Genomic DNA, 72089 nt, shown 5'->3' with positions numbered 1-72089 from the left:
GTACTTGAAGACAATTTCCTCTTCTTGCCTTTCCTGCTCTCCTTTAAGGGGTTCAAAAAGCACATAAATTGAAGATCTTTTGCAAATTGCATAAACATTTTAGCCGATGTCCTTAGTTGATCTTAAATTGATCATCAAATTCCTCTTTCTCTTGTTCATCATCAACTTCTAAAGGCCTAAAAGGACCCACATTTTGGTCTAAACCAACATTATCAACTTATCTATCCTACGTGCCACCCATCTCACTATATGAAGACATTCTTGTTATAATACTCAGCTGAATACATTTTTAGCACTAGACTAAAGCTTCTCACCTTCAATCAAGTACATCAAGCCCAACAATTCGAAGGAATTGATGGTATCTTAGCAATGGAACCATGAAACTAGCCTTCCTCCTTGGATAGGATGGTAAATAACCTGATTAAGTACTATTTCCAACACACATAAAATTCACATGAATTGAAAATTCACATTTTACAACTTTAATCTTGGACATGGAACATCTAGTTGGCCCCAAAACTAGTGCCCCTTGTGGTATTTCTTTATCTTATATTGCAAATGGAAAAAGTGCAACTCAAATCCTTGAATCTACTCCTATAATCCAAGTGCCTCTTGTTGTCAAAATTGACCAACAAGCCTTAGAATCAATTTTCCCCTTGGTTTGCTTGGGGATTTTCCTTCACTCTACTTCTTGAAAAACAAATCCAACCCCATGATATTGGTTGGTTGGCCTCTTCATAGTTGTCAGGTACGAAAGGTATTATACGGTACAGTACGATAAAATACAGTACTAAATGGTACCTTATGATTTTATCAGGTACGGTATGATATTAGTATTTTAAAAAAATTAAGATGATTTTTCAAATAACAAAAACCATAAATCATTAAATGATAGCATACATGTTTAAAGTGAAAATAGCCATTTTATTACAAAATAAGATAAATACATGAGGGTGACCATCACGGTCGTACGGGCTGCGTAGAACATGTGATACAACTATATAGTCTAGTATATCTGATTAAAAAAAGAGAGACCTATGAATCTATGATGAGGCATCACTATCATCATGATCATCAAATCCATCTAAGTGCTCATCAAGAGAGTTTGAGGATGACTCCTCAGCATCGAATGCTAAGACACACTCATACTCATCCTCATCCTCACTATGAGGTTACCATCATCATCAAATGATGGGTCCCTAGGTGGTGGCTATGTAGGCAAGGGAGAGATCTCATCATGAGGCACAAGATGTGAGCTACAGCGCTACCTTACATATGTCTGTAAGCCACTTGAACCACCCCTCCTCGATGTTGGAGGGCATCGAATGACCATGCCCCTACTACCATCTACTCGAACTCCTTGCCCATGAGTATGCTAACTGCGAGTTTCACAAGTATCTGCTACTATAAGCTCTCTATAGAGCTCTGCAAAAATCATATCCTCCTCGTCCACCTCCTAATGTACACTCGAAAGAGTATCTCCCGTCAACTTTAACCTACACAATGCATTGATGCATGTAAGATTGTAAATGCTAAATTCTAAATTGTAAAGTATAAACTTCAAAGTTTAAAGTTTAAAACAACAAATTTTAAATTGCATAGTTAAGTGTTTTAACTCTACATCCTTCGGACTACCAATGCTCATCATAGCCCTCATCATGCGTAAGTTAGTGCGGCAATAGACTAGCTACTCTAACTATCGTGTGCTAAGCCGATTGTGAATCTTTGTGTGAATGAGAAAATAGGCACTCGAATTTCTCTCACATGTATCCAAAGAGCAATCCTGGGCAAGGCCCCTTATGGCTAAGGGGGGTTGAAGGGTCTCTAATGCATATCCAAAGTTTTGCCACCAAAATAAAGGCTTCACAAGTGACTCTCTCCTCCAACAAATGGGAGAAGCAAAAGACACATGCCCTCTCTGATTTGCATAGCATCCTAGCTCCTCCAACATTGCATTATGATCATCAACATGAACCACACGAGTCAAATAAGCAAGTTGGTCCGAATGGAACTCTCTATCATCCTTGACCACTAGTGACTTGTAGGCCGAATGTACGAATGCGGAAAAACCATGGATGGGCTTATGCATCCATGCCCATCTCCTCTCTATTATCTCTAAAACATGTGCATGCTATGTCTTTGTGATCGTTGTATAAGCACATGGCTCCACCAATGTTGCTCTAAAGAAGTGAATGAGAAGACCCATGGCGGACCCCTCGCAATCACTTATACATAGAACCCTATAAAAGGGAGTTACAACAATGACAACGACATAGACTTTTTGCCAAAACTGCTCATTAAGGCACAAGCGATACATGGCTTTAGCCTCCTCTATCTCATGCTCATCCCACTCATTCCATAGAGTGGACACCACTATCCGGACCGCACCTCATAAAAGCGCTCCAACAATAACCACATATAAGCAAAGCGATTTGAAGAAGGCTTCAACTCCAGTGTGCTATGCTCACGATACATCACAAGCACCTTTACCTTCACTGTTAAGAAGGTGACAATTGGTGCAACTTTGCGGACCACCCTCTTCACCCACTTGAGCTTCCCAATGTCCTCCATGAGCAAGTCCAAACAATGACTTGCACATGGAATCCACACAATCGTGGGAAACTCGGCCTCAAGCAAACAATCCATGCACCGATAATTCGATGCATTGTCAGTAACAACTTGCACCACATTCGAGGGGCCCACCTACAACCACAATTTACAAATTACAAGTATACTAGTAAATTAACAATACTTGGAGGTTAGAGAGAGAAAGAGAGTTGAGCCTTTCAAGTTTTAAGTTTTAAGATTCAAGAATGAAGAGAGATGGGGGTTGGGGGCCTTGGGGCTCGATGGGAAAGAGAGAATTGAGATAGATATTAGAGAGAAATTAGAATAGGGAAATAGCTAGTTATACATAAATCAATTATCATAATGAAGGAAAGTGAAAATTTTTTAAAAGGCAATGTATACCTCAATAATAGCTTGTCAAATGTAGCAATAGAGGAATGTGCACATCGTTTTCCTCCCCCTCTTACCACTATCTACAACCCGCAAAAGTAAGTGCCAGAGTGGACATGAGACGAGTATATTGATGATGCCCCGTTTCTTATGATCACTCCATCCGTCGATGAGAATGGAGCAACCATAATTTATCCATGTGGCCCAAATAGAATAATCAAGGACTCTATCAATCCTCTCCTCTTCATCAATCTTTTTCACCCTCATGTCATTGTATGTGACACCAGTCCATCCTTCACATGGACCCACATTGGCGATGGCTTTTACCATCTTCTTCCATTGCTCTTGCTTTAGGACATTGAATGAAAGGGTGCACTCAATCACCATGCATGCAATTTCAATGTTTGCAAGTCGCTGCCTTTCTCTAAGAAAGACAACCAATCCACACACATGAGGGAGCTTGAGAGAAAGACAGGATTCTCTCTTCGACACCGCATGAGCCTCCACTTTTTGTCTTTTATAGGAGCCGAATGTGGATGTGGAGCCCCCACCACCAATGGTAGAGACCTCTCCCGCATCAGTTAAAGATACGCCCACATTCGTGCTTCCTTATTAGTAGGCATAGGAGTTGATGTCGATAAGCTACTTCCTCTGTCTCTTGTGGATCTCCCTCTCATCTTGGCAAGAATCTTCTCTGCGATGTTTTGAGGTATCTCCTTGCATGGAGTAACTTCCCCCCCCCCCCCCCCATCTTGGAAAGATGTTAGAGAAGTCGAGTTGCACTACTTATATAGTGCTTCCTGCAATACTTGCATATCCAATGGTGGGAGTTGGACTTCTTTGTGTCCCTCATGCATCGCATGCAAATTGAAGGCATTGTGCTTCTCACAAGTCATGGTGCCGATGAAGGATAAAGAGGCAAGGGGGAGAGTGAGAGAGAGAGAGGGGGAGAGAGGGAGGGAGAGTGAGATGCTTGAGTCTCAACTCTTGAAACTTGAGTCTTGAAAGTTGAAAGAGAGAGACTCGAGAGGCCCAAGGGTTGGGGTAAAGTTGAAAAAGCAAGAGTGAGAGAGAGGGAATGGGAGATGAGAATGGCAAATGCTTTGATAGGGTGCGGGAAAGAGGGATGGGAGATGAGAATGAAAAATCACAAGTTCATTCAAGATTTAAGAGAGGAAGATGAGAATGGCAAATGCTTACTGAATTGGTGTGGAAGCAAGGAGGAGAGGAGCACCTTTTGTAGATGAGAGAATGGTCAAAGTTTAATCAATCAAACTTCAAAGAGGGGTCAACACTCAAAGAGAGCTGCCACCTGGATGGAATCTAAGGAGGACTTGGGCGGGGGGGAGGGGGGGGGGGAGGGGGGTGTTGTTTGGGCACAGTGCATAGCTGGAAAAGGGGGTAAGATGAGGTATCCAAGGCTTCCCACCCCCAAAAACTGCCATGCAGGCAAGTGGAATGCGTAGGAGTAAAGGCAGGGCCACAACCGCAACACGTGGGACTCAAGACACGGGATGTGCAGGCGAGGTGGTCAAAAAGGGCCCAATTTAATGTATGAATTTATACAGATATGTAACGTATAGATCATACTATATGAATAGTACCATACATCGTACGAAGACAACTATGGGCCTCTTGAATCTCCCTGAAATTCCTCAATCTCCGTTGTTGGAATTCAAAGTCCTATGCCCTCAATTATGAGCATGCATCCTGAGGTGACTATCAAAACCCTAAATTTACCTATAAATTAGGGTTTACAACAAAGATTAACTCAAATCTCTTCCTCTGATGGCTCAAACTTAAGAGATAGTCAGGGGGATGAGAATGCTATAGAGAAAATTTTCAAAGTTTCACTATGAGAAACGCTCAAAAGCTACTATTTCCTTGATCAAACAGCCATGGAAGCTATCACTATATCTTAGGATTACTAAAAAGACTATTGTCCCCTCTTGTATGATGTCATTTGCACTAGAAGGACCTTGGGCTACTCTCACCTGCTTGTGGAGAGCTCTAAATTGTTGTCACATGCTGTAGGATTAATCCCTAGTGGCTGCAAATCACATTAGTAACCTCTCCTTACTCTCTAACAACCTTTGTCTCTCTCACAATGGCTAGAATAGACTTCCATCAACCCCTAAAAACGTTTTTCCCATAGTAGCTTATTTCAAAGTCAAGCAAGAAAGTCTTGCATGGGTGAGTTTTGCCAAGTGGTAGCCGTCCAATTCATTGGCAACTAATATCAATGGTGGCATTAAAGACTATGCATTAATTAATTAATTAATATCAATCTAAATGTCAATAAAACTGCTCAAGAATACTTGGGAGAGATTGGCCTAGCCGATTTAATTGTTGATTGATAAATTTCATTTTCTTAGTACTAAAATAGTTATTAAATTAATTTTTTAATTAATAATTTTATAAAATAATTTAATTAGTTAGATAATACTAAAAATAAAATTACAAGATTGTAACTTGGCAAAACTTTCCCATGCAAGTAAAAAGAACGTTTTTGGAGATTAGTGAAAATATATTCCAATCATTAAGAGAGAGGACTATTGGAGAGAGAGAGAGAGAGAGAGAGAGAGAGAGAGAGAGAGAGAGAAGAGGCTGTTGTACTTTTCTACACGATTGGAGACCTATCCAGAAGCTAGAAACAATTGTTTAAAGGCCTATAGATACAAGCAACAATCCCAAAACTGCCAATACAAACAACTACAGATCGGGCTCTCATAATCAAGGCAGCGACAGATTGAAGGTCTTTTTCATAAAGAAAATCAGGAATTTCCTCGGAGTGATCACCTTATAGAACATATAATGTACCACGTGAGTTCAAAAGAAAGTGTATCTTTATTATGTTGACTTACAGTTTTCCAAAAACAGAAGGGGTTTATAAATGTATTTCATGTAAACTTCACATGAGGGATCTTTTAATTCAAAAATTTTTAAAAGCACACTTTTTGGGGTTCAACTGTAGGAGGGGGTACTTGATGGGGTGGGGGAGGGAAGGGAAGCCAATACTTAGATCTCTCTCTCTCTCTCTCTCTCTCTCTCTCTCTCTCTCTCTCTCTCTCTCTCTCTCTCTCTCTCTCTCTCTCTCTCTCTCTCTCTCTCTCTCTCTCTCTCTCTCTCTCTCTCTCTCTCTCTCTCTCCAACTATAACATGTCATTCCTAGGTGGTTTCCATGTCTTATGCTTGCTTTGCAACTCTCCAAGTAATTGGCTAGTCTAATAGGAGAGGCCTAAAAAAGGGGGTCGATGAATGAATAAACCAAAATCCATGCATACTTGGAAAACAACTCGTGTATATCCATACATATACTTACTTACCTATACCTTTGTAACATTACTTGATTAAAGCATTAGATCATGAGTCACATCCTTGTGTAACATAATTAAGATTATAGACTTTCTCCCAAGAGGAAGTATTAGAAAAGTGATGCTAAATTGCACAAACCAAATACATATGAAAATTTTAGTATGTGGAATGGACTATAAAAAGGGGCCTAGTAAAAATGCACATAATTTAAGCATAGCCATTGACATAGACATATCATAACCATGTTTAGGGCATGTAACATTAAAGCTTCACATTCTTAAATAGTCTATGCGATCCCTAGATTTCATAGCAACAAAGAAACGTGTTTCTTTGAGTTTGAAACTTACGAAACATTTCTTAAAGTAAGAAACATTTTTGACACCAAAAAACAAAGGGGAGGCGAAAAATTATTTGAGGGGGGACCCAAAAACATGGGTTTTTTAACAAAAACTACTGGGCAATGTTAAACGTGATCATAATAATGAGTAATGAGTCACATTGAGGACTCAAGATTTTAGATGAGAAACTTAACTTTTTGGGATTTTGTTTAGTTGTTGGGCTCTATCAATCTAGTATCTATTCTTGTCTTGAGAGTTGATTATTATACAACTTTGGTCTCATTTATGAGCTATTTATGATATATTATAATTCATTCTGGATTTTGATATTTTGTCAATTTCTTTTGGAATGAGAATCATGATGTTACAACTTGACTCAATCCATATTATACATGAGCTATTTACATGTTTATCTCAATTTTCTTTGTGTGAGATCTAAACCATAGTATAGCTTGTCTAAAGTAACTTTAACATAAGTCAATCATGGATTATGAACATGTAACATATCATTCTCAATTGACTCATGTATTGTCACTCAAGCTTAATTGGCCTTTCTTTGTTTAAGAGAGAGTTCCATAGAGATTTAAAACCTATTTTCCTAGTTCAAACTATTTTAAAATCCATGTATTAAAAAACCCACATTTCTTATTTTACCCCCTATTGAAAGAAACTTACAAGACACATTTTTTATGTTTCGTTTCTAAACATTTCTATCGTTTCTAACTGCTATATTAGGTTTGTTGACTAGGTTGTTGAATGTAAATATTTTGTAAAACAGAAACTATCATGTAGCATGACTCCATGAGGAATTTATGAAAAGTGAAAAGGAAGAAGAGTGAAAAGGCATAGGATTGGAGTAAAATTAGTACAATGAGAGGTTTACTAAATTTCTTTAAAGTCTAAGAAGTGACTTGTAGATTTATGGTACTTTCTTAATCTTATTTAAGGATTCTTTGAATGATGATATAGGTGACCACAACTACTTAGGGTTGTCTTAATTTTCTAGCAATATATGTCCCACATTCCATTGTCATTTGATTTGGATATTCCTTTATAATCAATGTAGGGAAGAAAAAATTTGAAAGTTAGACCATAGATGCAAGTCTTAAAATTCATGTCACTTGTAAACAATGAAATTTTCATAATCTCAAATTTTGTGTACATTGTAAAAAAGGTTAATCTTAGAAAACATTAGGTTACATGAGCATCATGAAAATGTTCATATTGGAGTTATGATAGATACTTGTGACTTTAAGACAACCTAGGCTTGAAAATGTTTGTCCAAGTAAACAATCCATCATTTGCTTTTTGGACATTTCTAAAGAGGAAAGTATCTATCTTATTCTTTACGGCTCTTTTCAAAGACATCCATCTAGAAAAGTGTGAGATCATAATCTCACCCCATTTTTATTAGTTTCAAAACATCCTCTTCTAAATTGAAAAGTTTATTTGCAACATTTGCATTCATCTTAAAATGAAACCTTGATTTTCATTCATTAGGGAAAAAATGAACTCACAAATGGGCCTTTTAGTCTCCCCCCTCCCCCCTCAAAAAAAGGAAAAGAGGAGAGAAGAATAGTAAAATAATCCTCTTCTCTCTCCACTTTTGCAATCTCATTTTGCCTTTTTTATATTATCTACAAAGATATACTCAAATTCCTTCTCTCTCCTCATTCAAGAAGTCTTTTTCAACCAAATTTTATATTCAAAAATGAGTTAGTTACGGGAGTGTGGTGCTTCGTTTTCAATGCAAAATGATTAGTAGATACGAGGTAATTGATTTTTTAATTGAGAATAAGGAAAATGAAATTTCAAAAGTTCCTTTTAAGATATTTTGGAAAAAAAAATTATTTTAGCTTTTGGTCAAAAAAAAACCAATTGGTCAAATTTCGTGTTTTTTAGAGATGTTTTTGAATGTAAAATAGAAATGTCTAAAATACGAAAAGTCATAGACATCCCTACCCTCTGAGCTATTTTCCCTCATATCTATACTCTCTTATGGCTCTATTGTGACCTCTTCTCTATGTTTATGCAACCTTCATTAACAGAGTGAATTACTTGCACCCTCCTTTCCCTTGGCACCTTTGTGTGCCTATCTATGCATCTCCACTCTACCTCTTGTGACAACCAAGTAGGCTCCCAGTTTCTATTAATAGTAAAATGAATACATGAAAGAAGGAGCTGCATAGAGGTAGAGATTGAATACTCCCCATTATTCAAAAGAACCCAGTGTACCAGTGTCAACCCTCAAGTTTTGCAGAGTTACAAGCAAATGGAATTGAAACATGTGAATTTGTGGGTTGATGGGGAATCTACCTGATTGACCCCTTAAACAATAGACTCCAACTTTCTCAAGAATCACAAATTTACTGAAGTATGTGTGCGAGGGTGAAAATGGGTTGCTCAGTTACACTAGGCCACTCAATGATCAAGAGTTCAAAGTATTTACAACTTGCCAAGCAACCATAAAAAATTATCATGATGTGATCGCTATACATCAACTTCATATACAATAGCTCATAGAACAAGTGGTGTTAGATATGATCAATGCCCCACCCTCATTAGGTGCTACCAATGATCCATGGTGCTCAAAGTTGTAAGGCCCCCATTATGAGGAGAAGCCAAATGTGAGCCCGGACATTGGTTGAGTCTTGACTTGTATATCAGATGAGGTCTATGTGACCGGATGGCAAAAAGGTGACTGTTGTGGGTCTAATCTTTGGGTTAGACAGAGTGGTTAATGGTAAAGGGAATATTCCTTGGAATATTCCCTGGCCGACTAGTGGAGGCTCATATGGTATATCGCCGACCTAACGACCTTCGTGGGCTATAAAAGATAAATCCCTTCGCAGCCATCTCTCACTCATCTTTCACCCAGTCAGAGTTGTTGTTCCAGCTAGCCTTAAGCTCTTCACCTATCTTCTGTCTAGATCGCCATCTAAGCTTCACACAGTGGAAGCGCACGGGTGGACAGAGCTATCTTTGTATCAGTTTTTTGAAGTTAAAGAATTTACTGATTCTCCTCTTATCTGTTGTGTACTCTCTATCTTTTTCTCAGATTCTGTTCGTTGCGCCGTGTAATATTTTACATGGTATCAGAGCCCAGGGGGCTCTAGAGATCAGAGAGCATGCAAGAGGCAAAGGCTTCAACAGCAAAGAGAAACTATGTCGACTTTCGAAAGCAGTGCAGGAGGTAGTGTTGCTGTACCGGCTATTCAAACACTGAGGATTCGTCCACCAACCTTCAGCGAAGGCAAGTTAGATGGTACAAACTACACCTTGTGGAAGTTCAAAATTACAACTATCCTTGATTCTTATGAGCTTCTGGAGACTGTGCTGGGGACTGACGCAGAACCACAGCCTACCCCCGACCCATCAAATCCTAGTGTGATGATTCCTCCGAATGCAGATCTTCTACGAGCTTGGAAACGAAGGAATGCAGATGCATTGTGTGCCTTAGTTATAAGCTGTTCTGACAGTGTTTTGACTTTGATTCAGCATACAACCAAAGCGTCAGAGGCTTGGAATGTACTAAGGAGTCAGTATGAAACACGAAACCAAACAAGGATTCAAAACTTGGAGAATCAACTAGCAGCGGAGAAGTTTGCTGAAGGAGAGACGGTTGAAGCATTCATCACTCGGATTAAGAATCTGCACGACCAGATGGCTGGCACTGGGATACAAAAGACTAGCGAAGAGCTAGCTCAAAGGTGTCTTCGGATTTGTCCACAAAAGTTTGATGGACTAGTAACTACCCTTAATACTCAGGTGAGACCTCAAGCTTTGACTTTTGAGGAGTTTTGTGCATTATTAATGGAGGAGGAGTTGAGGATGAAAGCCCGAGAAGGAAGCAACAATGGAGATGCTGCATTCTCTGCCAATGCAAAAGGCAAAGGTGTTTCCTCCACCAAAAATGATGGTGACAAAAAGAAGGGCGGCAAGAAGAAGTTTCAAGGAGAGTGCTTGTACTGCAAGAAGAAAGGACATGCAATTGCAGATTGTCATGTCAAGAAGGCAGATGAAAAGAATGGTACCCTTAAAAGTAAAGGGAAAGAGACAGCCAATACGACTGAAGCAGAGTTGGAATTATTTATGGCAACCATTGAGGAAGTGTGCTCCTCAGCGCAAGAAGAATCTACCACTGGCTCATGGGTGTTGGATAGTGGGGCCTCCCGTCACATGACCAACAAGAAAGGTCTATACAGTTCTATGCAGCCTCTATAAGAATCCATCACTGTGACGGTTGGAAATGATGCTAAATATCTTGCTGCAGGCATAGGTACTATTTCTTTTGTTGCTGCAAATGGTAAAGTCAAAAAGCTTTCAAATGTGTTGTATGTTCCCGAAATCAGGAGAAATCTCTTATCAGTTGCTGCCATAACTTATCTTGGTCATGAAGTGAGGTTCAAGAAGACAGGTGCAGAAATTATTGATAGTGCTGGCACAATTGTTGGCAAAGGAGAAAGAAGGAACAACCTGTATGAGCTAAGTGCACAAGTAAGCTTTGGCATGAAAGGTTTGGACACATAGGATTTGCAGTATTGAAGGAGATGCAAAAGAAAGGTATGGTTGCTCACCTACCTACAATAACTGAATTGAAGGAACCATGTGAAGCTTGTATGAAGGGCAAGTAACAGAGAAAGGCATTTCCACAAGAAAGCAAGAATAGAGCACAGGCTCCTCTAGAGTTGGTGCATGCTGACTTGTGTGATAAGATGCCTACACAGGCGTTGGGGGGATCTTCTTATTTTATGTTGATTGTCGACGACTACAGTAGGAAGATGTGGGTGTACTTCCTTCGTGATAAGGCTCAAGCTTTTGGTAAGTTTAAAGAATGGCTAATACTTGTTGAGAATGAAACAGGAAAAAGTGTGACGAAATTTAGAACAGATGGTGGTGGTGAGTTCAACTCAAAGGAGTTTGAAGGCTTTTGCAAGAGCAAAGGGATCAAGCGTCAATTGACGACGCCTCACACACCTCAGCAGAACGGTGTTGTGGAACGCAGGAATCGCACCATTGTGGAGATGGCAAGATGCATGCTAAAGGGCAAGGGATTGCCTAACCATTTTTGTGCTGAAGCTGTTAATACTGCAGTCTACATTCTAAATCGGAGCTATACAAAGGCTCTCAAGGGAAAAACACCTCATGAGGCTTACACTGGTAAGAAACCATCTGTCTCACATTTTAGAATTTTTGGATGTGAATATTATGCACACGTTCCAGATGAGAAGAGAAACAAGTTACAACCAAAAAGCAGAAAATGTATCTTCTTGGGTTATAGTGATGAGCAGAAGGCTTACAAATTATTTGACCAAGAGGCAAAGAAGATCATCGCAATCGTGATGTGGTGTTCAAGGAGGAGCCGCATACAGTGGAGGAGGAGAAGGCAAGCTCTTCCACTTTATCATCAAGCAAAGTAGTCCACTGTGAGCCTGTCCCGAGAGCTATCCCTATCCTTAAGGAGGAGGAAGCATCATCTTCAGATGATGAGAAAAAAGTTCACCAACCTGACATCACCCCACCAAAAAAGCCATTGCCGCACTAGGTGAAGCAACTCTATGACCACAATAATCCTATGCCTGCATCTGTTGAGGAGAAGGCAGACGACCAAGGAGGTCTCAGAGAATAGAGGAGCAAAGGAGGGCTTTTGCTCACATAATCAATATGGCCTTGATGGTTGAGATTATGAGAGAAGTAAAGGAGCCAACTGACTTAGAAGAAGCACTTGCAGATCCATCATGGAAGGCTGCTATGCAGGCAGAGTATGACAGCATAATGAAGAATGACACTTGGGAGCTAGTGGATCGACCAGCAAAGCGGAAGGTTATTGGCACCAAGTGGATCTGGAAGGTAAAGTACAAGGCTGATGGTACCTTAGAAAAGTACAAAGCTAGACTGGTTGCCCAAGGATTTTCACAAGTTGAAGGGTTTGATTTTCAAGAGTCATTTTCCCCAACTGCCAGAATGACCACTATTCGCACGGTACTTGCAGTGGCTGCCCACAAGAAGTGGCCAGTGTACCAAATGGATATTAAGTCAGCGTTCTTAAATGGTGACCTCAAGGAGGAGGTGTACGTGGCTCAACCACCAGGGTTTGAGGCCCCCCATTCTGAGAACAAAGTGTGTAAGCTGAAGAAGGCATTGTATGGGCTGAAACAAGCCCCCAGAGCATGGTACCAGCGGATAGATAGGTTCTTTTTAAACCTAAACTTCAAAAGATGTGCCTTAGATGCTAACTTGTATGTTTACAGGGATGGTAAAAAGTCTGTAGTGATTGTCCTATATGTGGACAACCTTCTTATTACAAGTGACTATGAAGATATGATCAACCAAACTCAAAAGGCTTTGAGTTTTGAGTTTGAAATGAGAGACTTGGGCTTGCTGCACTATTGTTTGGGGATTGAAGTCTGGCAAGAGCCAGGAAAGATCTTCATCTCTCAGAAGAAGTATGCATGGGAGATCTTGAAGGCATTTGGCATGACCGAGTGCAAGGAGATAGCTACACCTATGGAGGTGAATGCAAAGTTATCCATCGAGGATACATCAGCACTAGCAGACATTGGGAGGTATAGGAGGTTGGTCGGCAGTCTGATCTACTTGTGTAACACCAGACCAGATATCAGTTTTGCTGTTGGTGTTTTGAGCAGGTTCTCAAACAAACCTCATGAGAGTCATTGGAAGGCTGGGATGCAGGTGCTCAGATACTTGAAGAAAACTCTTGACTATGGTATCACATACAGTTTCGGAACTTCTCTTGTGGGGAACTATGACTCAGATTGGGCAGGAGACATTGATTCCAAGAAGTCAGTTTCTGGTTATTGTTTCTCTTTGGGTTCAGGAATTTTCTCTTGGATTAGTAAGAAGCAACCAACAGTGGCATTGTCTTCTACCGAAGCAGAGTACAAGGCAGCTTGTTTTGCTGCATGTGAGGCCGTATGGTTGAGAAGGATTCTATGGCATATGGGAGTGCAGGATGAAGAACCAACTGTGCTGAGATGTGACAATCAGAGTTGCATCGCCATTGCCAAAAATCCAGTGTTTTATGCACGCACCAAACATATAGTGATCCAGTATCACTATGTGCGTGATTTGATGGAGGATGGGATAGTGGAATTGGTCTACTGTCCAACGGAGGAGAATGGAGCATATGTCTTCACCAAAGCACTTACAAAGGATCTGCTTCAAGTTCATCTTCAGAGACTCGGCATTGGGCCGAGGAGATAGTTCACCTATGGGTGGACATTGAGGGGGGTGTTAGATATTATCAATACCCCACCCTCATTAGGTGCTACCAATGATCCATGGTGCTCAAAGTTGTAAGGCCCCCATTATGAGGAGAAGCCAAATGTGAGCCCGGACATTGGTTGAGTCCTGACTTGTATATCAGATGAGGTCTATGTGACCGGATGGCAAAAAGGTAACTGTTGTGGGTCTAATCTTTGGGTTAGACGGAGTGCGGGGGTCCGGGGGCAGCGCCCCCGGCCCGATGGTAAAGGGAATATTCCCTGGAATATTCCCTAGCCGACTAGTGGAGGCTCATATGGTAGGTCGGTCAGTAGGCCGACGTAACGACCTTCGTGGGCTATAAAAGCTAAACCCCTTCGCAGCCATCTCTCACTCATCTGTCACCCAGTTAGAGTTGTCGTTCCAGCTAGCCTTAAGCTCTTCACCTATCTTCTGTCTAGATCGCCATCTAAGCTTCACACAGTGGAAGCGCACGGGTGGACAGAGCCATCTTTGTATCAGTTGTTTGAAGTTAAAGAATTTATTGATTCTCCTCTTATCTGTTGTGTACTCTCTATCTCTTTCTCAGATTCTATTCGTTGCGCCGTGTAATATTTTACAAGTGGTACAACTGAATGATACTATAATTCAACAAAACAATCAAATTATTTCAATGCAAGACACTATCCATGACATTGGTATCTCATATGAGGAGACAAAGGCACAATTGGGAAACTTGAGAAAGATCAACATCAAGCTAACACAGGAGCGCAAATGAAAGAAGAAGTCAATCAATGAGTTAATTGTGAATAGCAGCCAATGGAAGCGACATATCAAAGCATATAAGGTAGCCTTTTAAAAAAACCTAGGTGAGAGTGAGGTTGGATCGTGTATTAGTAGATTACTGAAGACAAATACATTGGAAAACACTTTGAGCAATCCTAAGTTTAAGGCTGTGAAGAAAAAGGTGATTGAGTGCACATTAAAAGATATGTCAAGTGAGTTTTCAGTTGTTGTGGATGCACATTGTATTTGTGATAGGGCTGGTATTAGCACAATGACTTACTCAAAGATATTCAAAGGTGTGAAGGTTGGATTTGGTCATGTGCTGAAGAGAAATAGAATCGTGCCTCTTCCTCAACCTTCAAAGTTAATAGAGGCCCGACGACAACTTAATACAAAGATTTTGGAGCTGATAAAAGATCCCATGCATGTTCAATGCGTGGAAATACTAAAGGTTGGGATCAAAAATGCATATGAGATGAAGTTCACAAAGCTCAATCATTACTATTTAGGTAGATTTGTACAAGGTGCAATTGGCAATGGTAATGTACTACAATATGTCTATTGAGAAATGTAATGGTAAATTGCAGTTTGTTATAAAAGTAGATGAAAGTAAGGTCTTCAAAGGAGTAAAGCTTGAAAGAGTTAGTGTAACTATTATGAATAGAGCTTTACAATTCGACAAGAACCAAGGGAACTTTAGTGTTCAATTCGAGCGCCATGTGTGGTGGCTCGTTGCATTTGAAGTTCCTAAGGAAACATTTGAGGTATTGCAGTTGTTCATTATGTACACAAGCATTCCAAGCATCATCAATCGTCAGGAACATGGTGAGATGCTCTCGGTTGAAGAATATGGTCAATACTTGGTTGAATGGCATCTTACAAGAAACTTGAAAACTTTGCAATACAAAGAATACATGCCTATATTGCTTGACAGAGAGGGTGGAAGGAAAGGACGGAAAGAAGAACTAGCAAAGGGTGACAAGTGCTGCACCGACGCGCAATAAAGAAGATCCCACTTGAAAGCCCATCTTCAGCATTCCATTGGATTGTATTCACATTTTTTCATTCCATGCTTTTTGTCAGAATCATGGAGAAACTTGTATATAAATACATTTTCTTTGCTTATGTGATGCAACCAAAAAAAAAAGCCATTACAACGTGTAAGAATGTGGAAGCAGTGCTATCAAAAATTGGCCTCCACAAGCATCAAGTAACGATTGAAAAAGATGAAAAGAGATCAAGAAAATCTGGTAACTTGCCGAAAAAGCCTTGCTTTGGAGAAGCAAAGGCTAGGAAGTTTCTCTCAGCACCCATCAATGAGGAAGGGAATGTCATGGGTCGTAGGCCGCAGGACTACAATGGATAGAAAAAGTTACATTTTGAAGTTCCTGATCAAAGTAATGGAGAAAAAACAAGGTTGGCCAAAGCTAAGGTTTGTATAAGTCTTAACAAATTAGCTCCCTTACTTCGCAAGATGGTGTTTAACAATGAAGATAAGCAAGAATTTATCAATGCTGTGAATAGCTTCTATAAAAACATGGTGGAAATATATAAAACCATGCCAAGTGGCTAGAAACAAGGCTTCGACAAGGCAACAAATTGGTTCGGAGCTAAGATACTAAGATGAATAATGTGTTCAGTGTGCATGCAATATTCATAGTTTAAGAGAGAAAGAGAGAGTGTGCATCTATGTGAATGAGTTTTACAGTTTAGGATTATATAAAAGAGGATTTCACTTTCTATCTTATTCATTGACTTTTCACATCTCTTGTGCAAGAAAGATGGCTAGATCTAAGGTAGTTGCAAATAAGCTTCCACTCAAAGCCCCATATCGTGTTTAGTCCCTTGGAGCATCTATTAGCTCAGATGCACCCCCTTCTCAACCTATCCTCAAGCCACCCTCACAAGAGTCCTTCTCAGCATCCCCACAAGAAACGCAAGTGGAAGCCTAGTGCAGTGGCCTTGAGAGAAATTAGAAGATATCAACGCTCTTTTGATCTCATCATTCCGAAGGCGAGCTTCTCGAGACTTGTTCGCGAGATTGTACAAGACCTCTACTGCACAGAAAGCAAGAGGTGGTTTTTGATACTAGGTCAGAATAGACTTGATCGCTTCACAAAAAAATGTCTTCATGCTCTACAATGTGTTGTAGAGGCATTTTTAGTTGACTTGACTGATGCTCAACGTTGTGCAATACATGCGAAGCCCATCACTGTAACTCCCAAGGACTTCCAACTTGTAAGAAATCTAAAAGCAATGAAGAATACATTCGTTCCAATGGAATAAGTACAATTTGTAATGTTATCTTTTTTGGCATAGTGTTATCCTCGTGCATTAGACATATGACTATGTCCCAGTGCAAAACTATTGTATGCGCCCTTAAAATATAAATTAAATTTTTACTCTTGTCCTTCACTCTCAACTTTGGTTGTGCATCTTCGTTGTATTTTCAATTCTTACTTACAATTTTTGTTAGCACTATCAATTTCAATAGGAAAAACATGTAAATATTTGTCATTTTTTGTTGCAAACTTTACTCCTGATGCGCGAAGTTTCTAAGGGCCAGTAGTCACAATGTTGATTTCTCGATTATCAATCCATTATAATTTTGGTGTCGGATAATTCTTAAAATACTAAACTGTATCGAAATGTGATGAACTTCACACACGCACTCGTTAGGTGACCAAGAGCCAAAAAAACAAACAAACAAACAAAATGGATTAAAAGTTCATTTTTATTCTCATTTTCACATCTTGATTTCTTTGCTTCCTCCATTCTCACACCCCCAACCTCTGTATCTTCTCCATCTTTCTCTCCTTGAGCTTGCATGGCACGCACCAAGCAAGCATGTCACTGTTTCAGCCTCGGAAAGACCTCATGCCAAGACCTGTCACCTAGAGTACAAGGTGGAGCCTCATCTAGTGCAGCAGCAGGTGCTCCCCATAGAGCACAAGAACCACCACAGAATAAGAGGAGATGGAAACCAAGCACTATCACCCTTCAGGAGATAAGGAGAACCCAACGCGGATATGAGCTTCTCATTCCGAAAATTTATTTTCATAAGATTGTTCAAGAAGTCATGTAAGACTTGGAGCTGAAAGGGATATGAAGATTTTAGACACGAGTGCGGAATGACCCACCAGCAAGAAGATAGACAACTACAGCTATGGAGGCCCTACAAATAGCTACAGAGGGGTTTCTCATCAACTTGTTCGATGATACACAGCTTACGACCATCCATGCAAAGCATGTCACAATCATAGATAAAGACATGAACTTTATCATTTGGCTTCGATATAGCAAGAGGACTCCTCCATAGGTTATAAGATTAATAATACAAGGTTTTGTAATGAGTGTTATAGCACCATAGAATCTTGGAAGGTCAAAAAATTTTGTACTCTGTCGCATTGAAATATTTATTTATATATACATAACATCTCATGCGATGTGTACTGAATTCAAATAATTAAGTAAACTTTTTTTGTTTTGTTTCTTGAAACGCACAACTCTTAATTTTTATTTAACGTACGAACGCATCGAAAGTAATAATATGTACGGATACGAGTTACGTTATTGCTTATACACAATCGCAAGTGTAGTACTATGCGTTGAATTATGTTAACATATGCGAATGCGTCATTCACATACCACACATTATCGTCATACTTACACTAATCGCATTTATTCAATAAATATTTATTTATAGAGACAAAGTAAAATATCTTATATTCATCAAGAAAAATACATGCGATGACTAATAGTGATAGCAGATACAAAAAACCGATAGCCAACAAGAACTCTCAACTGTTCCTTGGCTTTTTCATCGATGGAGAGGAGGGGCCAGCTTCCAATGAAAATATAAGTTCTTTCTTTGCTTCAAAAATGATACACTCCCCCTTCAGCTCTTTCTCTAGAAGAAGCGAATCTGACACTTTAGCAAGGCCAGCTAATGTAGCAAGCACATACATTGCTCCACCACGTGTTTAATCAAACAAGTAAAAAAGCTTTGACTGCTTGATTAGCACCACCTTCTCCAAGCTAAATGTCATAAGTATCGCTCGAAAGGTCCAAACTTGATCAAAGCTCGAACTTTCATGATTATTTCTTGTCCTCGTGGTGAGCACTTCTTATGGAAGACCACCAAGTCTGCAATAAGGTTATCAATGTACTCCTTCAGAGCTGAATCCTTCCGTCGATCTGCATGCCGAGCTCCTCCTTGCCTTAATGCAAACTCATCTATATACAGTACGTCTTGAATGACAAAGTCAAATCAAACAATATATTTAGAGACTAACCTAGAGTAATCGGAAACCAACGAAACTTGACGGTAGGGTGCGTTGGGTCCCATGGAGTCCATCGGTGAAAGCTTTGCAAAAAATGATACCTACATCTGCCATGTTCGAAGTCTCACATTTAGGACTAGGCGTTTGGTGCCAATCCACCGATGAAATCTTGGCCAAAAATGATGCATGCAGCTGCCCTATCCAAAGTTTGGCATCTGGGGCCATTGGACTCCGAGGGACATGACGCACCCTACCGTCAAATTTCGTCCCATAAAAATATATGATAGTTAAAAAACTTACCTTCTTCAAATCATCTTGCATCTTCATTTCCTCGTGTGTCAACAAGGTACCTCTTTGGACAAGGGAATCTACAAACTTCTTGGTAGGAAGCTAAGGCCTTGGTTCGAACAGATCATGTTGTAGTGCTTCAAATTTAACATACGGCACAAGGTAATCTTCTTCAACCAATGTAATATCCACCTATGCTGCTATGATGGCACTCACTATATCTAAGCTTGTGTCATCATATCTTCCAATCTCTGCCATCGTCGAATACACATCCACGTAATCATAATTGATCAGGTCTTCCATCGAGTCCCTGACTAAGATGGAAAACAACTCTTCTTCCTTTATTTCCAAGTATTGCAACACATCTTAGAGAAGCAAATATTGTACACCATCTACTTCAATGGGCGTCAAGGAGGCAAGGTTGGATTTTTCGACTTGTGGTTGTTTTGAAGAAGATGGCACCATGAGAGCCAACCCTTGCTCTGCCACCACCCGATATTTCTCTTCAACATTTATGAGCTCTTCAATCGGTTCTTCTCCCATGTATATGATAGCAACAACCTGTGAAGTTGTATCTTCATCGCTCTCCTCCTCTAGAGGTGTATCCAATGCAAGGAGGTAAATTGCCAATATGCAATCACACTCCACGAGATCCAAAGGTGTTGTACCTAGTGCATTGCCCATGGGAATAGTGCATACTCTGTGCGAAAAATCCACATGGGTCAGACACCTATTCACCACTTTTTGGTGATTCTTCCCTGCCTGAAATACCATGAGTTATTCCAAAGGCACCCAAATCATGTCGGATCCCTCAATGGAGTATGTGCAGGCAGCAATGGTGCTCACAAAATCTTCCAAAACCTGAAGGGGGGATCCAATGATGAGAGCATGCTTTCAAGGTTGAAGTTCTTAGAGAAAACCTGAAATATCTTGACACCCTTGTTGACAAAGATAGTCTCGTGGATCCACTCATCAAAGTGTGTGCGAGCATCCATCATAGCAAGTAAGAGGGATGTGGTGGATATGAAGAGATGAAGAGAGAAAGTGTGAAATAAAACAATGAAACATGAACTAAACTAGTTCTACCTTAAAAACCTTAAGTTTTAAACCACTAAGGAATGTTCGCATACGATATTTAGTTATAGCTTTACTTACGTCTTTGTAAAGTTTACATACATATGTAAATGTGTTGATATGAAAAGTGTATAACAAGTGTATGATTTTACATAAATATCATAATTTTTCAATATTGCAAGTTTGCAAGCGACAATATTTTATTGATCAAAAAAATATAAAAATTTATAAGTATTGGATATTACAACTTGTGGTGTTGGGATTTTTAGAGAGATTACAATTTTTAAAATATGTAAAGCTACACACTTTCCACTAGTAACATTATTCTCAGCTTGGCTTCGAATTTTTCTACCATCTAGTTAAAAATAGAAACTAATAGGTGGATTCTGCATTAACATTATAATTTTCTGGTGCATTATACTCGAGAGCCAATTATCCTCCATTTGCAACACTTGGGACTCACGACCCTCACAAATGACAATAACATCCACATCTACACTTTCATGCATGTCTTGATCAAAGCACAAACATTTACCCTTGAGCATCCTCTATCTATGATACTTGAATACTAGGCATAAAAAATGTCGTTTTAATTGGAAAGGAAAGTTAACCAATTTATCCCAAAGTAAGATAATAGTCAACTATAAGAGAAAAATTTTACCTGAAAGCCATGTACCTTATGACTCGACACTCCATTGTGTCAGGACTGAGTCTTTTTTTATATCCAAGTTTTGCCTAAAATCCTTGTCACATAATCCTTTGATGCACTTTTTATTATGTAAATGCATTTGGTACATCTCAAACCCTTACATTCCTTGAACATGTGTACAAAAATTGCAATCGGTATGAACCAGCTTAGATGTAAATTCTTTGAGCCAAGGCTTGGCTTCATAGTATTCAATGTCTGTTGAAATTTTTGTGCTACACATGTACAAAATGTCACTACTATACAATGACCATTCTATGCTATTGAGATTCAATATGTGCATAGACTCAAGGATTCCATATTCTCGACTCCCCTTGGGCAATATGTACTTGGAGTCATAGAAAAAAACAAGGTCCTCCAGGAGCTGCTTAACTATAAGTCCCTCAAAGAGCAATCTACCAATTTCGAGAAGGTAACACTTAAAAAAACTTGTGAACTCTCATTTTACCACTCACAACAATCCAAAGGGTATACTTCTATAAATACGAGACAAGTAATTATATAGATATCATGAAATTTCTCATTCTCAATGAGTTGCAAATACTTATTGTTTGCAATGTTTCGTTGAAATGGCACAGTGAGCGCAATATATGTTTATTTTTGCATGAATACATATACAAACACCTCTATTACAAGGTGAGAATCAACATTCCTTTGTCTGAGCGCTAAAATGTTACCCTTCCAATGCTTTGATACATCTACAGTTGCAGATGCTTTCACCTTGAAAGTTCACTTCATACTTGGGCGCATATGTACCCAAGACGCGAGCAATGATACGTATCAATGATCAAATTTCCTTCATCATCTTTTCTGTTACATATTTCTATCGAGAATGCTTGTTCTTCTCTCAAGCATTATAACCTATGCATGAGATATAAAAAAGTATGTATTAATCCATAAATAATAAGCATTTTAAGTTTATCTATTAATCACCAATATGCCATACAAATCAACATAGCATTAAGAGATATTTACACTTTTGTGAACAAACATAAATATCGATATCGAAACACATGTGAATATGTACATCAACATAAAGTATAGATTCAATTTCAAGGCATCACTTTAATCATACAATTTACATGAAATATAATGAAAAAAATAAAACAAAAATACTCATAAAATTTTACCAAAATAAAATTTATTATAATGAATAGGAGTCTAATTTGACTCAATACATTGTATGAAACGTGGATATTATAAAGTAATTGTTGCAAGGATAGCAACCACATGGCATGCAAATCTTAAATTGTTCCTTAAGTTAGAACTAGCATCAAACCCTATTGTAAAGATAGTAAAAATGGATAATGCAAAGAAGAAGAAAGAGAATATGTGAGTATGCGAGAGAGAAAAAATGAGCACTTATCCAATCTTGCCCAAATTGATCTCTACAAAAAATAATAGCAAGAGTTAGTATTTACATGAATATATACTGAAAAAACAGTAGAAAAAAGGAAACACGTAGAGAGAGAGAGAGAGAGAGAGAGATAAGTACTTATGCAATATCACCCAAAATGATCTCTACAATAAAACAAGGGTTAAAACTAGCATCATGTTGTATTGAAAATATATCAACAAAAAAAGAGAAATTAATACCTTTGTCTCTTGCTCCAAATAAACTCTGCAAGAAAACAATTAGAACCAATATCAAATTCTATTGAAAACATGACATAAAAGAGAAACAATACATAGAGAGAGGGGGAAAGAGAGAGAGAGAGAGAGAGAGATGAGCACCTCTGCCTCCTGCCCAAAACCTTTGCAACAAAATAACAATAACATTAAGAAACGACATCAAACCCTATTGAAAAATTAACAAACAAGAGAAAATGCAAAGAGAGATGGACACCTATGTTTTGCCCAAAATTTGAAGCTGCATGGAGACGAAAGTGCAGAGGTAAGCAGAACATTCAAAACCCTAATTACTCTCAACAAGGAGCTTCAATGGAGACAAAAATTTACAAGTATAGAGAAGATAGGAAAAGTGGTCAGTTACTCAACTTTTGGGTCAAACTGATTCCGTGAGAGAAAAAAATCGAAATTGAAAATTCTCCAAAAAAAGGAAAAAAAATACGAGATGAAAAAAGCTCAAATTTTGTGTACTATTCATTTTTCCTTTTTTTTAATCTTCCACTACCTCTTTTTTTTAATAGAAAACCCAAGATTTGAAGATAGAAGATTCACCCTCCATGAATGTCAACATCTAGCCTTCCTATTGGACGATCCAAAATGCCCACATCTTAAACTATATTATTTTTTAGGACCCATTTGTGACTTCATTTTTTTCCTAATGAAAAATTACTTGCATCACACTCACACTAGATATCATTGGACAACAAGTATCCTTGCTTATGCCAATTGTTAGCTACACTCCCATTAGATTATTTGCAAACTACTAACACATTTATAGTACATTGCTAATAAGTTCTTAACACATTATTTTCACACAAACATATTCTTACCAAGTTCTTAGAACATTATATGTGCCACAATTTTCCTCTCAAGGTGATAGATATCAAATTTATAGAGAAGTGACTTGTACCATAAACATCCCCTTATATACTATGTTTCATTACATATGGCCACAAACTTTATTATGTATATTGGATTGAGCTACAAAAAAAACCTTGATTGAATATGTGTGCTTTCAATATGTGTATGATGATCCTTGTTTCATTGTTTTTCTTCTGATTAAGATGTGCAATGACTTTAGTTGTTTTGGACAATTTACTTATTTGGATCTTAGGTGGTGCTTTATATCTCTTTTCTTTTCATCCCTAAACACATCAAAATATTTGGGAGTACAAAGCCACAAAGAAAATAAATCACCGAAAGAATGACATAAACATAGGCTCGAGAAGGATGATTTAGCTATTAATGAAGATTCCAAATAAAGAATATCATTACATCTAGTGAAATATTTCGATGCATAAACACAATACAATCAGAGAGAGATTAAGCAAGAGATTTTGGTTTGATTCTTCAGTGCCTTGTAAGGATTAGAATGTCATAGTACAAGAGAGATAAGTGAGGTTCTTCCACAGATAAGATCTATACCATATGTGAAAAAATACCCTAACACAAAAACACAAATAACATCATATAACAAAGCACAAACTGATAGAACACAATTAGGATTAGGATAACTCAAAGATAATAAACACAGAGAATGAATGAAGTGATATGATTATTGAATATACAATACTCATGCAACAAGCACACTATGTAGTGAATGAATAATATACCTCAAACTCCTGTATCTCAAGGATCAAGGCAAGTGTAATGAGCTAGAGAGTGTCATACTCCGAACAGATCCCAAATTGCAGCAAGGCAACCTCCAAATGTCCAACACCAACAAATGCAACCAAGGAAGGTTGGATCTGATGCAGACAACGGAGGAGAGAAACTAAAAATGCAAATGAGGAGAGAGAGAGAGAGAGAGAGAGAGAGAGACTGAAAACGTAGGAAAAACTGAAAATAGCAGTCAACATGCTAAAATCAGCTCCGAACAATGTATGGTAAGCTGGAAACAAGCGCCAGACTGTTCTAGACAACAATGGCTAGCTTGGACTGCAAAATTCTCCATGTATGGGGTGCTGACAACAAGCTGAAATACCTAAAATCTGCAAAAACAAGATTAAGCCTAAATGGAGGGCATCATACATATTTATAAAAATTTTGGGCCCTCCCAAGTGGGTTTATGCTTGTGGGATACAAACATTCTCTAGGAACACATTTCTTTTTAAATAAACAAGGTTTCTTCCTTAATTAAGCATATTTTGGAGTTGCTTAAGTGAAGCTAATGCATTTTTAGCTCAACACCCCCTTTCAAGCCCAACAACAGTGCCACCAAGCCCTTTTTTATAAAAAATATTGTATCCCAAGGCGTCCCAACCAAAGCATTGGACTACCCAGTAGCCTACTAAAACTATAGAAGCAATGGTTATATTACCAAGGGAGCCCAAGTAATCACCCCAGAGAGACCAAGGCATCAAACAAGGGGTGTACATCGACTGCCCAGTGGCCTACCAAGTCCTACAAAGGTAGATGGAATCAACTTCTTTTTTTAGGGCTTTGTAGTTTTGATAGATTTAACATGAAGTGAGGGTTTCTAATCAGTTTTCGTCCTATTGAGTACTCGTGCCCCAAATGGAAGAGAGATAAGGACGGTCAAACCCAAGACCTTCACAAAACAAGCATGCTATCCCTACCATTATTGGATATTAGTAAAAAAAAAAATGGCTAAGGTGTGGGTGACACAAATATAGCAAAGATGTGAAGCAAGTAAGACAAGCAAAGCAAGCAAGCTAGGAAAAACTGCCTTGGAGACTACCATATGCAATGCCACGAATATGGTGAATCTAAAATCGACCACTCTAAAAGATTGAAAATGGATAAATACATATATATGCATGTTTACATAAACAGAATGCTAATACATGGGGTAATGCAAAGAGAGATCCAAGATCTCATGCTCACGCAAAATGCAATGCAACGGTGCCACTTAGACAGTTCCCTCGCAAGAAAATTGTTCACTTGTCCAAGTGCCTTTTTATAATCATGTCATCCTATCAGTGTGGATGACAACAAATATCTTACAATACAAAAGAATAAATAAATGAATGAGTGTTTAAAAACTATAAGCATCAGCACTGTCATTATCAAGAGAAGTAGCCACCCCCTCTCAAGCTAGAAGGAAAAGCAAGAGGAAAGCACCCTCTCCCCATCAATCTGAAGAAGTAGGGAAGGGTGTACCCAAGCCAATCCTGGATAAAATGTACTAAAGAATCGGCCAATCAACCGCTTTAGTTAAAATGTCTACAAAATTGTCTGACAAAAGCACAAACGCTATGCGAATAGTGCCTAGTGTGCATGGACTCTCACATGGAGCATCGTGCTATGAAATACTGATTGAGAATGTTGACTAAATAAGCTAAGTCTAGCCCAGTACGAATTAAAAAAAGAAATTTCCCTACAACAAACTTATAGGTATACGCATCAAAGGACTAGCCTAGGATAAAATATCCTTCGACAAGTGGACAATAGAATCGAGAGCGTGGCAACTCGTCGTATCTAATCCGTAGTAAACTATTCCACGAGCTGAAGTACGTACTTCTGCTGTGATACAAAAATACAACCCCCGAATCGAACTATCTCCATCCCCAAGAAGTAAATCAACAAACCAGGTCCGTCATCTCAAATGTAACACTAAGCTTTGTCTTGATTTCCACTATGGCAACAGAATCTGAGCTTGTGATGAGTAAGTCATCAACATACAGCATGATGTAGCTAGCCCCATCTGCAGTAGATCAAACATATAAGTTCGGGTCATAAGGGATAGAATGGTATCTGAGAGTCTGTAAAAACTCGTTCATCTAATGAAACCAATATTGTGGTGCTTGCTTCAGTCCATAAAGAGCTTTCTGCAAGCAGAATACCCTATCCCTCGGATTTGCAAAAGGAAATCTTGGTGGCTACTCACATAGACTTCCTCCTTCAAATAACCATTTAAGAAGGCACTCTTGGCATCCATCCGATATATCGGCCAACCATAGTGAGCAGCTAGTGTGAGTAATAACCAAAAAGATATCGACCGCACAGTAGGTGCAAAGGTCTCTTCATAACCAATACCATGCTTCTATCAAAACCCTTGTACAATAAGGTGAGCCTTGTAATTGTCTGAAGTCTTGTCTGAAGTCCTATCATCCTTTAGCTTGATACTAAAAATCCATTGTGTCCCAAAGATTTTCTTGTGGCTCGGATGATCCACCAACGTCCAAGTCTCATTTCGATCAATACTCTCTAGCTTTTCCATGGCATCTCGCCATTGAGGGTGTTGAAGAGCCTCCTGCCATGTATCCAACTAAGAATGCGCTATGTAATCGCCTATAAATAGCGACACAAATGATGCCTAAGGTGCAAGCCGAGCACATCTTCTAAGTTCCTCCGAAGTGGAATCCGATGGTAAGATCCCCAAATCTCGCATGGTCTGCTAGGATCAACGAGGTAACGAGTCTCACAAAGGGAACTTGGAAGCTAAAGAATCTGCAAGTAGGTTAGGAGCGGATAGTAGAGCTAGCTTAATAGGTATGATCTCCAATGATGTGGAAGAAGGAATCGGATCGAAATCCGATATAGAGGATTGCATGATATCCCTCTCACCAAAGATAGCGTTCCTTTTAACAATCACCTTATTCGTCTGAGGATTGAACAAACAATAAGCTTTCGCTTCAAAGGAATATCCAATAAAAATAAGGAGATTAGCTCAGGGAGTGAGCTTTCCTATTTTATCATCAGGCATATGCGTGTATGCACAACACCTCAAGACTCTAAAGTGGGATATGATAGGCCGAGAGCCAAAGAATGCCTTGTATGGGGTCTTTTGAGAAAGAGTTGCAATTGGGCACCGATTGAGGATGTACACCGTAGTGTTAGCAACCTCAACCCAAAGGCACTCAAGAAGCTATGTTGCGAATAGCACAGAGAGTGCCATTTCAATGAGTGTCAGGTTTTGATGCTCTACGACTCCATTCTGAGAGGGAGAGTTGGTAGAGGTGAGCTAGTGAGAGATGCCATGCTGCTATAGAAACTCGAAAAACTTGTGGAAAATGAACTCACTACCGCTATCGCTCCTCATGCAATCAACAAGACGACCTATCTGGTTACGAATCAAACAACACCCAAGCAAAGAAATATATGAAAGCATCGAACTTATGCTTCAGGAAGTACACCCACATGTATCTCGAATAATCATCCACTATCAAAAAGAGGTACACAACACGTCATTCAAGGCAACAACGGGTGTGGTCCCACAAAGATCAACAGGAATCAATCTAAGAGGTGCCTCAACTCTATATATAAACTACTAAGAAAATGGGGTACGATGCTTCTCCCCGAGCTGACATGCTTTACAAACATCTTGAGCTAGCTTTAAGTGAGAAAGACCCTCAACCATCTCACGACAAGACAACTTATAAAGAGAGTCATAGCCAAGCCAACACGCCCTAAGCGGAAATGCCAAAGATGCTCATTCTTTATAGGCTCTCCCGAGATGTGGCTAATGCCTAGAAGTATGGAACACGGAGCTCTCGACTATCAGCTCAGTAAGAAAATGGATCATGTAGTATGGGCCATCAGGCTGTGCCTCGCCGTAAGCATTCACTAAACCAACCTGAGAGTCAAGGATCTCGACTCTAGTAGCTATAAAAAAAACTGCTCGCCCCAACCGGCAAAGTTGCTAAACATATAATAAGTTCACCCCAAGCTAAGGGACATAGTATACATTGTCCAACGAAGCCAGATTCGAACCCTTGTCAATGGAAAAACTGACACAACCTTGAGCTTGGATCTTGATCAAGGAGTTGTTTCCTACATGGACCCACCCGATTACAAGAGCTTATGTACGAAAACTATCCTCTATAAGAGTCATGTGATGTATAGCTCCACTGTCCACAATCCAAACAAGTGCTGATGTGCTCAATTGTGACGAGTGGGCCTCTATGGTAACCTCATTGGGAGGCAACTCACACATATGGACAAGACTCGCAACAATGTCTCTACGGAGATGATATGGGCCTTCGCAAGCTAATTAGACAAGCCCTCTGGAGTTAAGAACGTTGTCAACTGAGATGCCTGACCGGTGGCAGTGTGGGTCTAACATTTTCATTGCCCCTTGCCACCACCCTACCTCCCCTAAGGGAGATTGCCCAACTGAGGAGCGGGGGCCTGTGACTTGGGTTTTGGTGTTGCGTCTCTTGCCTTTGATCGACACTCGTCATCAAAATGACCAACCTTTAGACAATTTTAACAATACATATTCTTCTTAGGTACATTCTGCCACCCGGATTTGAGTTGAGACTAGGAGTTTTCTTGTGATTCCCTTGCTTGATTTTGATTTTAATTTTGATTAAGTTTGATTTGGTTTTGCCTTCCCTTACTGCCTTGTCTAAGAATGAAAAACAAGAACCCCCTCTGAGAGATTATTCATATGAAACTAATCGAACAATCCTGCATAATACAATAGCTGACATTCAAATTCATAGAATGTCAGCAAATTAAACAAAGGCATCACTTGCTCCACAAAATTGAAGTATTTATGAAATAGCTTGTTCAGAAACAATGTGACCTAATCATTAGAGGACTTAAAAGTTCTTATAGTAGAGAATTCCACGAGGAGACGCCGATACTCAGCCAACTTGACTTTCAAGTCATCCCGGTCAGAGATTTTAAAGTTCTGAAGCTCATGATTTATTCAAAACAGGTCCTATCTCGAGCCGCATAGCAATCAGTCAAGTGTACCTATCACTCTAACACTAAGTCAAAATGCTAAAGCTGAGAATGAAACTCAAGCAATAAGCCCTACATCAGCTCAATAATAACGAAGGTATTCCTAGTCTTCCATGAGTGGACGACCTCGTATGGAACAAATGCAAGATCGGGTTGGGGTTCCAACCCCTACACAAGATCCCATAGGTTATATGAGTCAATAACATGTCTCATCAAGTTCAACCAAGTTGTAAAGTTTAACATGTTAAGACGAGTCTTGTCATTGAATGCATACTTGAAAGATGAGTAAGAACCATGAGGTGTCGAGAATGTGATTTAAGATAGATGTGAAGGATAAGATCATGGTGGTGGTGGTGGTGGTGGTGGTGCCTAATAAGAAGGAGAGAGGAGAAAGAGATGGGTAGGCAAAAATAGGCCAAGTGTCCAATGAGTACCGATTGATGCAGACACTAGAACATGAATGTTTTCATAAGGTGCCAGTGGAGGCGGAGGCACTGGGATACTTAAGCCCTGTCTAAATGTCGACTCGGACACAGCATAATGACCGGAGGATCCACTAGATAATGCCACAGAGAAAAACAATGGCACCAACTGATCCATACTTAGGAGAGACTGGGGAGAATACCCCGACTGCAATGATCTCAAAAGTGTGTAAGGAAAAGGTGGAACACCACCTAGATGAGCAACAGATGAGGTTCTACCGGTTGTGCCTAAGTTTAAAGAACCCCTCGGTGTGGTGAATGAAAACACATGTGATCCTAAATGAGAGGCAACATGCGGTGTACTTAATAGAGGCTAAAAGGATGTGGCAACACAATAAGAGGATGGGGTGCAAGGGAGATTAAATGGATTTGTAATAGATATAGATGTGGAAAATAATGTGGGTTTCTTTTGTCCATTAAATGCATTAAATTGAAAAAACGATCATGAATATAAACCTACTTCATTTTGACCTTTGAAAACAGAATTGTTTAAAGGAAAAGAAGAGGAAGTAGTACTCAGTTTTTTCTTTCAACTGCTTACCTAGTCTTGAGTTCATAAAGAAATATTTATCTTCCTTATTACTCATAAACCAAAAATTGTTTTGCATATGTTCTTCATCAAGAAATCATCCATACCAATAGGAGAAGAAAAATCATCATTAACAGAATCTGAAATGTTAGACATACATGGCACCGGAGAGAATAAGTATAAAGGCAATGGAGTGTACTCTATGCTAGTTTTCACTTGCGGATAGCCAGTCAGGCCTAAGTGGAGATTCTGCCCTTTCTGCATGATAAGTAGATCGATGCACCGAATCTAAAGGGTGAAATTCAAACTTACCTTCTATCTACTGTCGGGCTCTATGCATCAAAATGAGATTGTACTTAGCTGCAGGGATCTCGTAAGATCGTGGAACTCCATGGTAGTCCAATGTCTGTCTGGCCATATCGAAAGCTCGTGAAGCAAGTTGTGAGGCCCACTTCGACACATTTCTCCATGGATTTATCTCAGATGTGAGAAGTGGTACGGAAGTAGTGCTCGAAGTTATCTGCCCTTCTGTTGTTCATGCTTCTTGCGTAGAGCTTTCGAATCAAGGCCTGGATTTCTCTTAGAGAACTCAGCTCTAATACCACATGAAGGAATACCCTAACACAAAAATACAAATAACACCGTACGACAAAGCACAAACTGATAGAAAAACACAATTAGGATTAGGATAACTCGGAGATAATGAACACAGAATGAATAAAGTAATATGACTATTGAATATACAATGCCCATGTAACAAACACACTATGTGGCGAATGAATATTGTTCCTTGAACTCATGTATCTCAAGGATCAAGGCAAGGGTGATGAGATAGAGAGTATGTCGTACTCCAAATGGATACCGAATCGCAACAAGGCAGCCTCCAAATGTCGAACACCAATAAACGCAACCAAGGAATGCTAGAACTGATGCAAACAGCAATGCAAGAGAGAAAAAGACTAAAAACACAAGTGAGAAGAGAGAAACACTAAAAAGAAAAAAAAGCAACAACAACAACCAACATGCTAAAATCAACTCTGAATAGTGTGTGGTAGGCTAAAAATAGGCGCCAGACTGTTGTAGACAGTATTGGCCAGCTTGGACCGCGATGTCATCTGCATCCGAGGTGTGGGCAGCAAGCCGAAATATCTGAAATCTGCAAAAATAATATGAAGGCTGAATGAAGGACATCATATCTATTTATATAAAGTTTGGGCCCTCCCAAGTGGATTAGTGCTTATGGGATACAAACACTCTCTAAATATACATTTTTTTTTAATAAACAAGGTTTTTTTCTTAATTAAGCATGTTTTGAGGCTGTTTAAGTGAAGCTAATGCATTTTTAGCTCAACATCATGATCTTCGAACCTTTCGGGCGATAGCTACCCTAGAAGTGACTAAGAGAAGCAATCAACATATATTTTTAGAAATAGCATGTGATCCTTCTCTAACTTAGATATATTTCCAACATTTTTACTATCATCTTTATCCTTAGTGAAAACCAAGTACGCTGAAAGATGATTTTTTATTACTTAGAAATGACACCTACAGATATAGCAAGGACAAATTCCGCTTCCAACTTTATATCAAGTGTGAGTGTCTTTCCCTTATATTGAATAGTAATCTCTTTTGCACATGAATCAATGACTGCATGCATATAGTGACACCATGGCATACCAAGCAATACATCACAATCCTCAAGTGGAGTAAATGAAAAACTCTTCGCTGTCCACATATCCCTACCTATGCAACTGAAGCTTTTCAATGAGTGCTATGACGAGCTCTGCATGACCTTTACATGCCATTCCAACTTTCCCTATGGGTTTCATCTCATCCTCTCTAATGCTTAGACGACAAGCTGTCATATCTACAGAGATGAAGTTGCCTCGTGCACCATTATCAAAGAATATCCATACATAATTTTGCACCATGCTCTGCACAACTCAATAGCATCATCATTAGGCTAATCACTAACAACATCAGGCATCAATCCCACTCATGTTTTGGACTTCTTTCCCTTAGGATCGCCCTGATTTTCTGATTTTCTAGCTTGCTACCTATCGGGACGGTCCCTTGCAATGTGACTCTCCTATTCACAATTGAAACATTTATTTGCAACCATCAATTTCCTATGTTGTGCCAATGTTTTAAAGCCCTTTCTTTGTTGCTTTGGTCTATTTTTACCCTAATTTTCAAATCTACCCCATTTCTCAACCTTAAATAACTTTTTATTCGGCTTTTTTCCACTCTTTAGGAAGCTCGAATCCTTCCTACGCAACAAAGCATCTATTGTAGCAAGTCTTTATGAGCTAAGACATGCTAGAGTTGCTAGATTTAGTACAAACATTCATGATTCCTTTAGGCAACCCACAAACATATTTTTCCACTTGTTCATGAAGGGGTACAGGACAATAAGAAGTGACGGGCAGCGATGCATCCCAAAACTTCTTATTATATTACTCTAAATTCTTGCATTCCTTACCATCCAACTTATTCCAAGTGGTCATGATGTCCCTTTCAAAGATACTTGCCAACCAATTCGATGCAAATATTTGCTTGGATCATATCTGTGTTGACGGTGCTCTACCTTGCATCAAAAAAGTGGACCACCACTGCAATGCATTCCACTTCACGAAAGTGACTGCTTTTCGAATCTTTGAGGATTCAGTGGAGTTTCTCCCTAAATGGGCTACATCAAACTGCTAAATGAAAGTCAAAGCTTTCAACCTATCTTGTGCAGCACTTAAGGACTCAAACTTCATTGCTTTTCCACCCTCATCATAGTCTTTTGTTGCCCCTTTGGGTGTCAAGTTGTCTTACACTAGCTTTAGCAAAAGAGCGCATTTGCTGAATTTACATCAAAACCAACATCAAACAGAGCATTTGTATGACTAGCACTCATTCCTTGAGGCCCATAAGCATTCAGGGGTGCAAATGCATTACCAAACATACTACTTTGTGCCCTAGGCATGAAGCCAATGTTGCCATACATAGGGTTTTGCACATTTCTAGCCATACTCGAATACATCAGGCCTTACATACCATGCATTGGCTGCTGCATACCATAGGGATTTGTGCCATACATTCCCATATGTGGTCCCTATCCAACCATGGCATGAAAAGACATGCTTCCACTAAAGTATCCTGGCTGCCCCATATAAGCATGCATGTCTAGCTGTCCAAAATCCGATGGATTGGCACTTCCATGATGGCCTTGCATTTGCATTCCTTGTCCCATAGGTAACAATTACTTTACTTCATTAGTATCTTTGGAAGCTTCAAGTGCAAATTTTGGCATTATCTTCAATGCACCTTGTTATCCTGAAGGTATGGAAGATGACTTCTTCTTCTTGCTCTTGATGTCCTTTGAAGTATTCAAAAATCGGGTGAATTGAGGATCCTTTGCCAATTCAGCACAGAGATTTGCTGCTATCCTCATTCAATTCTTGAACTAGTTATCAAATTCCTCTTCACTTTGCTAGTCATCAATCTCATTATGCCTTGAAGGCCCTACATCTTGTCCAACAACAACATTTTTAGCTTGTTGTCCATGCTTTGAGCCTTGTCTAAGATCAAGCATTGCATTTCCTTCTTCCCCATGTGAGTGTCCATACTCAGAGACATCATCACTGCTTGATTCCACCTCATTGTATGAAGACATGTTGCTGTAATTTCTCAACTAAAAGCAAAAATTAGCACTAGTACAAAGCTTTGGCTTGCAATCAAGTGCCTCAAGCAACCCAAATCGAGGGATTGAGTGGTATCCCGGCAATGGAATTATGAAATCAACCTTCCTTCTTGGAGAGGGTGGTAATTCCCTAATCAAGCACTTAATTACAACAATCAACAAATAAACATAAATTGAAATGCACACTTTACCTTAAAATCTTGGATAGTAGATACCCTATCAGCCCCAAAATTGGCAACCCTTTCGGTATTTCTTTAACTTCTATCGCAAATGGATTGATTACAAGTCGAGATTCCACAATCTCCTTGGCTAATCTAAAAGCCCCTTGTTGATGCAACAATCAACAAACATTGAGCCAAATGCCCCTTGAATTTCACCCAGGACTTGCTCTAATCGAACCCCAACTAGCCAAATGCTGCCCCAAATTTAAAATGGATGTCTTACCATTTGAAATTCTTGTCGATTTCACAAATTGTAGGTGCTAATTTCAATGTACGATGGCTTCTTCTGATGGCATGAATCCCAAGGTAGCTGTTAAACCCTAGTTCATGTAGAAATTTAGGATTTACAATAAAATTACCTCTACTGTCTACCAAATATGGCTAAGATCTGCTCCAAATAGCTGAGAAATGCTGATATCTCTTGAGATTGGCTTGAAATAGATGAAAGAATGCCAAAGAAGAGAGAAATTCATGATTTCCACGTGGAAAATGGTTGAAATTGATTGATGCCTGCTTTGATCAGCCCCAATTGCTATCGCCTTCTACCAAGGGAAGTGCCCACCTATTGTCGCATGCATCTGTAGGCATCATAAATGTTGTCGCCTATCACCAAGGTCTCATGCAATAGTTGGCAGCCGCTTAAATGTCTCCACAGCAAAAAAAATCAAACCAACAACTTTCTCTCTCTCACACACAGGCTCCAAACTAACTGAATGATTGAGAACCAACCCCCAAAAATGTTTTCTCAATTTGCATGGGTATTTTTACCAAGTAGTATGAAGAAAGCTGTTAAGGTTTGCACTGAGAAAACACAATGTACGACCACGACAGAAACACAAAGAGACAAACACAGACATAGAAAGTAAAACTCAAACCCTAAATGCAAAACTCAAGACTCAAACACAGAAACTCAAACACAAACAAAAGAAGGGAGAGAAGAACACAACTCTCAAGTGAATGAATACTGCAAATGAATGTAAGAGTGTACAGATACTCAAGGGCAAAGCAATGTGTCGGAGAGTGACATCCACCTGAGACGGATCCAAAGTTTGTGACCACCAATCGAACTGTGAAGAGAGAGGAATCTGCAAAACGTTAACACCAGAGACTGTTGGAGACAAAGGCGACAACTGGCAAAAGGGTCTGGTGATGTCAGGCAGCTCCTTATGAGTGCAAACGCAAGCAAGAAGATGTCGCCAGATGGAGGAGCAGCAGCTACAATGTCACCAAACTGATGGAGGTCCAAATGCAAGCAGCTGGAGGGTGTGGAGACTGACGCCTAGCTAATGAAGATCAAACGCAAGCACTGGAGAGGCTAGCGATGGCAATTGGAGGCCAAACGCAGCCTAGAAGGAGATGCCAGACAATGGGCGATCGCTGGAAAAAGGCGCCAGGGCACTGCAAGGCAGGAGGGGCTGCCATGTGTGAGTTGACTGATGGCTGTGATCTGCAAAAACAAGATACACTGAATGAACAGCAGCATACCTATTTATAAAAAGTTTGGGTCCTCTCAAGTGAGGTTGTGCTTATGGGACACAGACACTCTCTAAGAACGCATTTATGTTTAAAGAACAAGTTTGATTCATTAATTAAGTACGTTTTGGGGCTATTTAAGTAAAGCTAATGCATTTTTAGCTCAACAAGTGGCAACCTTCTAAACCCATTTTCAAAATTATCCAACCATTAAATTAATTTTCAAATTTAGATCATTCTGAAAATTAATTTTAGCCATTCTAACCCTACCCAAAATTAAATGTTCCCATCCATCATTAATTTGGCTAAGCCATTTGAAACTTGGAGTGGTCCCCAATCTCTATTGACCCTTAGATTGGCATTAATTAATTAATTGATGTTAGTTCCTAAAATCACCATTGACATTTATTGGTCAAACAACTATCCTAAGGTCAAAACTAACATCCACTGACCACCAAAACCTTCTTGGCATAACTTATCGCAACCTTTGTCTTTGACACACACTACATCCTCAGGGTGTTAGAAGTGGTGCAGCAATGGAAGCATAAACAAGTGCTGAAATAAACTGTTGAACACAAGACAGAAGAGAAAGAAAACAAAAGAATAAAAGAACACTGCAAAGGAAGAGAACTCAGAGATTGTTAGCAAATATGTTAGCTCATGTGTGAGTCTGTGCATGATTTAAGGCTAGGCATTACTTAGGATATTTTAGGCATTTTTAATGGTCTTCATATTGATCATGTTAAGCATTTACTACTGGCTGACAAGCATTCAATGCTGGCCAACTTGATCATATTGAGGACATATTTTTATCATGTTTATTCAAGCTCTTCCTCTTCAATCAATCAATCACTCATCATCACACTTGTGGCTCTTTTGCTGGGGAGAGAAGCCAGTGACTCACTATTGTATGCGAATGTCTCGTGTTGGATATATGGATTCCATTTCCTTAGTATACATCTAAGTTCTCATCTCTATATTGCGTTCTTCAATGTTTCTTCTTTCATTTGTCTTTTGTCTTGTGTTCAACAGTTTATTACAGCACATTTTTATGCTTCCAATGTTGGATCCACTTCTAACAAAGATGTGATCAGAAAATGGAATCCATATACCAAACATAAGAATGACATGTATAACAATGAGTCACTGGCTGCGTGGGCAGGGTTGCGTGGGCATCAGCACGAGCTTCTCTCTCCAACAAGAAGACCACCTAAAGAATGATTACGACTTAATGAGAGAAGGAGGAGCCACTAAATGAATAGACCCAAAATATACCAAATATGGCAGCTGGTCGGCCAGCATTTAATTGTGGTCAACCAATAATAAATGCCTAAATAATCACTAAAATGAATAAAATGCCTAAATTACACAGTAATATCAACCGTAGCTCAAACTCACACATGGGATGACTTGACTCCTAACGCCCTCTCTCAAATCATGGGTGATTTCATACAATACAATGATACAATGATAATAATATACAAGAAAAAACCACCAAAGTAGAACCATGGATATCCAAGTAGTGCATGATCGAGCCACCACCAAGATGCCTCGGAGAAAACTTGAGGTCAATGTGGATCGTATCAACTCCTGAAAATAGAGAAGAGTCATAACAAATCTCAATGTGTCAACAATGTCTTATAGCAACATACAAGACAATCTGATCAAAAATGCCTCTAAACATGTAACCATGGATTCCCCACCTTTGGCCAAGACCGCCAAAGTTTCCCCTCACGTGAACTCAAGACTAGGAGCCAATCCCACTCACTATCAAAAATACGGCTCATCATGGACCTAGATGTCAATCCCAACTCTAAGATTTGAACCTACCAGACTTTGGTCAATGCGTCAAGAATGTCCCTCTTTGGAACCTGTGCACATATATACCTATATAAATGAGGCATAAGTGCCCCATCTCACCGCCCTCTCACACTCTCTCGCTGGCATCGCAGAGTTGTGAGGGATGACTGCATCACCCGAACTAGAAAGCAACTGAGGAAGGGGCAATCAAGCCCTTTCCACAGTCTTAAGAAGTGGATCCCTTCCGCACCACGAACTTCCCCTTGGCCGGAGAATCGAAATCGAAATCTAAGGAAGAGGATGATCCGTCGCAGGAGTCCACATCTCGCTTCTACTTCTTCTTCCGTGAGGCTACTTACTCCTTGCAATCCTTCCGCAAGTGGCCCTTCTTACCATAGTGATAACACTGGGCCTTGGACTTCCTCTTTCTATCACCCCTCTCTAAATCTGTAAAGGCCTCACTCAATGTGCCATAATGAGATGAGAGTCTACCTTGTAAACGCAAAGTTGTCTCGTACTCAAGCAGCATTGAGGACATGTGTAAAGCTCACAGGTGTAGAGGATGTCTGCGCCCTCAAAGCATTCCCCACTCCATCAAACTCCAAGGGGAGCTTGTAGTTGACTATGCCCACCAGATGTGCCTCTGGAAGGGCAGATTGTATGTGTCAAAGCCAGCCCTGTACCTATGTAACACGGAGTAAAAATGATTGAATGGGATCCTTGAACTCAAACTTCATCTACTGAAGCTATCTATAAAGGGTCACAACACGTGTGGAAAAAGATGCCTCATACAACAACTGAAGCTTCAACCATATTTCTAGTGATGTCCTACAAGAGGTAACTGCCGGTAGAATTACTTTAGAAATATACCGAAGCAATGCAGAATACACATGGGCATCGTCCGAATCCCATGTAAACATAGCCTCCTCATGGTTGTCCTCATCAAAATCTTTGAGAAGAGGACACTGAAGCCGAGAAATAGCTCCACATACAATGTACCAAATCCACTTCTACACAAAACAAGCTTTCATCACAGCACTCCATGTAAGATAATCAAGTCCATGTAACTTATCACCAATAGAAGTGCACGAAGAAGCTATTCGGAGAGGAGGAGAAGAGAAGATAAAGGATAGAGGGTACACGGAGAGGAAATACAACCAAACCAACAGCAAAGACTTTACAAAGTGAGAGTTCACATGCAGTGAAACCAAAAACGTGATCCAAAACGAAGGCCAACTACTGTAAAATGAAGAAAAATCAGTCAAAAACTGCCAAAAACAGTAAAAACGGCTTGTACAAGTAGTTGCCCTTGGGGCTAGGAAACCAAAAATGCAGACTAGTGGAGCATTGAATGCAGCAAACTGACGATTGCAGGCTGAAATCCAAGCGCAGGCTGAAAACGCAGGTTGTTGGTCTGAAAAACGCAAGCCTGATCAATAGGGGGAAGAAAGACATGTAATTAGCAAAAAAATCACAACACGAACCGAGATCCTACAATCTGATACCATTTCAGAAGTGGTGCAGCAATGGAACCATAGACAAGTGCTGAAATAAACTATTGAACACAAGACTAAAGAGAAAAAAAACAAAAAAACAAAAGAACACTGCAAAGGAAGAGAACTCAAAGATGTGCTCAGGAAATGAAATCCATATACCAAACACGAGAATGATGCGTACAATAATGAGTCACTGGTTGTGTGGACATCGGCACTAGCTCCTCTCTCCAACCGAAAGACAACTTGAAGAATATTTATGACTTAATGAGAGGAGGAGCCACTGAATAAACAAGTCCAAAATATGCCAAATATAGTACCTGGTTGGATAGCAATAAATGCCTAAATAATCACTAAAATAACCACTATAAAATGTCTAAATTACCCAGTAATATCAGGGATAGCTCAGACTCACACATGAGCTGACTAGACTGCTAACACAAGATCCCCAACTCACCAAATGCTACCCGAAATTTACAATGGATGGCTAGGCATCTGAAATCCTTGACAATTCACAAATTTCAAGGGCTGATTTTAATGTACGATGCCTTCTCTTGATGACATGGGTCCCGAGGTGATTGTTGAGCCTTAATTTCCTCAAAAATTTAGGATTTTACAATAGAAATCCCCCCGTTGTCCACCAAATATGGCTAGGATCTACTCCAAATGGCTGAGAAATGCTAAGAATGACTAAGCACAAATTGGAGAAGCTGAGAGAATGCTGAGATGAGAGAGAATTCAAAGATTCTTCACAATGAAATGCCCAAAACTGATTGCTAGCCTGTCAATTCTGCAATTAATGCAATCGCCTCCTGCCCTGAGCCCTCATAAATACTATCCCTCTCCTAAAGGCCCCAAATGGATATCACCTGCAACAAATACTAATTTTGATAGTGAAAAAATAACCAACAATCTTCTCTCTCTCGGCCACTAACTGGAAACTACCTCAACGAATGAGATCCAAACCCCAAAAAAGTTTCCTCACTTTACATGGGCATTTTACCAAGTGGCGACCTAAACTCACTTTTCAACATTATCCAACCATCAAATTAATTTTTTTAAATCATTCTAAAAATAAATTTCAACCCTTTTGACCCTGCCCAAAATTAAATGTGTCCATCCATAATTAAATTGGCTAGGCCATTTGCAACCTAGAGTGGTCCCCAACCTCTGTTGACCCTTAGGTTGGCATTAATTAATTAATTAATGCTAATCCTAGTGTCATCACTAAGAATTATTGGCCAAACAACTATCCTAGGGTCAAAACTGAGACCAATTGACCACCAAAACCTAGTTGGCATAACTTATCACAACATTTTCCTTTGACACCCACTGCATCCTCGAGATCCTTGGCCTGTTACCATGAAATAACTGCCATGTGCATCATATGTGCTAAACAACCTTTCACATTTGATTAATGACCGAATCAAATGTTATCAGCAAGATTAAAGCATCTTAAAATTTCACGTCCCCATGACACTGTCCATGCCATTGTACTATTCTTCAGCCTTGGTATATGGATTCTGTTTCCCGAGTCTATTCTCTTTGAGTTCTTGCATTATTGCTATCCTCTTTTCTATTCATTGTATTCATTGCAATTGATACCAGTAGCGTCTCTTTGCTTCAATTGCTACATACTTTTTTGACATCTTCATCTTGGAGCTCCAAAGGAGGTACACGGCACTACTACAAGATAAGAGGCCAACCCCCACCCAAAGGGGCCTATAAAGAGAGCAATGACAGACTTTTTCCACATATCAAACCCTATAGATACTATTAGCCTAGCAGAGATAGAGCCGCCATGTCAGACATCCTCCACCCCATGCCATTGTGAGACATCGGAGATTCACCATCAAGCACATCAATCGAGTGATTAGCAACTGCATCATAGTATGCACAGATATTAAGACCTAGTACAGCCTCCAAACATTCTATACATGCAGCTGCAAATGCACCCTTGCAGCTTTCTATAGTGTCCACTACAGTTCCTTAAATACTAGTATTAAATTAGGACTTTTCCATCATTCTACCAATGAGACACCATCAAACATGCATATACTCTAGCATTGTCTCACTATACATTTATTTTCAGCATTGTCTCATAGGCTACTTATTTCATTATTATCTCCACAATGCTATGAGATAGCATCAGTTATGGATGTACTTTACATTCTCATAGGCCACATTGACCTTTTGTAGACTCCTCTCTCTTTTTTTTTCTCCCGTAATCATGTAGCTAGCCTAGTGGTAAGCCACTTGTTGCATCAACCTAGCCTAGTGGTAAGCCACTTGTTGCATCAACCCATTGATCCCCACCTCCCTCTCTCTCTCTCTTTTTTTTTTCGTAATGGATGTTGTATTTATAAAGTACTAAACAACAAAAGAGTTACAAAAGCCGTGGCAAAGACGTAGAGGAAATTGCCATATGCCAAGGAAGTAAGTCCTCCCGAGGGAATAAGTCAGAGTGCCGAATGAGATCTATCTGCCAATGCAAGAGACCTTTAAGCCTCGCAATATATCCCTGAACATTAGAGGCTGAATCAAAAAGAAAAACATTTCGAATGGTCCAATTGTGCCAGCAGTCCCAGTACCTAAGAAAGTGAAACAAGATTTTCATATGCGACTGTGTCGGTGTGGGGTATTTGGGCCGTACAAAAACCCAATCAAAAGGGCTTAGCGAGAAACCAACCACTGCTCACCAAACCGCTGACAAGAGTAACCAGATTTTCTTAGTGACAAGGCAAGAAATAAATCGATGACGAGCCGATTCCACACTGGTGGTGCAAAAGAAACAATTGCCGTTGGAGATTCGACGCTTGGAAAGGGCTAAAGCAAGAGGAAGACCACCAATCATCACCCTCCAAAGAAAGACCTTGCATTTGAAAGGTGTCTTGTTCAACCAGCCCTCCATCACAGTTGCCTTCCTCCATGACTGAGATTTACACAATCCCCATACAGTATTAGCTTTAGTAACCAGCCATCGATGATCTTTAATCAGAAGATGATACACCTGGTTAGCTGAGGCTTTTTCCAAATTCAACCGACCTGCAAGGTCCCAGTCCTGCCAAGGACGATCCAAAGCAAGGGTAGGAAAGGGTTGACTGCTCTGGAGTACTAGCAAAAGCTATTCCCATAAATCACGGTATCCACGAGGGATTCTGAAAAGCCTCCTGGCTGTACGAAACGATATCAACACATTGCGACTGACAAGGGTGGCATCTGCAACTGAAGTCAAGCCCAAATGTGCCATGCGGTTAAATTTAGGTCTGAGCTCATGTTTGCCTTTCCAAGAAAGTAATCACGAGGCTGCCAACAATTCCAGTTGAAAAGAGTTAGTATCTAAGCGGTCCTCCGCTGGATGCCACCAAGCCTTCTAAAGAACCAATTTCCAGGAGCATACCAAATGAGCAAGCAGGGATGAAGAAGGACTAGAAAACCGAGAGTCTGCATTAAGAACATGCAACTAGGAGCTCCAAATTTGGGTATTACCATGCACAAGCCTGTGATCCTCAAGAAAATAACGGACTATAAAGACCCACGGGTGATGATCCAAGCACATGGCCCGAAAAAGAGACCAACGAAGTGCCAGCATATAAGTTTCGGCATCCAAAATAGCCCCACCACCCATGTGTTTGGGGATACATGCATGCGACCAAGAAATCCATGAAATGCCTGCATGCAATGAGTCCTTTTTCCATAACATGAAACGAATGTGCTGAGTAAGAGCATTCAATGTAGTAGTAGTCCAAGGCAGCAATGGCAAAAAATATGTGAGCATTGGCAACATAATTGTCTGAGCCACTTTGAGGCGAACATGGAAGGGCCAAGCCTACGACTTCCAATACAGAAACTTAACTGCCAGTTTCTGTGAAATCCACTCTAGTAGTTGCTTTGGCCGAACATCAACACCCAAAGGGTACCCAAGATGCCTGACAATGGAACCACGAGGAACAACCATTCCCTGTCAGTCCAATGACTGTAAATCTGACTCCGTGCAACTGAGAATGGTTGATTTCAAAGCATTGATATGAAGACCGGAAGCATGACCAAAGAGAGTCCAAACATCTAATGCTTTGCGAAGATTATCCTTGTCCGCACACAAAATCATAAAGCTATCATCAGCCAAGGATTGACTAATGAAGTGCTGTTCAAAAGGAAGAGATAATCCAGCCAACTGAGTAGAAGCTGCCATATGAGATAACATCGAAAGAACCGGATGAGTCGCAAGGGCAAAGAAGAGAGGACTCAAAGGGCAATCCTATCTCATAGAGCGTGCAAGGACAAATGGCTCGGTAACACCACCATTTAGCATAACTCGCGAAGAAGCCGCAGCACTAATGGTGTAGATCAAACGAGACATCGGAGTACCAAAGCCCATAGTAGACATAAGTTCTGCAATGAAAGACCAGTCTAAATAATCAAAAGCCTTTTCCAGGTCCAATTGAATCAATACCACCTCCTGATTAGAGTGCCTTGCATAGTCAATAACCATTTGCACATTTAAGATATTATGCAGAATGTTTCAGCCCTTAATGAAACCATATTGAAGAGGATGCACAATGGCCGGAAGATGCTTGTGGAGTCGATTCGCCATCACTTTGGAAAAGATTTTATACATCGAACCCATCAAAGAAATTGGTCTCCAATGTTTCAACATTGACGGCGAAGGAACTTTTGGAAGCAGTTTGATAAGACCTTCTTTCCATGAGGAAGCCATGAACTCCGTTTCCCAAACCTGCTGAAACATAGCCGTCAATGGTTTCACCAGTTGGGTAGCAAAAACCTCAAAGAATTCATTGGTGAGACCATCCCAACCGGAACTTTTATCCTTGGGCAAGTGTAACAAAACATCCATAACCTCCGCCTCACAAATATCTGTCTCCAAAGTAGTTTGCATGTCATGTGGAACCTGATTGCGGACCAAATCATAGAAAACTGAGCGTGCATGAGTAACTTGATCAGAAGGTGAAGGAGTAGAACCAAGAAGGTCTAGAAAATAATTCCTACACATATTCACAATAGTCTGAGGATCAATGACCATTTAACCTTTTGGATCCTGGAGTCTAGTCATATTTTCTGGAGCAAGAGATGCATGTAGAGCTCGAAAGAACTTATGAGTCTGACAAGCACTATCTTGCAAATTCTCGGTCAAATTTTGCAATTTGGCCTCCTGATAAGATTTCAACTGAAACTCTTTAATAAGATCAGCCAAACGCATAGCCAGTGGCAGCAGAAATACATCATCTGGAGTCTCCACCAATAGAGAACGAACCAAAGCCAGTAAATCCTCCGCTGCTTGTCGACGCCACCGACAAAGAGAGGCATGATGGATCCCATACTGTCGAACAATCCGCTGCACATTAGAGAGCAATCGTTCAAAAGAAGCATTGCCCTCAGAGGAGAAGTCCAATAAAAATCTATCAATCAATTGCTGCATATAGCCCCGAAAGATTGAATGCTTCAAATAAGACGAGTTGAAATGCAAAGGGAGTCTATCCAAAAATTGCTTAAAAGGTGCAATGAGTTGTGCAAGCATCTCAAGCTGTAGAGGAAAATGGTTCGACAAGGCATATTGCTGCAACACTATCATTTCTAGCATCTCAAGAAGAAAATCATCATCATGCATGATGTACATGTGGTCCAACCGCGACCATGTAGTTGTATACTGCGGAGAATGGAAAGTAAACCCTGTCGAAGAAGGGTGTAGCCATGACCAGAGATCTTGCTTAGGTACGGCAAGAGCAAACGCATTCCACACATGGCTTTCCGGAGCGTCCATCACCAAATGCTCTGATGTGGACTGTGAAGAATCAACACATATATTAAAATCCCCCATCAAAAAACCCCGTCTACCAAGTGACAAGGAGGTCTGCAAAGTATTCCAAAGATCCCGGCGGGATAAAGGGTCATTCGGAGCATAGAGGCCACGTAACCATAAGATCTCTCCTTCAAATAAAACTTCAATCACCACAAAACAACCATGTACATCATTTTTAATAAGAACGGGCTGATATTTCTCATGTACAATCATAAGCACACCAAAATAATGCATGGCATGTGTCCCTGCATAAAACAAGAGAAACCCATGGCAATCCACAACTTTTCCTGCTTCACCGTGACTCTTGTGCTCAACAGCATACAAGACATCCCACTGATTCTCATGCAATACAGTCCACATGGCATGTTGCTTATGGCGAGAACAAATGCCTCGCACATTCCATGTGGCTATCTTCATGTGTATTCAAAAAAGAAAATCAGAAACGAGGCAAAGCTTGCCTCGATTTAACCTTTTCTGCTAGAATGTCAATCACTCCCTCATTCAAAAAATCAACTAACACGGCAAAAGAGTTCTGATGGCCAGATTTAGAGGTAGACGGGTATATCCACTGTCTTGGGGATGGAACGGGGATAACGACGATCCCATGGGTTAATCACGTTACCTCTAGCATCAAAAGCCAACTTAGTAGGTGGGCCATTTGGACCGTCCATATATACTTTCCTAGTAGGCTGATTACGAGGAGCACAAGAAACCATAGCATGAGCAGTGTGCTCTGAAGACAGCATTTCTTTCCTATGCATATAAGTGCACATGGAATCTTGTGAAGCATTAGACACAGTATCCGCCATGCCAGCATCAAATCTTTTACCTTTTTTGGCCCGTACATATACCAAGTCATTGCCACGAGAATCCAAACCCGAAACATGTTGTTTACCTTTATCCAAAACTTTAGGTGGCTGGGTTGCATCCTACGACGGAGCATCAAGCACCATATCTTCCATGGGTGGCAAAACATGCTCAGCATCTGAAGTCGGTTGCTTCATTGGGCATTCGGCCATAAAATGCCCCAATTTTCCACACGAAAAGCAATGCCCTGCAAAGTTACCCTATTTCAAACGAAAGTGCAAAGGATGCATGCCAGAGCAAATTAAGACCTAACCAAGCAGGCCTTTTCCGAGCAATGTCCCATAACATACACAAACGGTTACGATTCATAGCCCTTAGGCTCGGGGGGACCAGAACACTGCCCACAACGGCCATGGCATCCTTTAACAGTGGCCAATAGACAGCCGGACAGTTTTCCACTTCAACCCACACCGGGCATTCACGTTGAAGCAGGCGCTGAAAATCTGCCATTGGGCACCATGGCACAACATGGACCAAACGACGATCAAAGAACAATGGCAGTTTAGACAGGAGATCAGCACGATGCTTCTCAGATTTCAACAGCACCTCATAAAAGCCTCGGGACCCAACAAAAATCTCTTCAACACACTCCCCTTGTAGTAGAAAGTGCAGCCACTGGCGAATATGGGAAAGCACTGGGATCCTACCAGTGAAGAAGAGTATAACAGCATGTTCATAAAACACTGAGAATGAGCGCAAGATATTTTTCGGGTTCACAGTGACTTCTAGAACATCTTCAGTTCCAGAGTCAGAAAACGCTTCATGATTATGTTGAACATAATCGCCAAGCAGAGTATTGGCAAACTCCAACAAATGCTCCCAGTCCACATCCTGCGAATCCACAGAATCAGAAGCAACCTAAGCATAGAACGTTCTTGATGATCCATTGTCTCTTCCGAAGTATGCTTGGTGCGTTTGCCCGCAGGCTGGAAGTCAAGACCAGGGGGCATCTCCTCTGTGTAAGGAACCATATCCTCTAGTTCCTCTGTATCAGAATCCGGACCAAGGGCTGCCACCGTTTGGTCGACAAAGGCCATATCCAGACCAGCCATGTTGTATCACCACTTGTGCAGGCCAAATGCAAAGCCAGGAGCTCACAGGAGGCAGAAACGGCGCAGGCCTCTCTCTCTCTCTCTCTCTCTCTCTCTCTCTCTCTCTCTCTCTCTCTGTGTGTGTGTGTGTGTGTGTGTGTGTGTGTGTGTGTGTGTGTGTACAGAGGCGGATCTGCTTTCTTTGTTTGTGCGTAGGTGCAGCTTGCACGTGCAACAGCAGAATGTACTGTCTACAGCCTCTGTTCATCAGTAATAGTGTGGTCCATTACTTTTCCATATTCTTATCAAATACTTTAATCATTACTTGACACATCTATCCCATAAAGCTTTATTTTGTAGGTTGACTCTTGTTCACACTTTCACCACCTTTTGTTGATATTATTCTTGCTTCAACACTGGAGTATTACGCTTGAATGGTGGGCCCCCTAGCATATGTGCTCTTGCTCTTCACAATCTCAAAATCAATTATCAATGGGAAGTGATGTGGGTCCCCTAGCATATGTGCTCTTGCTCTTCACAATCTCAGAATTAATTATCAATGGGACAGCACGATTAGAGGTAGGCAGTATGCAGGTCACGAAAAAATTGGCAGGCCAGGTCGGCAGTGTGCAGGTCACAAGGGCAGGCGCCAGGGGCCAGTGCAGGTGACAGCGTCCAGGACTCCCTCTCTCTCTCTCGCTCTGTCTCTCTGTTGCAATCGTTGCCTGAGTCCTGCGCACAGGGGCCGCACAGAGTTGCACAGGCCTGTGGACCTGATGCTGCACGAGAAGGCAGAGGCGCGAGGCTGGGATCAAGTCGCTGTGCAGGAAGGGTCACGCAGGGTTGCCATCGCCATGCTCTCTCTCTCTCTCTCTCTCTCTCTCTCTCTCTCTCTCTCTCTCTCTCTCATAAGCGATGTTTGAGCCACTGTCGAGAGTGATGTATTACACTAATCAGTGATGTTTGCAGCCTGGGCCTCTTTTTCCTTAAGATATGCTGGCTTAGAGACACACTCCTAAAGAGAGGATCATCAGTTAACTGAGGACCTGTCTCAGCAGCCTCCTGTAGAGAGGGGCATTCCAAGTAAAGACATTTGTCTGAAGTCTCACCATCAAGCTCAAAAAGGTTATCTTGTGCATCCATTCTCTCCTGAACAGGAGTATTACCTACTATGTATTTACATTTAGTTTCCTATAATCCACAAAGACCGTACAAAACCACAATCGGGATAGTTGCTTATGCCAATCATGTCTGATTGAAAACTAAGTGCTCTTCAACTCCCACATAGCAAGTATTAAGACTTCTAACAAACACACAGACAGAAAGAAGTTCAGGATCCACATATGCCCTGAAATTTGAATTTTTCTGTGATTTTTACCTACTTATGCAGGCTGACTTCCCCCATGTCATGGCTGACTTGCTGCCATATTCCCATGGCTGCTTTCCAGTAGAATCGCCTGTCCAACTGTTGCCTCCCTACTGTCTGCCCTGTGAACCTGTAAAGGACAATTAATGGAATTACTGTTAAATTGCATATTGGTTTATTCAAGGATGGAGAACAAAAGCAGCAGTAGGAGCTCTTATCTTATGATCTTCACTGAATCTTATGAAAGCCCTTTCCAGCAATAAATATGCACACAAAAGGTTTGTAATGTGTCATTCCCAGGACTCGGCCAACACATTGAAGTATATAAAAGATATTCTGGGCATAAACATTAAGACAGTCATCAATATAGATGCAAAATTTACCTGTATTATAATCTACCTGTAAAGCCAATAAACTGTAGAATAGTTGCTTGGGTCAAGCATACCTGATTGGCACTAAGAGCTTGTAGATCAGTCGCTTGGTTTGAGCATGTCTGATTGATACTAAGTTCTTGTAAATCAGTTGCTTGGGCCAAGCATGTCTGATCGGTAAGTACTTTGCCAATAAAGCCCATACACTTAAGAATAGTTGCTTGGGCCAAGCATACCTGATTGACAACTTATTGCTTGTAATCACCTGCTTGGACCAAGCATGTCCGCTTGAGAACTAAACGCTCTTCGACTCCCACACAGCAAATATTAAGAATGGTAGTTGAGAAATTGTAATCCTTCGGTCCACATTCCTGCAGAGCATAATGAGGCTGTTAAATTTCTTGGCTACTTTGCTAATTCAACTTTAGATGTTGAAAAGAAGTAAATATACTTACAAAAGTTCCTAGATGTCATATAAGAAGACTACCAATATCAGATTAGTGCCCCAATCAAAATGATGATTAGCAGAGAAGGACAAATAAAACTAATCAATTGGGCACAAGCAGTAGGAGAAGAGATTTTACCTTTGATTGTTAGTGTCGATCTTGGCTTAGCAACACGGAGATGGAGACCATATAGTGGATCCTGTTTGCTTGTCCACACCATCATCTGACGCATCTTTCAGTACTGGCATTTGCAATACAAGGCCACACTAAGGAGCCAGCACCTAGATGCTATCTCAGCACTATGAAAAGGTGAGTCTAACAACCATCCAACCACCTGACCATTGGCTAGATATATTCCCTCCCTTAAGGATGAGCAAGATTGGATGCATATCCTTGCAATCCTGGATTGCCATTCACTTAGGAGTTGGAGTATGAATCTGCCCATGAATGCATGAGTCAGAATTATGGAATTTGCCGTCAACAAAATAACTTTTTGTGGCACATGATGTATTGTTGATTCTGGACTTTCCTTCTACATTTCAATAACCATAGGTGGATCTCGAATTGCCAACATGAATGGTTTGAGTAATTCAAACTGCTTTCACTAGCTCTGCTCCAAAATTGAATCCAACTCTGGCACATAACCCCCCTTCTTCCACATCCTCATTGATGAATACAGTTTTGAGAAAGCAAGAAACTGTTGATCACTCCTCACTCCAGCAACAAACTCGAGCATCTGACTATGAACTTCGATACCTGCCTTCCCTGGCTTTTTCCATGCACTCCGACACATTCGGGTTCTTTCCAGTTTGTGAACATGTGACCACATGTTAGAATTGGCAAAAGATTTGGACATAAGCAGAAACGCTGAAGAACTTGTGGGATCAAGTTGCACAAGCTGATAAAAGCATTTCCTAGCTAATTCTAGGCAGCCAAATGTTTGACTGGATGTCAGCAAAGACATCCACCCAGTTATATTAGGCGTAACAGGCATACTCTGAAGTAACTCTCTTGCATCATCCAAGTATCCTGAACGACCAAGGAGGTCAATCAGGCAGTTGATATGCTCAATAGTGGGTGAAATCCCATAGTCTGTTCTCATGGATTTGAAGTACCGGTGGCCTTCTTCCACTAAACCTGCATGACTGCATGCCACAAGGATACTTGTAAAAGTCCTACCAACAGGTTTAATACCTTCTTGTTGCATATCAAGGAGGTATTGTACAGCCAGTCTCAGATTTCCATGTTGAGCATGTCCAGCAATTATTGCACTCCATGAGACTACATCACGGTTTGATAACATATCAAACACTTTGTGTGCATCCTGAAGGTTTCCACATTTGCAATACATATCCAGAATTGAGTTTCCCACCACCAAATCTGAATCAAGACAGTCCATGATGATACACATGCTTGAAAGATTGCCATACCTTACAGTTCCCATGATTCCACAAGCTTTCAAGATGCATAGATAAGAAACTTTGTTCGGCTCTGTCCTTTTTCTGTGCATTTCCTCAAAGAGATCAAAAATCATGAAGGCATCTTCTTGCTGTGTATATCCTGTCATCATAGCATTCCATGATGTGACATTCTTGTTTGGCAAGTGATCGAATACACTCTGTGCCTCTGTTTCACTTCCACATTTGGCATACATGTCAATCAGTGCATTCCCAACTAGCACACTTCCATCAAAGTCCCACTTCATAACCTGATGGTGTATAAGTTTGCCATGCTCTAGCAAGCCAGTACTAGCACACGCTTTCAAAATGCCAACAACTGTGATATCATCTGGTTTTAGGCCTTTCTGCTGCATAAATTCATACATTCTCAGAGCAGCCAAACTATCACCATGCTGCACGTAGCCTGTGATCATGGCAGCACATGCCACTAGATCCTGTCCAGGTAAGCTGTTAAAAACTATCTGTGCCTCATTCAATTTACCCCATTTGACATACATGTCAACAAGTGTGCTCCCTACAATTGTATCTGATTCAATCCCACTGTAGATAGTCTGCAGGTGAAGCCTTTTTCCCTGCTCTACCGCATTCACATTAGCACATGCTCTTAAACCACCCAAAAAGGTAACTTTATCTGGCTGGATACCCTTTTTTATCATTCTATTAAGGAAGTCTAAAGCAGCAAAGCTCTGGTCATTGTGTACGTATCCTATGATCATTGAATTCCATGATATAATATTTGCAGCAGCTAACAGACCGAACACCTGGTCTGCATCCTGGAGGTTCCCACATTTAACATACATATCAATAAGGGCATTACCTATACTTATATCCATTTCTAAGGCTCTTTCCAAAATCTGATTATGGATCACCTTGCCTTGTTCCAATGCTCTCGTATTTGTACATGAATTGAGAATGCATGGAAAGGTAGACATGTCTGGTTTGGTCCCATTTTGTAGCATGACTTCCACAAGTTTGAGGGCTTCATTGTGGTAACCATGTTGAGCATATCCAGCAATCATTGCACCATATAGGACACAATTCCTGTTGTCCAAGATGTCAAACATCACACGGGCTTGCTGCAGGTTCCCACACTTCGCATACATATCTACCAGTGTGCTGCGAACAACAGTGTCTAGTTCAAGCCTGCTTCTGATAAGCTGCTTGTGAATCATTATGCCCTGACTTAAATCTTCTAGGCTGCCACATGCCTTTAAAACGCATGAAAATGTCAATAAGTCTGGCTTTACGCCTGCTTTTTGCATTCTATTAAAAAAATCAAGCGCTGAAGCTCCATGGTCACTCTGGGCATAACCAGAAATGATGGTATTCCATGAGACTACATCTTTAGGTTTGAGTTCTTCAAACACCTTCGAGGCCTCTTTAAGACACCCACATTTGGCATACAGGTCAACCGTGGTGTTGCCAACAACAATGTCGGAGTCCAAACCTCTTTCAACAACTTGGTCATGCAATGTGTTCCCTTGTTCTATATCACCTAAAGCACCACATGCTTTCATAACACTTAAGAACGTTACCTTTGTCGGTTGGATAGCATCTTTGCACATGCCTTCAAACAGCCTAAGAGCTATGGCGCCCTGGCCAGCCCGAGCATAGCCCATGATCATCGCATTCCATGTCACCACATTCCGGTTAGGCGAACTGTCAAACACTTTGTTTGCTTCCAATAAGCTCCCACACCTTGCATACATGTCTATGACAGTGCTTGTGATGGCCACATCCAAGTGCAGCCCGCACCTGATGATTGCATCATGTGCTGACCTGCCATCAGAGAGCACTCTTTTCATACCACATGCTTGCACAGCGTGCAAGAGCTGGGATTTGGGAGGCATGAGGATCTGCCAAGGCAGATCATGATTTTGTGAATGCACGCTTCGCGCGGCCCTTCAATCTTCCCCTCTTCATAACCGTCCTGACATGAAGCGCTAGATGCGAACACGGGGCGGGGAAAGAGGATAGCAGAACGTCATTGTTAATTCTCCTCTCCACCTGCAGCTGGCAAACGCTGAAGTGTTTAGCAGTGCTCCATTAAACGGTGAAAAACATTTAAATGCAGAGTTTTAAGAGGTAAAATGCGTATACTTGAATGGTTTTATAGTGCCAGGATCAATCCTTCAAATTTTGAAGGTTTCCTCACGCTTAATTTTAGTTTTAGAGGTAAATTTTAGAATTTAAATGATTACACTACTCTTGGGTTCTTTTTTAGCACCAGTGCTCGAAGGTTCTTTAGAGGTTGCTTCTGTAGTAACGTTCAGGGAATCTAGCCTCTATCTGAGGGAAATTACCTCTAGCTAACTACCATTTTGTATGTTTTTGGACCTGCCCAAAAAGCCCATTGTGTTTTGCCCGAAAGTTTTCAGTAACCAAAATGTAAGACTGTAAGAAACTAAAGGAGGAATTTTTTGAAGGAGAAAAAGTTTCTCATCATGATCCCTTGACCACCACTAAGAGTCTTGTTTAAAGGCCTTTCATGCATAGATACACTGGTTTCTAGGACATACCATTTAACTATGGTTGCACATTCACACTGCACCTTGCATCAATGAATCTTTGGCAAGTTTCATTAATGGTCCATAGACGCAAAAAAAGGTCATGGGTTAATGAGACCACCTCTAAGTTGTCAATAGCAAAGTATAACTGTGCCCAATTGACAAAGTTTAAAATGATACACTCTATTCCAAAGGAAATTGCAACTTCATCAAAATCTTTGGTGCAATGTTTGAATTTTTTTTAAATAATTGCAAACAAGACATCGTGTAGAAGCCCTCTTAATTGTTTTGCATGACACTTCCTAATTAAGTGTTTCGTGAATCACCTCCTATGTCCAATTAAAAAATATATCTCTATTCTTATATCTGAAAGTCCCTTATTTTTCTTACTTCCTTCATCTGGTTCTCAAGGAAAAGTCAAAGGAGATCAAAACCTACATGGCATGTGCAGCCTATTTATGGAAACTTAATTTTAAATTTTGTTAAAATGCATCTCTACCCTCTCCTGCTAGGAATCTTGGCTCCTAACACCACATGTAATGAATTAAACCTCCCCCATTCAATTTGTCCCCTCATCACGTGTGTGTGTGTGTGTGTGTGTGTGTGTGTGTGTGTGTGTGTGTGTGTGTGTGTGTGTGTGTGTGTGTGTGTGTGTGTGTGTGTGTGTGTGTGTGTGTGTGTGTGTGTGTGTGTGTGTGTGTGTGTGTGTGTGTGTGTGTGTGTGTGTGTGTGTGTGTGTGTGTGTGTGTGTGTGTGTGTGTGTGTGTGTGTGTGTGTGTGTGTGTGTGTGTGTGTGTGTGTGTGTGTGTGTGTGCGCACGCGCGCGCATGCGCGTGTGCGCACACGTGTGCGCATGCCCCCCATGCCACAAGTGTGATTATGCATGCTTGTGTTTCAATCTATCCCCTCCCCACATGCATGACAAAAGCATCTCTCTCTCTCTCTCTCTCTCTCTCTCTCTCTCTCTCTCTCTCTCTCTCCCCCCACATGCTTGCGAGACTAGGCACAAGTGTGATTATGCATGCTTGGTGTTTCACAAGAGGTACATAACAAAACCCTAACAATGTAAGATCATGTATTGGGTTTGTAGAAGTGCATGTTTATTGCTACTACAAACTCACCTATCACTCAAAACCCCTTAGCGTCAACCTTGTTAACCCCAAACAAAGAAGGATCATAAGAGTGCAAAGTTTTTGTCAAAGTTGAATGTCAAAGACTACTCAAAGATCAGCCAAAGGAGTAAAAAAACACCAATCAGCAAAGCTACGAAAGTAACCAAGGCTACTTGCAATTTAAAAGAGTATTGAATATAAATATCACATGTTTCGTGAAGAATGACATAAACAACACAAGCATTGAAAGTTTGCATATAGAAAATTTAATCTAAATTGTTAGTTATCATTTTATCCTATTATGATGTATATCTACCGGAGTCACATTTTATATCTCCCAAAGTTACATTAATAATTTTGTTTTCTATTTGTGTGTGCACATAAGATCTGCAAAAATATAAATGAAGATCTGCAAGCAAGTTGGTCCATCTAAAAAGCTATAGGCATGTAAAAGAGAGGTGATCGAACATGAGAGAGAAGCCAAGGGTTGAGGCTACCCACTTAGGAAACCCTATGTGTATAATGTATAAAATGAACAAAATGTCTCGTTCTTTTGTGTGCAAATTTTTGAGCTTGAGTTTTCTTATTTACCTTATTGCTTCCATCATAGCCATTGCTTGTGAGAGAATGAGAGAGAGGGACCAAGCGAGAGAAACTCTTCTTACTTCCATTTTCATCTTCCTCTTCTTCTCTTTGCCTTTTTGCATACTAGGTGGTGCACTTTGTGTCTCCATTACCAATTTGAGAGTGAGAAAGAAAGCAAGGGACAAAGAGGGCAAAGCTTCTTCTCCTCTATTTTTTTTTTCCTTCTTCTTCATAGCTTGAGAGGAGTGGATCACTTCTTGTGGATCAAATGTAGGAGTATAAGAGGAGCCACATATGAATCGTGAGACTATTAGGCTCTCTGTCTCAATGATGGACTACAATGAGAACAATGATTTTGTGAGTCTACTATAACCTCTTAAGCTTTTTTTCGATGTTGGACTACAATGAGAAATGTGAGATTAGTGAGCCTACTATAACCTCTTGAGCTTTCTTTTCATTTACTTTTATGGGATTGAAGGAGAGGGCATAGATAATTTAGAGCTAGAATATGAGTTGACTATGTGAGAAAGAACATAAAAATATAATAGAAGGGAAGCTCTTAAAAAAATAAGAGTCCAAAGTCCAACTATTGTGTAAAAGCCCAACATTTTGTATTCCTTTGTCAGGACTAATGATAAAATCTTCTCTTGATCGGTTGCTCATACTATCACTGTGTGTAGGAATAGGAGGTCATGAGTGCTCAAAAGGATTGAGTTGTTTGGCTCTTTGATTAGAGAAGGTATGGTTGGTCTAAAACATAAATGGTTAATTTAGGACAATTAGTTGTGGTAGATTAAGAGGTTGAGCTTGTTGAAAGGATTTAGCATCCTACTCTTCGAATAGATGCTCCTTCCAAAACACATAGGTAGGAAGGTCAAATTGAAATGGACCAAATCGATGGAAATGAAGGATAGGACTCCTCTTCTTTTCTTCTTCTTTTGAAAAAAACCACAAAAGTGAATAGATCAATTGCATTGCTTAAAGATACAACTTAAAGAGATGTTGAGTCCTTAAATATCTCTAAAAGTTTATTTGTTATTTTTGTCATTCCCATCTTAGTTTCTTCTTGCTATTTGTAGCTATCAATCATTACTTATTCCTTTTTAACAATGACCTCATATGGTACTTGATATTTTTGGCATCTTGTGAAAACTATGCTTCTAGTAGCTATTAATGACCTTGGTAGCTTCCTTTACATTTTTAGACTTTGAAAACTACTATTAACTATTTTTGGCATCTATTTTTTTAGATAGTTCGTAGAATTGGTTAATAAAGATACGTCAATAGCTACCCAATGGATTTTGAGTCTACATGACACAAAAGAATAATTTGTAGATCATGTTAAATGACATTTTTGAAGGTAATGCTTTTACAATCCATGGAAAGAAGGTTTGCAAATGGTTGGAGAGGATAACATTAGCCAAATGGCATGGTCAGTGTCTAATATTTTATCAATGTTGGGAAGTTTACAACCATCACATTGATTGCATGGGGATCACCTTAACAACTACATATTCTTGCTCAAAACTTCCTTTATTTTAACTTCTATATATGCATATTCCACTTCAGGTGGTCTTCACCTTGACTACGTACCATCCATCACCTCCACTTAAGGTGATCATCACCTCAAGTGATTTTCACATTAATTGCCCATCACCCTAATCAAGGTGGTCATCACCTTGATCAAAATAAACATCACACCAGTTGATGCACCACCTTAATTGAGTCTAACCTACTCAAATTAGACTAATACCACTTCCACTCAAGGTGATCCTTCACCTTAGCTCTATCTTTCTACACTAGGAGGCACCCTAATTGCATTGTATCTCTCTACTTGAGGTGAGCATTACCTCGACTACATCACCTCTACTGATTTGCATCTCTTGGATCAAGAGGATCCAACCACTCAAGGTGTCATCACATTGGTAGGACTCCATCACATCTACTACATCTCATTATATGCATTGCATTTCAATCACTTAAGGTGATCACAGTCCATCACCTTGGATTAAAACCACTCAAGGTGCCATCACATTGGTAGGACTCCATCACATCTACTACATCTCTTGGATCAAGAGGATCCATCACCTCCAATGACTCAAAACCACTCAAGGTGTCATCACATTGGTAGGACTCCATCACATCTACTACATCTCATTATATTCATTGCATTTCAATCACTTAAGGTGATCATAGTCCATCACCTTGACTAGAATCTAATCACCTCAATCAAGGTGATTATCACATTGGCTAGTATATATGCTCAATGCAAGCTATATGTAAATCATCTCGAGTGACATGAAATCAAGAAAAATTCACTCAAGGTGATCTGTCACCTTAATTGACATTTGTCACCTTAAATGGATCACCCTGGTGAAGGCCAACACAAAGCATTTCCATGAAAGATTATTATCACCTTGTTCAAGGTGATCACCACCTTGACTACATTCTTGGATATCACCTTGACTCAACTCACCACCACCTTGAGCACATTCCCGCAAGGATCCAACTTGAATCACCTTGATTGGAAATCCACATTTACTAGATTTTTTGCTTGAGTTAATGAATGTATGCTATATTTATGTCACCTATAGTACATCCATATACCTCCACCACTACACAAACTCTAAATATAATGTATTCCACTCCCATTCGAGAAGAGTAGATTGCTTTTCAAAAGGTATCTTGAGGCTCTGATAAGGTATTCAAAAAGTAAAACATCACCTTGACTAGCATATTGAGCACTTAAAAATTTGTTGAGTGTTGAAAATACTTGGTTTTTAACTATATTTTGTTGGCCTTTTGGAGTTGAATGAATGTCTTGATGCATAATTGGATAGGCTTGATTTGTTTTGAGAGTGTTTTATTGAGTGTTGGTTTAGGTTGAGAATGTTTGGATAGCTCGTTAAATATTTGGCTTGGTGTGACGAGTCTTGATGAGTTCTATTGAACGTTTGTTTGGTCATGATGTGTCTGCTTTGTGCCTATAATAGCTATGTTTTGGTTGTGTTGAGAGGTTCTAATTGTGAATAAGTAGTTAAATTTTTTATTGGGGATACTTTGGATGTTTTTTGATAAGTTTTAGTAGTTTTGGTTTTGACTTATATGGTTTTATTGTTTTCTGTTTGAGTTCTAATAGCATATGTGACCTTCTATATATCTTTTGCTAGTTGTTGTATGCTTTTGTATATGTTATGTTGGATGGATTCTTGGCTTTGGAAAGTTTTCCTTCCTTGTAAAGAGGATAATACAAGCTCAAAGTAGCTAGGTTAATTAAAGAAGTAGTAGTTAGAGATTAAAGCTGAAGACTCGAAGTGGCAAAATCACTGATCTACTATGAAGAGTCATTATAGTAGCCCTAATGACCTTTCGTATCTGAAATACCTCTTGGAGGGTGACTCCACAACCAAATAAGGATCATGGACATTCATTCTATTTATTCCATTGTATGAGTGATAGAGAGGATGAGAGAGAGAGAGAGCCATTTGTACAGAAAAAACATTGTAATTGAGAGTGAGATTGTGAGATATTGAGATGAAGACTATGGACTATTGTGGAAGAGATAAATGATTTCTATATGATAATCTCCATTCAATCATGAGCATTCCTTTTTATTCATTTCCTTCTTGGTTCGTTGTGCTATGAAGAATATGATATGTTGAATTGAATATAAATTTGTGGGAGATATTCTATATGATGTTCTGTGGATATTGTTATTATCCCTATTGTTTTTCTTTCTATTGGGCTACAAAGAGATGAGTAATATACTTGTTGGTGAGACAAGATAGACTTTCTTACAATCCTTTCCTCATGTTGTTGGTGCTCTCTTAGGAGCTTCATGTTTTGTTACATAGTTGATGAAACTAGGATCAACAAGCAGCCAACGAGACTAAAAGTAGAAGAAATGACATTGTTGAAAAGAGAAGACATCAATGGAGGATTGTAGAATTCCTTCTACCCTAAAAGAATCTAAGAAATTCATTATCAATGTAACTTTTCTACAAGAAATTCATTCCTCATTGGAGAAAACACAATGGCATTCTGATGCAAGCCTTGTATAATAAATTGTTTCCACTATCTTCTAAAGCCACAGAAATGTGCATTATTATAGGCAATCATTTGGAGCAAAACTGAAAGAACAGAAGCTAGGAGAATGGTTAGCAATGGGGACTCGGCCTTCATTGAAGACTTTCCAAACAACATCAATTGGGGAGACAGTGTAGAAGCTTCAAGAGTCTTAGGGTTGGTGTGGAAGTCCATCATAGCAAGAAGGAGAAAAGTCGGAATCTATTCATAGATACACAACAGTAGGATAAACAGGATGTGGTGCATTGATAACCTTCTGTATGTTCAATTAGCAACACAATGGAAGTTGGTCGATTGCATCTTCCTCACAATATATACCATTGAAACCTTGAGAAACTTGAACTATCAAAACAATGGCACAATGGCTATTCTAAGGCGGATGAACTTTGAGACATTCAAAATCGAAGTCCTCCCCCTCAGCGATGAAATGAAGTCTAAATTTTAGAGATGTGAAAAATAAGAAGTAGAATAAATATTGCCAACAGAATTTTCTAGAGACTAAAGTAAGCAAGAGACCCTTTGTTCCCTTTTGTGGGACACTAAAAAGCTGGGTGAAGCCAACTCTTTAATGAATGAGTCAATAAAGAGACCAAGCATTATTGGAGCATTTCCAGAGGTATGTGAGAAGGTAGAAAGTGAAGGCTAGAGTAAAGAATGACAAAGCAAGAGAAGAATCATTTGATACCCTTGTGCCACTCTTTATAGAAGTTCAATTGGAACAACTAAATCAAGGTCCCTTTCATTGCTAGATACATCTTGGAAATGTTGACAACACATAAGAAAGTGTAGTCCCATTGCCAATTTTAAAGGGTTGTATTCTAGTCTTCATGTAGGAAAGTTTATGGTAATGTATGTAGCCAACGATGCCAAAGACTGTAGAGAATTGGCTAGTGATGTTTGCTGCCACTTTCAAGGGTGCACTATTTCACTAGTATGACCCAAGTTTAGGTGTGAAGGTTTTGAAGAGAGGATGCAAGAAGAATGGAGCTTTATGTTTGTATTGTGTAAGAAAGAACCACACCGATGATATTTGCTCATTGAAGAGATGCATGAAGAAAAAAAGAAAGATAAGAAAGCAAGACTCAATCTGCTAGAGTCCAAGATGATAAACCAATACATTGTACCAAATCCTAGAGAGTTTGGACCTAATTTTGGTCCAAGGCGCTTTTCGAAGCTACAGGGAAGATAGTCAGGATTAGATTAGAGGTTAGAAGTGGAATATTGTAGATGCAAAGAGAAGGGTCATATTTCCCCAAACTATCCATACAATAGAAGGTCCATGGATTATAAGCCCCCATATAGTCAATGCAAAAGCCAAGACCACACAGCTAAATATTTTGTCCCAATCTAGCTCCTATGAAGGCTAACACCACTTTATAATTAGCCAAAGACCCAAGAACTTGTATCCAATTTGGTGGAATTGTTCTTTGCCACAATTACACATGCCAATAAAAGAGAATCATTAGTTCCAAAAAAAGAGAATAATCCACCTATTAAAAATGTAAAATTAAGCTCCTGATAGAGCCGTAGGATAGTACAATATAGGACAATGTAGTACAAAGCACTCCAATGCCATAGAAGGATATTGAGACAATCTAAGAAGCAAGATCAAAGGTCTAGGGGTTAGAAGAGGTGGATGTGCTTTCGATGGCAGAGGAAGTAAAAATGCAACCGCTTCTTAAAGAAAGAGGAAAAAAAGTGGATGTTCCCCCATTCCTTAGTTGGTTGGAGAAGCTAGTATGCTTTAGTTAAGGACCATGATACATTTTATCCTAAGTTGGCATTCTAACAATTATTGATGCTATCCTCCAATTGCCACAAAAGGTTCAAAAGTATTCTAACTAGGAGACATAGACTAAGGATTGCCAACGTAGTGTCTACATTAAATGTCGATAAAGCTCCATAGCCTGTGAAAGAAATGGATGTGGCTAATGCCTTCCTGGATTGTAGTACTTTAGAGAATGGTGTATGGATGGAAGGATGCTTTTATTGCAGATGTAATGATAGACAGAGGGTCCTTAGTTAATGACTGATGTGGCGATGAAAGATTTGGGCCTACAAGGCATGTAGCCTACTCACCAGCTCATCATGCTAACAAATTAGAGCAGTAGTGGGAACTCACACTCAATCGCCAAGACCCACAGACCGCTTATTGCTTCAAGCGTTTCAAGCAAGCACAAATGGCTATCTCTCACCTAGCCAATGCACCTTTGATCCTACAGGGGTGTAGTGAGCTTACCTCAAGCAAGTTGGTAGATCCACAATTCGAGATGCCAGTTCAAGTAACCTCAAGCCTCCTCCTTTGAGCTCCATCCTCCATAGCCGTGTGCGAGACAAGAGAAGAGAAGATAAGAAGAAGAAGAAGAAGAGAGGAGATGATGGAGAGCTTCTTCTCCAAGATCCCTCACCCTCACACGCACTCCCTCTCTCAAGCACACGAGCAAGCAAGAAGGAGAGAAGAAGAAGAGACCACTTTTGCCACACACCAAAGAATGAGCTCCTTATTCACTTTTCAGGTTTATATACAAGCCCTAAATCCCTCGGGCACCCATCTCCTTTTTTACATGACTTGGCATCTTGCCAAGGTCCATGATGCCAGGAGGCATATTCTATAGTGGATTCTGTGAGACCACGGTGGATTCTGTGAGGTTTTTGCAGTGGATTCTATAAAACTATATTTATTTGTTGGGGCTCATACACAAGGTGGATTCTTTGTGCGAAAAGTTAACGGGGACATCTGTCTTTTTCAGGCGTCACATTAATTTAATGTGCAAGTGGGTGATTCCATAGCGGGTGATTCCACAAATACATATTTAAATTAATGGACATTTATGAGTTTAGAGTGCGTACTTGTATTAAATTAAGGTTAGGACAGAGTTTCAACCTATTTATTTATTTTGTAGCTGAAGACTACTAGGTTTTCACTTTTATCGGTTTTATTTTATTATTTTCTAACAATTGTGAATGCTTCACTTGATGTGTAGAGCACGCGATAGTGGTGCTGGGAAGCACTGGACGATAGCATGTATTTAAGTTATTTAGAAGAAATTATCATTTTTGATGGGTATGCATCTTAGGCGTGGCGCTAATATTTATTTTGCCGCACTTATTTATTGAAGCACCTGACATATATTTATTATTTTATATACGTATGGATACATGGTTTAAATATTCATTATTGGACATTGTATTTGGGCATTGCTTGACTCTTGGGCCGTCCAATCGTTTTATTCTTTATTTGGACAAAAGCAAACACAAAAGTAAAGCATGCTAATTGTAAGACTGGGCTATTTTTTAGCTTGGAGATGAATAAAATATTAAATACATGCTTTGTGGAGTGCTCACATAAGGCATGGGGAGAGATTGTACCCAATTGGTCTTTTTGCCTCCTGTCATGCAAGTCTATTCTCTTGAATTTTGAGCTTAAAGTAGAGTTCTTTGTTCTTAGGGACCTTGCGACGCTCGTTATGTACGCATACAACATTCGATTTGTGCATCAGTGGTATCAGAGCGAAGTTGAGATCGAGGGCTTCCAATCGCTTACCATCTTGCGCGAAGGCAAAGCTCCTAGAACGAACGGGCTCTACAGTTAGTCTCACGACAATCCGTCAATGCCAACGTGTTCCTGGCAGTGAAGATCCCCCTGGTGTGCTATCAGATCGCAAAGGACCTCTCCCAAGAAGCGGAGGACCACCTCTGAAGATCCTTTGTAAGTTTCTTTGGTTAACAGAGAATAGAGAAGATTAAGCTTAGAGTTAAAAGCTTAATAAGCTTTATAACTGATGCCAGGAGGCATATTCCACGGTGGATTCCGTGAGGTTTTACGGTGGATTCCATAAACTTAGATGACCGGGGCTCATACGCAAAGAGGATTCTTTGTGCGAGAAGTTGATGGGGACGCCTGTCCTTTTCGGGCGTTTCATTAATTTAGTGTGTACATGGGTGATTCCATAGCGGGTGATTCCGCAAAATGCATATTAAATTAATAAACGTTTATGAGTTTAGAGTGCGCACTCGTAATAAATTAAGGTTAGGATTTATTTCTAACCAGTTGATTTATTTATGTAGCTGAAGACTGCTAGGTATTCACTTTTGTCGGTTTAATTGTGTTATTTTACTAACGATTGTGAATGCTTCAGTTGATGTGTAGAGATAGCAGCAGTGGCGGAGGAAAGCATTGGAGTCTAGCGGGTTTTCGACTCTTGGACTAGATTTTGATAGGCGCCACGCCTATATTTTGTTATGTCTATTGAGACATCGATTATTTATTATTATTTTGTATGCGCTTATGCGCCTGGATATGTTATTTCTATTTGGACATTGAGATTGGGCGTGCCAGACTCTATGGGCACCGTCCATTAGCTTTATTTTCCTATTTTTGGTAGAAAGCAAACTCAAAAGCTAAAAAGCTTGTCATATTTTTGTAATTGGGCTATTATTGAGCATGAAGATTGGAAATATACATTAAATACATGCTTTGTGAAGCGCTCACACAAGGCATGGGGGAGATTGAACCCAATTTGTCTCTTGCCTCTTGTCGTGCATGCTTTTACATGGGTTTTTGTGCTAAAAAGTAGAGTACTTTGTTCTTGGGGACCTTCCGGGATTCACCACATGAGCTATCTGCGTCCGATCTGCGCACCAGTGGTATCAGAGCGGAGCAGAGATCAAGAGCTTCCAATCGCTACCAATCTCGGGTGAAGGCGGAGCTCCAGGAACAAACGGGCTCTACAGTCAATCTCATCGCGAACCGTCGATACAGGCAGACTTCTGGCGATCAAGAACCCCTGTTTCCACTGTCAGATCGCGAAGGACCAGGCTCTGCAGGCGGAGGACCACGCATCCAACTCCTTCATCAAGTCGTGGAGTTAAAGAGATAAGCTTCATTGTTTTTATCATAATTTCTTTCAATAAGCTTAGAGAAAGCTTAAGAAGCTTATTAAGCTTCAAAACTTCAAGTCGATTTGCAAGAAGACCCCCCCGAAATTTCCGCGTGGAGAAAACCCCCCCCCCACGAAAAAAAACGGTGGCCTGTACTCCACCATTAAGCTACTAAGCTTAATTACTAAGTCAAATCAAGCTAAGTCACACAATTCTCTGCAAGTTACACTGGGCAGACAAGTTCAGTAACTCCGGGTCTTGCACTTCTGAAGTCAAGTTCCACAAGTCGACAATAATCAAGTTCTGCAAGTTCTGCAAGTCGGCCTAAGTCCAGCAAGTCAACAACTCTGCAAGTCTGCTAAGTCTGCAACTCTGCAAGTCAGACTAAATCAGAACTGACTAGTGCTTAAAACTCCTAGAAGACTTATTCGTATGCAAAAACTCTGAACTGGAAAGTTGTTCGCAGCAAGCTGTTCTACCTATCTACAAGTTCGTTGAAGTACTTTCAGCAAACGGAGACAGAAATATTGCAGAATTTCTAAAAATTGAAGAAGAAATACCCAAGAATACATAGCCTTGTAACCCCAAATTTGAGCTACGCTCATCCCACTAACTGATTTTGAGTGAGAAAGGTTTGTTGAGTTTTACAGGATGACTACCCCACATATGGATGATCCTATGGCTGAAGATGACCTACCCGAGCCTACCATGGAACAAAAGCTGGATCTTATCATGCTACAATTGGAAGAAGAGCGAAGAGCTAGGCAAGCCTTGCAAGCGCAATTGACAAAGCTACAAGGAGCGTCCACTGATAAAGAAAAACCTCAAGCTGAAGATTTGATTCGCCGTACCATCGACGCCACTCTTGAAGCACAAACCATTCGCAAGGAATCCAAGATAAGTAAACGAAGTTTCAAGTTTCGCACTTTCAATGGCATAAGAGAAGGAAAGACTGTTTTATCATTCATTAGCCAGTTTGATGACTATTTCCATGAGGAAACTTATCCTGAAAAAGATAAAATCAAGTGTGATACTAATCATCTGATAGACAGAGCATCACTTTGGTGGACTGTAGTCCGCAAGAGCATAGAATGTCCTGCTACATGGGAAGATTTCAAGAAGAAGTTCATGCAAAATTTCCTTCCACCGCAATTTCATGAGAAGGCTATCAAGCAATGGGATTTACTCCAACAACGCGATCGTGAGCCTATTCCACAGTATACAGAGCGTTTTTGGAATGCACTTCTACAGTTACGCATACTTGAAGACGTACCAGAAACGACACATAAGCGGAAGTATATGTCTGGACTTCTTGGACATTACTACGCTGAAGTGAACATGTTCAAGCCTGCTACCCTTGAAGACGCCATCTCCTTAGCTCACGACACTGAAGATAAGTTACGCAGAAGAGATCGACGACTACAGCAATTCCAAGCAAACGGTAATTATGGATCTAAACAATTCAATTCCAATTTCAGAAGGTTTAATCCAGGTCGTTTCTCATCACCATCTTTCCGCAAGATTTGGCCTAAACCACCTACACTACCATCCACTGCCAATCCAAATTCTAAACCTATTCCACAAGCAAATCCAAATATACCCAGACTCCCAGCCATTGCAAATAATGTGACCAAAGCCAAGCCCATCGTATGCTACAAGTGTCACCAGCCAGGGCATCTCGCAGCAAATTGTCATTCAAAGAAGCCATCAGCACATATCAACTACCTTGGAGCTATGGACGAAGAAGAGCATGAGGATATGCCAGATTTCACTGAAGAGGAAGATGATCCTACTACTACTTCCGACACTTTACCAGGTATGCCTACCTCACATTCATTGTTGACTATGAAATGTATGGTGCATGGAAAAGAAAGAACTATATTGCATGATGACGGTAGTACCCATGACTTTATTTCAGCAAAATTGGTAAAGGAATTGAAATTGCATATTGTACCTACGCACTATCGCATAAAAGCTGCATTTTTAGGCACTAGGTACAATGGCACACAAGAAGTTCAAGATTTAGAAATTCAAATTGGTTCATATATTGAAAGAAGAAATTTCTTAGTTGTCCCATTACAGTCAAGCGACATTATTCTAGGAATGCCATGGAGACACCAACATAATCCCAATATAGATTATTCCACACACACAATGAATATAAATTTTCAAGGAAAATCTATTACATTATTTGGTATGCATGCATCTCATATGTTTCCACTGCTTTCGCATACTCAAGCAAAACGTGCACTACGCAAGAATACTAAATCATATCTCATTTGGGTGAATGAATTGCATGCAAAGGAAAATCATATGCACCCTAGGCATAAGGAATTTCTCGCATATTTTAAGGACTGTTTTGCAGAAGACCTACCACCAGGTCTACCTCCATCACGTCCAGAAGACCATAAGATTGACCTAATACCTGGCACACAACCACCTTGCAAAGCCCCATATAGGCACAATCAAATAGAGCAAAAAGAAATCCAGAGTCAAGTTGAAGAATTACTAAATAGAGGCTTAATTCGACCTAGCAGTTCTCCATTCGGTGCACCTGTGCTCTTAGTCAAGAAAAAGAATAATACTTATCGGATGTGTATTGACTACCGAGCATTAAACAAGATCACTGTAAAGAATAGGTATCCTATACCTAGAGTTGATGACCTTATGGACAAACTGCAAGGATCTTCTATATTTAGTAAAATTGACCTTAAGTCTGGATATCATCAGGTGAGGTTAGATAGATCCGACATATTTAAGACTGCATTCAGGACACAGTTTGGCCATTACGAATTCTTAGTCATGCCATTTGGATTAACTAATGCATCTGCCACTTTCAGTAGAATGATGAACCGTATTTTTCTGAAATATCAATATTGTCTGATTGTTTTCTTTGATGATATTTTAGTGTTCAGTCAAAGTGAAAAAGAGCATTATGAGCATTTATCATTAGTTTTTCAATTACTGAAAGAAAATCAATTGTTTGCAAATCCTGAAAAGAGTGAATTCTTTAAGACAGAAATAGAATATCTAGGTCATATAGTATCAAAAGAAGGAATAAAAGTTGATCCTAAGAAAATTGATGCAATATTGCATTGGCCTGTTCCTAAAAATGTACATGAATTACGCTCATTCCTTGGTCTTGCTAGTTTCTATAGGAAGTTTGTATGTAATTTCTCATTACTTGCTTTACCATTGACCAAACTTCTTAAGAAAGGCATTGTTTATCAATGCACTAAAAATCAGCAGAAATCCTTTGACTTACTCAAACGTGCATTAACCAATGCCCCTGTTCTACAATTGCCTGACTTTAATAGACCATTCTTTCTAGTTGTGACCGATACTAGCGGATCAAGAATAGGAGCCGTGCTAATGCAAGACAACCATCCAATAGCATATTCTAGTTCTAAGCTGAAACCCTCTGAGCTTAAATATTCCACTTATGACAAGGAACTCTTAGCAGTTGTCCAAGCATTAAAACAATGGAAGCATTATTTAATGGGTTCAGAATGCATGATAAAGACCGACCAGCAAAGCATTAGACATCTACTTAGCCAATCCCAAATTTCTGACCGTCATATCAAATGGGCTTCATTCATTCAAAGTTTCCATCCTATCATTCAATACCAACCTGGAAAAGAAAATGTAGTTGCTGATGCATTGAGTAGAAGACCTGCAATTCATAACATTTCTATCATATCTTTTGATTCTTTGATTGCCATGAAAGACACATATCACCAGGATATTACTTTTCATTCTGATTGGCAAAAATTGGTCCAAAATAATTTCATTCCTGTTGATTCATTGTCATATAATGATGGATTCATGTTCTTTGAAAAGAGACTGTGTGTTACTATTCCATTCCGATCTTTTGTTTTGAATGAAATTCATTGTCCCCCATATCAAGGTCATAGAGGTATCATTTCTACATTACACATGTTAACTGAAGATTTTTATTGGCCGCATATGGATGCAGATGTGTCTAATTTTGTTTCTGAATGTTTGATTTGTCAAAGAATAAAGAGACATCATGGTAAACAGTATGGGTTACTAATGCCTTTGTCTATTCCCTCTAAACCTTGGGAACATATATCTATGGATTTCATTACTGGCTTACCAAATACTAAATCTAACCATGACATGATTTGGACAATTGTAGATAGATTTAGTAAGCAAGCATATTTCATTGCATGTAAGAAAACTTTAACAGCATCACAAGCAGCACAGTTATTTTTGAAAACTATTTTTACTAACCATGGATTGCCGAAAGTGATTATTTCAGATAGAGATTCTAGATTTTGTAATAATTTTTGGATTACACTGTTTGCAAATCTAGGCACAAAGATTGATTTCTCATCTGCATTTCATCCAGAAACAAATGGACAAATAGAAGCCACAAATAGCACCATTCTAGATCTTTTACGTGCGTACACTATCTCTAAACCTCAGACATGGGATACTCATGTACATTTATTACAGTTTGCATATAACAATACACCGCACACATCTACAAAGAAAGCACCTTTTGAAGTTATTTATGGATATAGATTATCTACACCTGTTGCATCTTTGTCTAATAGAATACAAAGTGCCGATGATATTGCTGTTATGCATAACACTATTTTTCATGAGGTAAAGGATATGATTGCTAAAGCCCAACAATCATATACCAAACAAGCCAACAAGAAAAGACAAGCCATGAATTTCAAAGTTGATGATTATGTTTGGCTTAGAATAGAAAAGCGTAGACTGCAAAGTGTAGACAGACATCCAGTTGTCAAATTAGCTCCTAGATTCTACGGACCATTTAGAATTATTCATAAGATTAATGACAATGCATTCAAGTTAGAATTGCCATTTCATTGGAAAATTCATAATACATTTCATATTAGTTTATTGAGACCATTTAGAGGCCAATTACCTATCCACCCTGTCTATGAAAACCCACCTTTACTAGAAGAAGAGACTGAAATACTTGAACCAGAAGCCATCATAGACACTGACTACATGACCACTAGAACTGGCCGAAGGTATTCTAGATATCTAGTGAAATTTAAGAACCATCCTGTAGAGGAAGCACAATGGATGCACGCTAGAGACTTAAATGCTTTCCCCACTCTGTTAGCTCCACATTGAGCTAATAGCAATTGAGGTCAATTGCTATCCCACCCCGGGGGTATGATGCCAGGAGGCATATTCCACGGTGGATTCCGTGAGGTTTTACGGTGGATTCCGTAAACTTAGATGACCGGGGCTCATATGCAAAGAGGATTCTTTGTGCGAGAAGTTGATGGGGACGCCTGTCCTTTTCGGGCGTTTCATTAATTTAGTGTGTACATGGGTGATTCCATAGCGGGTGATTCCGCAAAATGCATATTAAATTAATAAACGTTTATGAGTTTAGAGTGCGCACTCGTAATAAATTAAGGTTAGGATTTATTTCTAACCAGTTGATTTATTTATGTAGCTGAAGACTGCTAGGTATTCACTTTTGTCGGTTTAATTGTGTTATTTTACTAACGATTGTGAATGCTTCAGTTGATGTGTAGAGATAGCAGCAGTGGCGGAGGAAAGCATTGGAGTCTAGCGGGTTTTCGACTCTTGGACTAGATTTTGATAGGCGCCACGCCTATATTTTGTTATGTCTATTGAGACATCGATTATTTATTATTATTTTATATGCGCTTATGCGCCTGGATATGTTATTTCTATTTGGACATTGAGATTGGGCGTGCCAGACTCTATGGGCACCGTCCATTAGCTTTATTTTCCTATTTTTGGTAGAAAGCAAACTCAAAAGCTAAAAAGCTTGTCATATTTTTGTAATTGGGCTATTATTGAGCATGAAGATTGGAAATATACATTAAATACATGCTTTGTGAAGCGCTCACACAAGGCATGGGGGAGATTGGACCCAATTTGTCTCTTGCCTCTTGTCGTGCATGCTTTTACATGGGTTTTTGTGCTAAAAAGTAGAGTACTTTGTTCTTGGGGACCTTCCGGGATTCACCACGTGAGCTATCTGTGTCCGATCTGCGCACCAATAACAAAGCTTAAGTTTTGGATTTCAATGATTTGCGGCGTTAACATGTCTTCGACGGCGCCAATTCAAGTGACGATATCCTGACGTCTTGGCAATAAAAAAATGATTGACTTTAAGCTTTAAAACTTAAAGCTTAAAGCCTTTAAGTTTTACTAAGGCTTAAAATTTAATTCTTAATCTCTTCCATAGCAGCAGTTCACACACAACCAATTCCGAACTGGTTTTCGACCTCCCTGCAAGCCTCCGTTCACACCCGTGCTGTGACAGAGATAATTTTCAACTAGTAGATTGCTATAGGCAGTCTTCACGGGCAAAGAATTCGTCGAAGAAGGATTTCAAACACTTCCGTATCCGCAAAGAAGAAACATTGTTAAAAGTCATTTAAAAAAAAAAGAGCAAGCCTTGTAAACCCAACTTTGAGCTACGCTCATCCCGCTAACAAGATTTCGAGTGTGTGAGGTTGTTTGAAATTTTGTAGGATGACCGATCAAAATATGAAAGATTTTATGACCGAAGGTGATTTACCGGAACCAATGATGGAGCAAAAATTAGACCTAATTATGATGCAGCTTCAAGAGGAACGAAGAGCACGTCAAACGTTGCAAGCTCAATTGGCCACTCTTCAATGATCTACTACTGATTAAGATGGACCGCAACCTGAAGATATTATACGACGCATGATCTGTGCGACACTTGAAGCACAATCTATCTGGAAAGAAGCTAAGATAAGTAAAAGAAATTTCAAATTCTGTACTTTCAATGGGTTACGCAATGGAAAGACTGTTCTCACTTTTATCACAGTTTGATGATTATTTCCATAAAAAACAGTATGCCGAAAAAGACAAACTCAAGTGTGTCACTAATCATGTAGTGGACAGAGCATCACTATGGTGGACTGTTGTCCACAAAAGCATTGATTGACCTACTACTTGGGAGACTTTTCAAAAGAAATTTTTGCAGAATTTTCTTCCACCTCAATTCCACGAAAAAGCAATCAAACAATGGGATCTTCTGCAACAAAGAGATCGCAAGCCTATTTTACAATATACCGAGCGTTTCTGGAATGCCTTATTGCAACTTTGAATGCTCGAAGATATACCTGAGGCAACCCATAAGTACAAGTTTATGTTTGGTTTGTTTGGTCACTTCTATGCGGAAGTGAACATGTTTAAGCAAACGACTCTCGAGGATGCGATTTCCTTGGCCCATGATACTGAAGACAAAATTCGAGGACGAGAGAAGTGACCGCAACAAATCTCAAATAACGGTAACTTCGGTACAAAGCAATTCAATTCTAACTTTCAAAGTTTCAATCAAAACCGCTTTGTTCCATCTTCATTCCGTAAATCTTGGACACGATCCCCTGCTTTGCCATCAAACACAAATCCAAATCCTAAGCCATCTTTCCAGCAAAATCCCAACATTCCTAAACTTCCTGCTATTACCAATAATGTTTCTAAAGCCAAATCCATAGTTTGCTATAAGCGCCATCAACCTGGACATCTAGCGGTGAATTGATCTTAGGAATGCCTTGGCGTCATCAATATAATCCCGATATAGATTATTCTACACATTCAATGAATATTCATTCTAATGGAAAACAAATTACATTGCATGGTATGCAACTTTCGATAATTTTCCATTGCTTAGTCATACACAAGCTAAACATGCATTAAGAAAAGGTAGCAAATCCTACTTAATATGGGTGAATGAAATCGAAGTTAAAGAAAATCAGATGCATCTTAGGCACGCACAATTTCTTTCACAATTTAAAGATTGTTTTGCTGCACATCCTGAAGATCATAAAATAGACTTAATTCTAGGTTCTCAACCACCATGTAAAGCATCTTATCGACATAATCAAATTGAACAGAAGAAATGTTGAGGGGGGTTCATGAGGTTGTTAGCCTTGCATACTTGCTCAAACTACTCGACAAAGTTGTAGGGGTTATTGCTGCTTGCTTGATATTTATTGAGTTGCTTGGCAGCTATCGATATCTTTGTTTGGCTTGTGATATTTGGGATGACTCTTAGTAGCAATGATATTGCCAAGGTTGCTCCACTTTGCTTGGTGTTGGTGTTGTCTAGCAATCTCTTTGTTATCCCTCAAACGAACGGAGGTGGAAAATCCGGAAAAGCTAAAGCAGAAGACAAAGACAAAGGCTAAGGCAAAGAGAAACGGAAGACAAAGACGCACAAGGAGAAGAGTCCTAAATAAAGAAGAAAGGCGCACAAGGAAAAGCGCAAGTCAAAACTTTTGTAAAAGAGCGCAAGCGCATCATGGTTTAATTCAAGGAGTGCCGGTGTGCAATTTGTAAATGTAGACGGGCGGTGGAAAGGAAGCTAGGAAGATAGAAGGACAATGGGAAAAAGGGCCTAGGCTACGGCCGGCGGCCATGTAAGAAAGAGGAAAAGGGGATGACCGCCCAAAAGGGATTTAGGGTTTTGTATATACAGTTGAAAAGTGAATGAGAAGCTCATTCTTGTGTGTGGCTAAAGCTTCTTCTTCTTCTTCTTCTCTTGTTTGTTGCCTTCTTGCTTGTGCTTGAGAAAGGGAGTGAGGGAGTGTAAGAGG

General features: G+C 39.9%; 1 protein-coding gene across 16 annotated transcripts; it reads right to left on the bottom strand.

Annotated features, from left to right (window-relative positions):
- Window positions 1–22044: 22044 nt before the first annotated feature.
- On the bottom strand, window positions 22045–52356 carry LOC148033472 (pentatricopeptide repeat-containing protein At2g39620-like). 16 transcript variants are annotated; one of them, XM_087681400.1, is made up of 5 exons: window positions 48979–52356; window positions 48469–48765; window positions 48036–48359; window positions 31289–31422; window positions 26663–31192 (listed from the first exon to the last, which is right to left on the bottom strand). In XM_087681400.1, the coding sequence occupies exon 1, from the start codon at window positions 52148–52150 to the stop codon at window positions 49445–49447; it is 2706 nt and encodes a 901-aa protein (XP_087537526.1). In that variant the 5' UTR covers window positions 52151–52356; the 3' UTR covers window positions 26663–31192; window positions 31289–31422; window positions 48036–48359; window positions 48469–48765; window positions 48979–49444. The 16 variants fall into 16 exon arrangements, with proteins under 16 accessions (XP_087537525.1, XP_087537515.1, XP_087537529.1 ...); XM_087681397.1 differs by lacking the exons at window positions 26663–31192; window positions 31289–31422 and adding exons at window positions 37250–41210; window positions 41244–47960; XM_087681398.1 differs by lacking the exons at window positions 26663–31192; window positions 31289–31422 and adding exons at window positions 37250–41210; window positions 41244–47957.
- Between the last annotated feature and the right edge of the window lie 19733 nt (window positions 52357–72089).

This window comes from Lygodium microphyllum, chromosome 7 (assembly GCF_053477565.2).
Source record: "Lygodium microphyllum isolate KBCC chromosome 7, Lygodium_microphyllum_v1.1.10, whole genome shotgun sequence".
NCBI lineage: Eukaryota > Viridiplantae > Streptophyta > Polypodiopsida > Schizaeales > Lygodiaceae > Lygodium > Lygodium microphyllum.
Note: the sequence above shows the minus strand (reverse complement) of the source record. Positions and strands in the feature narration are given on the sequence as shown.

Coding starts and splice junctions, on each gene's coding strand:
- LOC148033472 (XM_087681399.1), bottom strand. CDS start 52,150: ATGCCTCCCAAATCCCAGCTCTTGCACGCTGTGCAAGCATGTGGTATG.